We start from the raw sequence: 68,924 nt of genomic DNA, 5'->3' as shown, positions 1-68,924 counted from the left end.
GAACTTTACTAGGATATACATATTATTATTTTCCAAAAATATAGTAAGGCAAAATAAAACCAATACGGTCAATGAAATATTTGAACCCATATTATTATTTTTTACACTCAACTTACTCTTTACACTTATATTGTATTTACGCTTAGTCCACTCTTCTATTCTCTTAGCGTAGATAATATCGTTTGTTCAAAAAAATATGTAAATTTATTTTTACACCCAATTTAAAAAACCAAAATCTAAACCCTAATTGGTCACAAAGTCGAAGCAGAGAAAAACGTTGAATGGCGCTAATCAAGGCCTTGGATTTGTTCATTGTTTTCAAAATAGAACAACTGCGGCTGCGCCTCAAATTGTGGTGGAAGGCAGCAAGAAAACCTTAGAATGTGAATTTGGCTTGCTTGAAGTAGAAATGGGTGAATTTAAACCAAAATATTCATTAGAAATTCCATGGGATCCCTAGTTGCATATCATAAGTGTTTGGGAAAATTATTACGAGGAAATTATCGTATAATTTTAAGAAACACGTGAACAATTAGATTGAGACACAAGTGTTTCGTTTTTTTTTTTTTAGAGAGATTCAAGCCTCCTACGGTTTGACAAAGTCCAGCAACTGATGCAACACTGTATCCCTCAACTTCCCCTCCAAGATATATTAGCCCAACAGAATTGTTGTGTGACTCGAATCTACCTACACAAGAAGAAGATGGAGAAAATGGAAAAGATGATGGAGAATACCCTCCTTTGATGCAGGAGAGCTCTAAAACTTCAAGGTCGCCATCTATTCGTCAAAAAGAGCGTGTTTTTCTCTATGAAAGCGTATTAAGGTTTCGTTATTATAGGAGAAGGCAGACAGAATAAGGGTTTTAGCCAGAACAGAACGTAATTGTTTTCACACGTCAACAGTTGAGTTAACCTATCTTGAACGGATGCTTCAAAGTCTACAAAACAAACAGCCAAACCATGCTTTTATATGCAAATGCAACCCAATCCGTGAGTCGAATAATCGAAAAAAAGTGCAAGCAATGAGAAGTACCAAAGTTGTGCCAAAAATTGTACATGAAGATGCAGTATCAGACACAGACAAGGTTAAGAAAGAAACCAACTTTCTCATCATGTTCTCTTTTTCCTGTTATTTTCTCTTCAGAAAGTATCCTGTCCATTATCCACACCTAAACCATACAAGACACCAGCATACTTCTCCATCGAACCGCTAAAGAAACTCTCCTTCAGTTTTCTGAACGTACAGGACGTGAGCAAACTATCCGAACCTGCCTGGTGACAAATGCCAACTCTCTCCACTTCCAACAGTTCCGCAAGCTTGTTCAACCCGCCATGGAGGCTATTGCAAAACTTCATCAGATGCTTGATATCGTATATTTTCGGAAAGTATATGTTGATCAAATTAAAGAACCCTGCTTGAGTTTGGGGCGAGTTCTGGCAGGTCAAAAGCTTTAGCAAGTAACCAAAATCATAGCCGCTATGGAAGGTGACCCAATGCACGTTATCATTCAACACAATCCCAGACGACATTAGGAGCTCCCCAAACCGCTTTGCATCAATACCCTTTTCGTTGTTCTTCTTAAAATCGATGCCGCTTTGGCGCAGAAGCTCAATAGAATCACTGGAGAATACATCCTCATTGAGATTGAACTCGCGAAAATTGAACTGCCAAATGCATTGTTTATCAGTTCCACAAGAGGGGAAATTCCCTTGCTCATCGGAAAACGTGAGGCCGAGTTGAATCAGCTTGAGCATATCCACGTTGTCCTTCAAGGTCTGGTAATGGTAGTCGTAACCGTTCTTGAAATTGCCCACCGGACGAATAACAATGCCCGGAAACTCGGTGTCCATGGCGACATACGGATAATCATCGACAATTTTGCGTATCAAAGCAAATTCCTCCTCCAGATTGTCGTTCCACACCTCACGAATATGAATCGAATCGATTTTCGGTAAGAGCGGCATTCCTCTGTAAAAACTAAAAACCCACCAAGAATTTCGACTACGGCCGCGAGATTTGAAAACCCCAAGTGACAAATTCAATCAAAAACGCACGTAGCGGATCCAATTGAATCCACTAGATTTACATAAACCCCAATCAATTCTGCTACAAAAAACAATTAAAAACGATACGAACCCATCAAAAATCATTCAACAAAACTCCAAGCTTTTGATTAATTGATCGAAATATGCATTAGATTATATATAAACACACAAAAAATAAGAACCAACCTCGAATCAAAGGAACGTCAACATGGCATCACAAATCCGACGGTGGGTAGGACTGAGAACTTGCGGGCTCAAAAAAGAAGGAAGCCAGAAAGCGAGGTTTCTAGAGAGAGAGAAACAGAGGGATATGGTGAGAGAGAAGATGTGCTTCCAGATTTTTTTGTTTTGGTTGTGTTTTTGGTTTGTTCTTGGCTTCTTGCGCCGAACGAGAGGCAGAGAAAGAGAAGAAGAAAGAACAAACAGAGATAATAAATACAAAAGCGATAATATAAATTTTTTTTTTTTTAAAAGACAAAGGATTTTTATTTGGCACATTTAAGATTGTGTATGCTACCACCGTAATAGTATATTTGGCACATTTAAGCATGTCTCGTGGCAAGTACTAAAAGTAAGCATGACGTTATGTGCCATGAAAGTTTTTGTCTAATGGAAAGGAAAAGTGAACGGGAACGCATTAGATTAAAGATAATTACCAGTGTGTGATCCATCACTTGCATGTTTCTCGACATACTATCAATAAAAATAAATAAGAAATGAAACATCGGATAATCTTAGAATCTAAATAATTACTGATTTTTGAGAATTTTGACTTAGATAATTCTTAAAAGACAAGTTAAGAATTGAACGATTTCAATTATTAAATCACCTCTAAAATAAGGTTTTAAAAGATGTTATGCACTTGTCAGGGCAATGGGCTGGGATCTAGCACCTGGGTGGCTAGGCGAGGGCCGGACCAGACAAATTTATGTAAATTTATTATATATTATATAACTAAGTACTTATTTATTGTTAAAAACACATATAATTGTATTGGAATACATAAATTGCAAAATAAAATGACATAAATTATAAAGTATTAGAACATATTGAAAATATGAGAAACAGGCATATAATGAGTGTTCATCTAAGTATTCAACAAGTCACTTAAATATTATTGAAAAATTGAAATGCAAAATGAAAGTTAAAATTTTTTTGTCAAAGTGAAAATCACAACCTAAGTGCATGCCTAGGCGGGCTAAGCAAACGCCTAAGTGGATCTAGACGCATTTTCTTAATTTTCAAATGCCTAAGGACTAACCGGAACGGTGGTCAGTCGCCTAACGCCTAGGCTCCAAACCTAGGCAAAGATTTTTAGAACAATGCTCCATACTCCTCCATTTAAAAAATACAAGTATCATTCAACCGAGCTTTGGGTTGGATCAGAAATCAAAATAGCTACATGCACCACATTTGCATCCAACTTTGCTCCAAAATATTTTTCTGATTGGAAACAGAATTTTCGCGCCGGAATCAGAATCTCCAATCCAACAACATCAAATAATAATTATTTTGTCCAGGAGGTACTCTCTTGGCATTCATAATTCAAAAGTAGTAGAGTAGTCAATAGAGTAGTCAATAGAGTCGTCAATAGAGGTTCACAAGTACTACAGTAGATGCAACTAGACAAAGTAGAATCCCTACGAAACATGATTTCCCTGCCATCCGATCCAACCGCTGGTTGTAGATTTACCATCGACCCTCGCTGCTCTGGATTTCCTCTTCTGCCCTCTTGCTACCAGGCCTGCCACACCACACCTCACATTGTATGAGAAACAAATCTTTACAATGGTTGGAAGAATGGTTTTGTTTCCAACAGTTGATTCCATACACAAATGTGTTACCCGAATCCTCGAGATTCAAGTCATTTAAACGCAATTGAGTGTTTGCAACAACAATATGCTGAGGTTGAATTCGTACAAGATGCATAGAGATACAAAATATGAACAGAAGAAAATCATAAGTTACTAGTTCCCCTACAAACTTTATAATACAAGAACACCAGAAAGGCAGAACCCCCACCACACTTGCTCTAACAGGAATTCTACTAGACAGAAATTGCTAAACATAAATGTATTTTGTTTTGTTTTTCTTTTGCAAGACTCGAGAATTGCTTTTCAATCAACCATTATCCCCACCACAACCTACGTATTCTCTACACTGAGTGAAACATGTCTCCAAACTTGAGCCTCTTAATTTTCAAAAGACAAACTGATTAAAATGGAACACGAATCAACAGCAATATCTAAAGTGGTTTGATGTATTGCAAAGGACGTCAAATGTATGTCTCTATCAAATTTCTAATAATCATTTTAAATAACAGCTGCAATCATTGGTGTAATAATGAACGCATCAAACCAGAAAATGAAATTAACAGTAAATCACGTTTCATAGTGAATTCGACAAGGCAATACGAAAACAGAAATTTTTTGAATCTAACAAATTACCCCCAACAAGAGGACAACAATCCAATATATTGAGAAAAAATCAACTTCCAAATAATAATGAAACTAACCTTCGCTTCATGTTCTCTTTCGCTTGAGTGTCTTAATACTCTTTAAGACAAAACTGATAACCTCCTTCAGTGTAGCTTTCCTTCCTTCTTTAAAGTTCCAAAGTTCAGAGATAACATACCTCCCACTTGGATTGTAATCATTAAGTTCTTTCAAGGCTGTAACGACACACTCATGTATCTCATTGCCCCACTCCTCCCTCAGATTCCGTAGTTTCTCATCTTCCTCATCAAGTATTTCCTGTATCACGTTGCATCTCAGCAAATTAATCATCTTCTAACCACCTTCCAATTGTCCTAATGAAGGGGCGATTTAACACGACAATAACATAATTACATATAGCATCTTCACATGCATAAAAACTTGAATCTCTAAAAAAATTTCTTCATTGTATCCCCAGTAAGGAAATTGTTATTCATCAAAACTTTTACCCAATATCTTTGAACACAAAACAGAGGAAAAAAAACACTCATATTACAGAGTTATCAATAAGGCAACTCTGATTCATGCCCAGGTATAAGGAAAAAAATACACATATCAATGTCAAAATGCAAGGTAACAGAAGACTTGGTGCAAAGCACAGTAGCGTTCTAAGATTCATACAGCCAACCTCACTTAGTGGGATAAGGCCTTGTTGTTCCATGTTTGAATCTTTTGTAGACAGGCAGGGTGATAGTGGGACATGAAAGAATCTCAAGTGCAGGAAAGATCAACAAAGAAAGGGTGCCTAGTTCTTGCAAAATACTAATTTATGTTTCAGAATTGGTATAATGATAACTAAAAGACCAAGAAATGGTTGAAAACAAAATAGGAATATTGTGTGTAAGTGTGTTTTGAAATAATGAGTTACTAGATAAGCTTTTTATCATGATATCACATCAAGTTGGAGTGCACATCTCCACTTTCATTGTTGGTTAATAAATGAGTTCGGAAACCATCAATTTGATGGTATTCAAAAGACATACCTTGGGCTCTTCATTGACTGTTATAACCTTGAAAGGATGCCAATCAGGATTTGTCAGATTATCCTGCCACAAGGAGCATAGAGTGGAGGCCTGCACCTGTGCTTCCTCAAGAGTGAATCGTTCCTTGCATGTGTTCATGAAGGGCTTCTGATCAAGATCACCCATTCTCTTTATCCCAATATTAGATCGACCACTCAACATTTCACTCAAACCCTGGATAAAAAGTAAGAGCTTTCATGACTTCATTATCTCTCATTATCATATGATGAAAATATGCTAATTACAAATAATTTTTCAAGTATTTTCGTTTTATAAGTATGAACCACACAATTATGCCAAACAGAAAACACAACTAGCAGCATATTTCCAAACTCTATATGATACTCTGGTCTGAGCCACAAGATTAAGCCAAACAAAAAGCACGTGAGATTAGATGATTACTTAAACAGAATTTATCACACATTATTAACTCATCGCTCTAAAGCGCTTTGGCCATTTCTTTTTCTTTCTTAATGTACTTTTCCTAGCCTCCGATTCCATTACCTTCCAAGGCAATGTAGTGTGGAAAGAATAATCATAATAAGTCATTATGTTAACATTATAAAGTGGGATATACGTTTCATAGAATATCAAAAGTATGCATAAGTTTGTGTCTATACAAAACAAATAAATAAACATGTGTATATAATTATATATATATATATATATATAGTGAGAGAAAGAGAGAGAGAGAGTAATGGGTTCTTGTGTGTTGTATTGCCAAACTATCAATCAAAGTACAAAATTAAGATGGTTCCACCTTGTCACTATTCCAGTTTGATAATCAAGAAGCATAACTTGTGAGACAATCTAATAAAAGAATATCTCTATCCGCACACACAAACATACATGTACATATATAGTCCACCATTATAAAGGTGACTTCACGAACGTGGGATCCCACCAATCTACCAGCGAGTAAAATTATGTTAAATAAACTGTAACCATTTAGAGTTTAGGAATCAGCTCTCATGTTTTTGGCCAAGTTAACTCTTCCCCACCTAGATTAATAAACCCTGTCAATACACTGAAACAAAAGATTAAAGATCGTACCCAGTGCACAAGGCTCCCGCTTTACGCAGGGTCTGGGAGAGGTGAATGTCGGCTAGCCTTACCCCCATTTATGGAGAGGCTGCTCCCAAGTCTCGAACCCGAGACCTACTGCTCATGGGCGAAGGCACTTGCCATCGCACCAAGTGCGACCTCTACACTGAAACAAAAGATTATGAAGAAAAAATAAAATGCGAAGGGTCCAATGATCTGAACCATATATTTTAAGGCTTCCCAATAATCAACCTTGCGAAAAATAAAAAACATCTAAAACCTACTGTCTTTCAACAAAGAAATTGGCAAACAGTGTTTCAACAAACCAAGTAATGATCAGATGATAACCAAAATGGCTAAACCAGTTCCACTTCGGTTGGTTTTCTTGGATGATCTTAATTGAGCACTTAAAAAACCATACAGTTTTCATTGTGGAACTACTGTGTGGGTCCAGCCCCAACAATATGGTCCTTACTTTTCTTACAGTGTGGACATCCTTATAGCAGGGTATATAAAATAAATATAATTATCAATAAACAAAGTTCAAAATAATAAGGAGGAAGAAATGCATACCGCTATTAATTCTTTACGAGCTTCTTGTAACTCATCATTGCTTTGGCGTTCTTTGGTGATAAGAGTTTGATTTAGAGATTCTAAATCCTCAAGTTCATCAACTTTTTCCCCCAATTCATCTTCCATTTCTTTTATCTTCGATTGAACTGCAGCATCATCTTGATCCCCCAGATGCTTCATCACCTCTAATTTCCCTTTTAACTCTTCAATCTCCATCTCTAGCTTCTGTTTAGCATCCAGTTGCTTTTCTAACTCAAGTATTTTATTTAAGGCATCCTCTTTTTCTCTCTGAAAAGTTCAGATTCCTAGTCAGTGAAACCCATAGAAACACAGATATAGCAAGGAAGTTTTTCCTATTGAGCTTAATACTACATTTCACACCTTTTGCTCTTCAACCAGCCTCAAGACACTCTCATCAGCCTTTTTCTGCTCCTCGGAAGCCAATTGGAGTGAATTGTTTCTCTCATCATTCTGGAAGGGCAGAAACTATTTTAGTACCCAGAACACAAACCAAGAAACGGCTTTACCTACTGGCTGTGCATTTCTAAATTTGATTTCTTTACCACATGGCAATGCTTATGTACATGCCTGTGTTTGAATTACTAGACAAGTTTACAGGAGCTTAGCTTGTATGATTATGACGATAAACTCTTGACCAATTTACAAACCAAACTGGATATCGCAACCCCCCATAAAATAAAAACCAATATGAAGCAGAACTCACATAATTTTGATGCATCCCAGAAATTAAATGGATATAATGAATCATTATGACAAACGCCGTACTTAACTCCTAATGCAGACAATTAAACCCTTCTATTGAGGTCTCAAACTGTTCCAGTCTCCCATTAATCAAATATGAAACTGGGCATGACTTAAATCTTATACAGACAGGAAATGATTCTAATACTACTTGATTAAACATGCATACAATTAGCCCCATTTATAGAGGTGTAGAACTCTTTCAGACTCCTATAACTACATAGGAATTTAGTCGGTTCCAACTCCATTAATTAAGCTATACTTGGAACAGTTAATGATTGAGTAGGTAAAACAGCTTTCATCAAGTTATAGAATTTGACAATTCAAATTCTTGAAATATCTACAGACCTGAATAACTAAAAAAAAGGTCGTACCCAGTGCACAAGGCTCCCGCTTTACGCAGGGTCTGGGAGAGGTGAATGTCGGCTAGCCTTACCCCCATTTATGGAGAGGCTGCTCCCATTTACAGACCTGAATAACTAATAAAATTAAATCCAACTAGACAAAATTCGTCTGTTTTTGTAGCTAATTGACAGAATACAGGTAAATAAAAAAGAAATGCAACATATGGACTGCTGATAAACAAGTAGATTCAATGCTTACCTTAAATTATTACAATGCAAAATATGGAGTGGTACAAGTATGTGATATATGTTACCTTCTTTTTATCCTCGTCAAGTTTTTGCCTCTCACGCTCAGTCACTGCTTCACGTTTGTTTAGTTCTTTGCTCCAGGTATCAAGTTTCTTTTTCTTAGACTCCAGCTCATAATTCAATTTCTCTTGCTCCTCCAAAATTCTCTGAACATTATTTCTTGCCATTTGCTGCATCTTCCTCGTTTCTAATATACTCGAAAACAGTTAGTCAAGGAACCCCAACAATGCCATATATATAAGAGAATCAAGCAAAGATATAAAATTCACCACAAACGCATAGGCACGTTTAAACACAAGCATGTGCTTCACACACGCCCATCAAAAAACAAAGCACAGGAGAAGGGCCAGGAAAAAACCTTTAACAAAGTCATTGTGCAGCCGATCTTTCTCTTCAAGCATCCTACTTAAGGACAGTGTCCTCTCATTGTACTTGTAACGCAGTTCATCCAGATTCTCATTTGTCATATCAATTTTATTGGCCAGGCTTGCCACAACATCATTTCTTTTTCTAGCTGCTTCCTGTACAATGTCAGACACCGTTCTAAGCTCTCCTGTCTTGCGAAGAAACTCTCCTATCTGCCCTTGGGAATGATAATCATCAGCGCGCGCACACCACCCATAGATGCTTGAGCCAGGCTGTTCCTTTCTGGCATTCCAATCCTTTTTACTTTGACAGTCGGTCTCAAACATCTTCTCAAAATCAGTAGCACTCCCAAAACCACTCCAATCTTTACTGAAATATACCACAGCGCATGCAGCAGGATCGCCTTCGTTCCACAAAGTATGAACTTCTGAAGGTTTACATTTTGAAAACTTTCTCATCCAATATCCAGAATCTAGAAGATCTTTCCCATCCTTTGGCTGGCTCACTATGTTTACAACAATGCCAGTCCAAGGCCACACGTAGAGATCTTCTTGCTTTTCTTGCTGTGTGACAGGTGCCGGTAAAATTGGACGTTGTATTTGTTCTCCTTCGCTGGCTAGGTCATTCTCCAAGTAGATTGCCAAGGCAAGGTGGTTGGCTTTCTGTTTCGCATTTCTGAGAGCAGAACCTTTGGCCACCCCTGAAGCATGTTGGAAGAGTTCATTGAATTTGTAATCTTGTTTCTTCTTCCCCGCACAAAATGGGCATCTAAGAGTCCCATTAGGACCCTTTACTTTATATTTTCCCTCCCGTAACAGCTCATAGGGTTTATCTTTGTATTCATGGATCTCGGAATCACTAATATCAGATTCATCTTCAGAGCTGTAGTCCATCTGGATTGTCTACAAGCATCACAAATCATTGTTAGAAAACGGACTTAGTTTGGCTAATCCATAAAACTCCGAACCCACAAAACCAGAATACTTTGTAGGAGTTTAATGGCCATTACAACATGATGTCACTCTGAAAGGTCAAAGTAATAAAAATTTTGAGCAAAAGGAAAAATTCAACAGACAATCAAATGCTTTAAGTGTGTTTAAACTAATGAATTCAATCTGCAAATTACTCAAGAATCAGAACAGTTTCTCAACAGAATCCCAAAAAATTGAACAGTTTCCCTCATTTAACAAAACTCTGTGAACAAAGTATTTTGAAATGCGATAAACGACATTTCAAAAATCAATTTTATGCTTCAATCTTCAATCTCATAAACAACATTTCAAATGCGAAATTGAATTGAATTAAATGTTACCCATAAAAAAAAGGTAAAGTACAAAAAGCTACCCAACCTTTTTCTGGGTGATTCCAAATTAGTCTCAACCTTTTAAAACATTCCAAATAACTAACTAATGTTTTGAAAATTAGACATCTGGTAGGTGACCTGGAACTTTACCAACATTAAGTGATGACGTTGCTAGCACTATATGATTAGTTTTCACTAATCGACGTCTTTGGAGTTCTAATCCCCAAATTAACCCATTTGAGCCCAGTTAAACCATAAATTTGCTCTACATCGCGTCAATTTGGAGATTCAAATCTCCTTTTGTCCATGTCTCTGAACGCTAGTGAACCTAATAGATGTCCATTTTTTCAAAACTTTTGGTAGTTATTTGGAATGTTTTAAAAGCTTAGGACCAGATTGGAATCAACTTTTGAAAATTGGGTAACAATCTGGACTTAACCCTCAAAAATATATACAGAATTCGCTAACCCACAAAATTTGAGGCCACATTTCAACATGCAAACAGCAGAGGATCGATATAATCAAAGAAATCTTCAGCTCAAAAGCGCAGATTGTAGCGAGAGAAAAGGAGAGAGACTTACATTGGAGGGCGACAGTCGATGAGGGCAAATGGGTCTCTCTTCCTCTCCGTCTTCTTCTTAGGGCGAGAGAGTAGAACGTTCAGCACTCAGTAGGAAGCCCTAGATACTGGTTCCGAGGTGAGGTGAGGTGAGGTGACGATCACGTGCCTTCAGGCCTATCAGATTGTTACAGAAGTGAGCCAGTGACTGTGAGGGAAAGCCCTCTTTCTACTAGTGGATGGTTGACATTCCCGATGCATTAGAGACATTTATTTTTAATGAAGTTTTAACGAAACAGTTGGTACTGTTTATTTTAACGAAAATGATATTTTTACTTTAAAAATTATTTTTGATACTATTCATTTACAACACATTTTTGTCATTTTGATTAAAATTCAAAGTTTTCAAGTCATTTTCATTAGTTTTCCTTTCACCTAATTCTCTTCATCAAATAATTCGATCTCTTAAAATTTGATCAAACGGCTAAAGTTATTATAACTTTTAGAGTGGGCCCGTATTTTTAACCGTTGAATTAAATTTCAAAGGCCCGAATTGTTTGATGATAAGGATTAAGTGAAAGGGATCCGTTGAAAATACATACTTTTACGTGGAACTCGACTTTAATCTCATGTTTTCGTTAAAACTTTGTTGATGCACAAAACCAGAGGTCTTGGAACAACGTAAATCCGACCGTGAATCTGCAATTAATATAAATAACACAAGATGTATCGTGGTTCACCCCGAGGTTTGGGCTACGTCTACACTGATTATGTATTTATCTGAGAAATGAGGGAGAGAGACTCAGAGCCTCTGAGGGAGAGAGTGAGGTCTCTGATAGCCTAGGCATTGGCCTCTTCCAATTGTGAGGGTGAGGGGTCATTTTATAGAATAAGGACTCCTCACTTATTACATATTTGCCTCTTCCTTTATTACATACTTTTACATGGAACTCGACTTTAATCTCATGTTTTCGTTAAAACTTAAATTTCTCCATTTAAACATTTATAACTCGATTTTTGCTTCAATTTATCTAAATTATGTACATTTACCATTTAAAATATTTACAATTAACAATATGACACGTCCATTTAATTTTAATTTCCTTCACAATTTCATTAAATACCAGCCTGTGACTTTCATGGAAAGGGACTCTATTTGGAGGCATTCTCGTAGTTCACTGGCTTACAATATCCTAGACCTTTCTACTTGAAAAAGTTCTTCTATAATTGTTAATTCTCGTAGTTCATGATGTACGATAAACGGACAGGATTGACGGATCTATGGGATCCTCACAAAGAGGATCCGACGAGGATCCAAATTCCTAAAGAAGGACCAAACTGGACCACACTAAACTATTTGATTTTTGCAGTTTTGAAATGGTTTAGGTTTGAAATTGAACTACAAGCTAAAAAACGGTTGGTTTCAATTCTTAATATCTAGAACTGAGTCGAACTGAACTGAATTGCATAACACAAAAATATTTAATTTAATAGCCAATTAGGTGTTGGGGTGTGATTGTGATGCAGGCCAAGGACTAAATGTCACATCCCGGCCCGGGCCCCCACCACATCTCAGGCTCAACTCCACCATAGCACGATATTGTCCACTTTAGGCCCTGACCAGGTCCTCACGGTTTTATTTATGGGAACTCACATCTTGGGAATGCTCTCGCCCTAACTCACTTAACTTCATAGTTCCAATGGAATCCGAAGCCACTGAGCTCCCAAAATGCCTCGTGCTAGGAAGATATGAGGAATATACATATAAGGATTATAAGATCCACTCATCTGGGTGATGTAAGGCTTACATGATCCACTCCCTTAGGCGATGTAGAATGTTACAATCCACCCCCTTTAGGGGCCCGATGTCCTTATCAGCACACTTCTGGCCATGGATTAGCTCTAATACCAAATTGTCACATCCCGGGCTCAACTTCACCGTAGCACGATATTGTCCGCTTTGGGCCCCAACCACGCCCTCACAGTTTTGTTTCTGGGAACTCACATGAGAACTTCCCAGTGAGTCACCCATCATGGGATTGATCTCACGCGAACTCACTTAACTTCGGAGTTCCGATAAACCCCGAAGCCAATGAGTTCCAAAAAAGCCTTGTGCTAGGTAGAGATGAGAATATACATATAAGGTTTACATGATCCATTCCCCTGGGCGATGTAGGATATCACACTAAAGGCTTTATTACATAAAATTACTAGCACCTGGGATTTAAGTTTTATAATATAATACATGCATTTTTAGAGTTATAATGCATGTATCTAGCTTTAAATTTGTGGCTTATGGAATTCTTGAGTTAATGACATTTTATGAAATCATTTAGTTTTTTAGGAGTCATATTGCAAACCTTTATTTTTTATGTCTTTTCATATTTTTCATTTTAAGTTGTAAGCCTATAAATACTTGTATTTGTAAAGAAGAAGGGGAGATGTTGTTTGAATTATCATATTGATATTTGAGTTGTAAACTTGTTTTTATGTGTCTTTCTCTTGTTTAAGAGTATGTTGCTTTATTCTTTATAGTGTCTACGTTGTAGGCTGGTACTAGAACCAAAGTTCTTAGGGTTTTTAGGTCTCTCCTCACACTAGGAGATAGTGGACCTTACCTATCAATCTTATCTATCATTTTATTTCGTTTCTATCCGCTGCGCCCTGCATCAATTGGTATCAGAGCGTCAGCTTGATCCATGGTGACGTTATATTGAGCATGTCGCATATGCCATTATATGAAGATCTTAATATGGACCTTCCTCCAATATTTGATCGTTGCTTGGATAGTTCATGTCCAATATGTTGTGAAAATTATTCAGTTGATTGTCTCATAAATCTTGATCTTCCTCCCGAGTTTGATCGTTCTCCATATGGTACTTATCACGTTTGTTGTCAAAGTTCTTGTGTGGTTCAACGAATGTTGATATGGAATTTTGTCTAATTATTAAAAATGCTGATTACAAAGAATTTGTGAAGTTGGAGTTTCATGATTTAATGAGTTCGTTGGAAACTTCTGGATATGTTGATTTAATTGGGGCTGATGTCTTCTACTTCAGAATTTTCAAAGTTTTGGTTGACATAATAAATCAAATGAAAGAGAATGTCAAGGTTGCAAGGTATGCTATTAAGGGTGCTTTTTACACTTCAACCGTTAATATTAAATAATCCAAATATCTATTTGTTTGGATTGGCAAAGGTCAATTTTATCGCTCCAAATCAGATGATGACCCGAATTCGAGGACGAATTCTCTCCAACCCCACGAGAATGATACAGGCCAAGGACTAAGGGCTTTATTACATAAAATTACTAGTTTTAAATTTGTGGCTTATGGAATTCCTAGATTAATGACATTTTATGAAATCATTTAGTTTTTTAGGAGTTATATTGTAAGCCTTTATTTTTTTATGTCTTTTCATATTTTTCACTTTTAGTTGTAAGCCTATAAATACTTGTATTTGTTAAGAAGAAGGGGAGAGGTTGTTTGAATTATTATATTGATATTTGAGTTGTAAACTTGTTTTTATGTGTCTTTCTCTTGTTTAAGAGTCTGCTACTTTGTTCTTTCTAATGTCTACGTTGTAGGCTGGTACTATAACCAAAGTTCTTAGGGTTTTCAGGTATCTCCTCGCACTAGGAGATAGTGGACCTTACCTATCAATCATATCTATCATTTTATTTCGTTTCTATCCGTTGCACCTTGTATCAGATTGGGTATTTGTGAACGCTCGTAATATGAGGTGGGAACAAAGGCTTGATCTATGAGTTGTTGAAGTCAGTCAATTAATTATATCAACGTTTAAGCATTCAATTCAAACTTCTAAATATATTATATTTTATGGGGCTCGTTTGGCATGGACTAATTGGTACCACATTAAGTCATTCGATGACTAAGAAGAAGAACAAGCAAAGATGGAGGATAGGATGTAGAAGTTCAATAAGGATATATTATTTGCGGGAATACTTGGCTAGGCCTCAACTTTTCACCAAGAGCAACTATTCTTTATTCTCTCTTTGATTTTGTTTAACATGTGGATGTATCAACCGATTAAGCTAGTGATTGTGTAAATCCCATGCGATAAAGCTTTATAGTTTTAATTTGTGAATGGATATTTGTCGGAGGTGTCACATTACCAAAATGTTTGAAGTTTGGGTGGTAAATGAACAAAAGAAGACTAGTCCAAGTTCTCATTTGTGCATTTCTGTATTGCACAAGTATCCAAATGCATGTCAGGGAAGTTATTGCAAATTATTTACATATGCGGTTCAATATCCTTGTGGATAAACTGTTGGAATTCCATCCATGCGTCACAGGTTTGAAATTCTCCCTCACAAATTATTGTAATACTTTCGAACCATCCGCCTCTCTTTAAAAATAATAAATTTATTTTTAAAAAAGGAAATAGTAATAATGGTCCATCAACTTTAACAGAATTTGAACAATGGTCCATTTACTAAAAATCCATGACCAATGGTCACTTAACTCATCAAAACCTAAAATTATGATCCCTTTTGTCAACTCTAGAAAAACTTCCGTCAAAATAAGTCACGAACCACACACGTGAGGTTGAATCAAGGAGCACATATGGAAAAGAAAATGAGAAAATTATAGTAATGGTCCATCAGCTTTAACTCAACTGGAGTATGGTTCCTCAACTTTAACCCAATTGGAGTATGGTCCCTCAACTTTAATTCAATTGAAGTATGGTCCCTTAACTTTAACGCAATTGAAGTATGGTCCCTTAACTTTAACCCAATTTGAGCAATGGTCCCTCGATTTTAACCCAGTTGTAGCAATGGTCTTTCCACGATGACTCATTTTGACGAAAGTTTTGATGGAGTTGACAAAATGGAGCATAGCTGCACGTTTTGATGAGTTAAGGGACCAATGATGACCAATTTTTAGTTGAGGGACCAATGGTCACAAATTTTTAGTCGAATGACCAATGCTCCAATTGAGTCGAAATTAAGTGACCATTGCTACAATTTTCTCTTAAAAAAAGTAAGTTAGATGGTTTCAATTGTCATTTTCCTCTACAACTGAGGGGGTCCCACATATAGGATTAGATTCGATTTTTTTTAGTACAACAATATATTTTACATTAAGGAGAGGAGAACTTCGGCTAAGCCACACAATAGACAACTTAATTTGGTATCGAATTTTCCATCCATGAGATTCGAACATAAGTCCTCTTACTTACAAGTGAAAAAAAATAGCACCATACTGTAGGATCAACATCGATGTTTGAAACCCCCTTTTACATCTTTCTCTTTTTTATAATTCAAATCAAAATTTTCAATAATAAAAGCACTCATCTTTAAGGTTTAAATGCTTAATTTGTTCTTTCATTAGAAATTTAAATAATTTTGTAAGAGAATACACACGTCATTAAAATCAAAGTTATTTCTTAACAGTTTGGATGTAAACAAAACCATTTTCGTATTGTCTTGAAAATGCATTTGGTATGTGCATTTTTAATTTCCGCTTACCAAAGCAGCCTAAGAAAAAAAATATATAGAAAAGCTTATGAAAATGCAATTCCAATTGGAGGGAGTCAACAGCCAAGCTCCTGCTGCTAGTGAATCACAGGTGGACATATGTCTAAGTAATTGATTTTTTAATCACAATTTGAACACGTATTCACCTGTGATTCGCTAGCAGCAGGAGTTGCTGCTGATTTTTTCGGCAGCCGAGCTTTCTCCTTTCCAATTTCCTCATACCAAATGCAATCTAAGAAAAAAATGCACTTCCGATCTCCGCATACCAAATGCAGCCTAGGGACCGTAGCTTCTTTAGGGTTTTGTGTTTTCTGTGTGCTGGACTCCAAAGCTGACTTTGGGCTTTTTGGTGTTTTGAAGACCATTTTCCTTTCTTGTGCTTACCATGTATCTTGGCCTTTACGTTTGTAATTGTTTTTTGTTGGAAATGTATTTGACCGTTTGACCCAAGAAAAGCCCATATAGAAGTTAAAATAAACAAAAGGTAATGAAAATTAGGAGGACTGACAGTCTCTCTTTCCCCATATTAAATAAGGAAAACTAATGAAAGGGGTTTGAAAACTTTGAGTTTTAACGATAAGGACAAAATAAAGGGTAAAGTGAATAGTATCAGGATTGACTTTTTAGTGTAAAAATATGGTTTTTCGTTAAAATGAACAGTACCGGGAGCTTTTCGTTGAAGTTCCCTATTAAATATATTTTACCATCCATCTAATTATCTGATACGTATTTTTTACTTACTTTTGATTAATTCTTTTCAAAGTTAAAAAACTTAACATTTAATGTGAAAGTTAGGTGAAAACAACACATGACAAATAAGAATAATGTTAGGCAGACCAAATTTATTGACAAAATTTTGAAAATTAAAGAACATAAAAGTTGATGATTGATTTATTACTCAAACATTGATAAATGTGTGTTCATTCCTATTCGGGACACTTTATTTAATTTACAAATTTTACCTATAAATTTAGTCTTTTAAAGACAAATAATTAAGTAATTGGTGAGCGTATAGCATGGTGTGTGCTCACCTTTCACATAAACAAAGAAGCTGAAGAAAACGAGACGCTTTTGGACCTCACCGTCGCGCTCTCTCTCTCTACTGTAAGTCTCTCTTTCTCTCACTACAATCTGCACTTCCTTGCTGAAAAATTTGTTTGTTATGCTGATCATATGCTACCTGCATGTTGAATATTTGGCTTCAAATTTGTGGTTAGCGATGAAATTTTGTTTTGGGGAGCAGTATTTTTTTTGTTTGGCATTTCAAATACAACTTGTGTGATTGAGCAATGTAGGGAAGGTGACGTCGTTCTATTTTAGTGAGAGGAACTCATGCGCTAATTTCCGTTCCGCAGACATTTGTAAACACGATTAAGCCATTTGATTGAACATTCGAGATTCAGATGACTTTTTTTTCTGTGACTTTTGAGTGAAACTCATGCTGTAATGACCATTAAACTATTTTCTTGCAATTTTTACTCTAATGGGTTTCATGATGTTCGGATTTTCGCAAGCAAGTCGGTTTTCTAAAGTTGATTTGTGATGCTTGTACACAATCCAGATGGACTACGGCTCCTCCGGAGATGAATCCTATTATTTATTTATTTTCGTCATTCAGCTTGAGCCTATCTTTTTTTTTTTTTCGGGCGAAACATGTAGTTCTTTTATTGCAAATGAAATGTAGTTAATGCGGTTGAAGATTGAAGGATGAGTTTTACCGAAGATTCAGTTACTTTGTTGAGAACATGTTTAGAGTTCAGAACATGGTACTATTCATTTTACCCTTTATTTTGTTCTTATCGTTAAAATTCAAAGTTTTCAAGCCCTTTTCATTAGTTTTCCTTTTTTTTTGTTATTGCTTTGACCTTTCGGAGTGAAATCATGCTTGAAGCTGTCTCCTTGCAAGTATTCAAGCTTAGCGGGTTTGCTGTTTTCTGGATTAGCGAAATCAAGTCTGTTTTCTAACAATGGTTTGTGATGCTTGTAGGCAATCAACATGGACTACAGCTCTGAAGATGAATCCGATATTAGTGAGTCCGAGATCAATGACTACAAAGATAAACCATATGAGCGATTAAGGGAGGGAATGTATATGGTAAAGTGTCCTAATGGAGCTCTCAGATGCCCATTTTGTGTGGGGAAGAAGAAGCAGGATTACAAGTTTAAGGAACTGTTCCAGCATGCGTCTGGAGTGGCTAAGGGTTCTGCTAACAGGAGTGCGAAACAGAAGGCAAATCACCTTGCCTTGGCCATCTATTTGGAGACTGATCTAGCAAGTGAAGCAGACCCAACAGAACTTCCAGTTTTGCCTACACCTGTCGCTCACCAAGAGAAGGAAGAAGATCTCTACGTGTGGCCTTGGACTGGCATCATTGCAAACATAGTGAGCCAACCAAAGGACCCAAAAGATCTTGATTCTCGATACTGGTTGAGAAGGTTTGCTCAATTTAGACCTACCGAAGTTCATACATTGTGGACTGAAGAGGATCGAGCTACATGTGCTGTGGTTTACTTTAATGCAGATTGGACTGGTTTGGGGAATGCGACAGATTTTGAGAAAATGTTTGAAACAGATCATCACAGTAAAATGGATTGGAATACAAGAAAGCAACAGCCGGGCTCAAGCATCTATGGGTGGTGTGCACGTGCTGATGATTATCATTCCCAAGGGCCAATTGGGGAGTTTCTTCGCAAAACTGGAAAGTTAAGAACAGTATCCGACATTGTCCAGGAAGCAGCTCAAAACAGAAATGATGAGGTGGCCAACCTAGCCAACAAAATTGAGTTGACAAATGAAAACCTGTTGAAAGCACAGTACAAGTACAATGAGAAGACGATGTCTTTAAGTAGGATGCTTAAAGAAAAAGACAAGCTACACAATGACTTTGTTAAAGGTTTGTTCCTCACCCCTTTCTGTGGTTGTGTTTTGCTTGTGTTTATCGGCATGTGTAAACAATTGTCTGCTTTAAACTTCCCTTCGCATTTATGGGGAACTATTTGATTTTCTTACATCATATACGGCATTGTTGGGTCCTGTTGGACATTCTGTTAACGTTCTTTGCTGACTTGTTTTTGTGCTTATCAGAAACGAAGAAGATACAGGACATAGCAAAACATAATGTCAAGAGAATATTAGAGGAACAAGAGAAACTGAATCATGAGTTGGAATATAAGAAAAAGAAACTTGATACCTGGAGCAAAGAATTAAACAAACGTGAAGCACTGACTGAGCGTGAGAGACAAAAACTTGATGAGGATAAGAAGAAGGTAACACATGTTACATTCTTGTACCACTAAATATTACTTATATTAAGAATTTAACTAACCATTTTATCTACATGATTTCTTGCAGTCCATGTGTTGCAGTTTTGTTTGCGATCCCCAGTATTCGGTCTATTAGCTGCAGATTGGTTAAATGCAATCTAGATAGAAATTAATCTCTAACTTATAATGGGAGCTGTAGATATTTCAAGAACTTGAATTGTTAATTACTGATGTTGGAGTCTACTCAGTTTCCTATGTACTTATAGGAGTCTGAATGAGTACTAGTCCTCTATTAATGGGGAAACTGTAAGCATTATTAATCAAGTACTAATATAATCATTACCCATATGTACAAGGTGTAAGTCATACCCAGTTTCCTATGTGATTATTGAGAGACTAAAGGAACCTGAAACCTCATTGGAGGTGGTTAATTGGATTTTTTGCGAGTGTAGTAGTAAAGACTTATTTTGATTATGTCAAATCCATTATTCCATTCTGGGATAAGTAAATAAATTTTAGTTTACTTTTGTGTGTGTGTGTGTGTGTGTGGTTGATTTCCTGTTTGGTTTTTAAATTTTGTCAACAGGTAATCCTCGTAGTCTTACAAGATATAATGCTCCCCAGTTACAATTGTCCTACTAAGAAACACAACTGTGCACATATCTGATTTCCTTGTGCAAAAAAAGAAGGGAGGAAAATGAACATGATAGTGTATTCATCTGTTTTGGTACTAATATAGTTTTTGCCTATCCAGAATGATGAGAGAAACAATTCCCTTAATTTAGCTTCTGAGGAGCAGAAAAAGGCTGATGCGAGTGTCTTGAGGCTGGTTGAACAACAAAAGGTGTGTGAATTTTATGTTAATCTCACTAGAAACTGTCAAGCTTCCTTCCTAATTTGTTTTCTGTGGTTTTTCACTGACTTGGAATTTTAACTTTTCAGAGGGAAAAAGAGGATGCCTTAAATAAAATACTTGAGTTAGAAAAGCAGTTGGATGCTAAACAGAAGTTGGAAATGGAGATTGAAGAGATAAAAGGGAAATTAGAGGTGATGAAGCATCTTGGGGATCAAGATGATGATGCAGTTCAATCGAAGATCAAAAAAATGGAAGATGAATTGGGGGAAAAAGTTGATGAACTTGAGGATTTAGAATCACTAAATCAAACTCTAATCACCAAAGAACGCCAAAGCAATGATGAGTTACAAGAGGCTCGCAAAGTATTAATAGCAGTATGTCTACCTTTTTTTCTTTGTATTTGGGGATTTATTAGTTAGTAGTTATTCTTAGTTTGTGTATATTATGTGACCATCCATTTTTTAAGTACCCAAATAAGATCATTCAAGGGAAATAACCAAATTGGAACTGGTTTATCCATTTGATCATCATCCTATCATTCTATGTTCGTCAATCTCTTTGGAAAAACTTAAATGGCTAAGTTGTTTTAGATTTGTTATATTCTTGCAAGGATGATTGATGGGAAGCCTATAGAATCATTGGACCACATTGCAGAGTATACCCACAATATGTTCTTATTTCTCTTCTAAGACAAAGAGTTCTCCTACTCTTACACATTTAGACGTACAAATTCCAGACTAGAATATAGTTTTGTACACCTATTCCGCATGTTAATTTCATACTTATAAAACCAAAAATAATTTATCACTATCTTGTTAGAAAAGGAAAAGAAGAAAAAAGAGATTTGTTATTAGTATATGTTTCATCATATGATTCAGATAGTGAAGTCATAAAGCTCTTACTTCATCTCTAGGGTTTAAGTGAATTGTTGAGTGGTCGATCTCATATTGGGATAAAGAGAATGGGTGATCTCGATCAGAAACCCTTCTTGAAAGCATGCAAGGAACGGTACTCTCTTGAGGAAGCAGAGATGCAGGCCTTCACTCAATGCTCCTTATGGCAAAATAATCTGACAAATTCAGAGTGGCATCCATTCAAGATTGTAACTGTTACTGAGCAGCCCGAGGTATGTCTTATGAATACTGTAAACTTGATGGTTCTGGGACTCAGTTAATAAACAATAATGCAATTGAAAATGTGGAATGCAACAATGTTATCATGTTAAAATGCTCATCTAGTGACTTGTTATTTCACTTGTAAATGTATGTTTCAACAGATTCTTGGTTCTTTTGTAATATCGTGATACTAATTCTGAAGCATAAATTAGTGTTTATCAAGTACCTTTTTTTCTTTCTCTTTCTTTGATCTTTCCTGCTTTAGTCAACAAGGTTGAAACTTCCAGGAGAAAAACTTCGAATTGGGACGGGTATCCTCCTGGTGAACTGACCGTACCCCAACCAACACAGGTTGAAGTTACAAGACACATGGTTTATAAGACTCAGACGGGTTGGGTTGAGCTGGTTTATTTGAATACTTAGCTGGCAGTTTTGAATTTGAGAAAATTATAATAGGACTGGCGAGCGATGTTAAAATAGTAATGTCATTCCTGTGGACTGAATGGAATTTCATTTGTGTCCCTATCTCTCTGTTTGGCAAGGGTCCAGCTCAGTTTCTAACATTCTAAATTGAATGGTAGGAGTTATGCTATGTGCTTCTGAAACTTTACACTGACAGTCATACATACGCATTTTATTACATACCTGGGCGTGTTACAGAGTATCCTTGCAAATGCATTGCATTGATAAAGTACGTACTGTGATTTTTATTCTTTTTGGTTTTTGTTTTTGTGTATTGAAAAATATTGGGTACAAGTTGGGTCGAACAACGTTTTCCTTGTGGAGGATGCGTGGAGAAAAAATTTGAAGAGAGAAGTTAATAACTTTTATGCATGATAATGTGTATTATTATTATTATTATTATTTTCGTGTCAAATCACCTGTACATTAGGACAATTGGAGGGTGGTTAGAATATGATTAATTTGCTGCGGTGCTGTGTGATGCAGGAAATAGTCAATGAGGAAGATGAGAAACTGAGAAGTCTGAAGGAGGATTGGGGCACTGATATATATGAGTGTGTCGTGACAGCCCTGAAAGAACTCAATGAGTACAATCCAAGTGGGAGGTATGTTATCCCTGAACTGTGGAATTTTAAAGAAGGAAGGAAAGCCACGTTGAAGGAGGTTATCTCTTTTGTTTTAAAGAATATAAAGACACTCAAGCGAAAGAGAAAGTGAAGTAAAGGTTAGTTTCATTATTATCTGAAAGTTAACCTTTTTCTCAAGACATTGAATATTTCTCTTCTCGGGGCTTATTTCTGCATGAAAAAAATTTGTGTTTTTATGATTCCCTTTCTACATTCGCTTTTAAAATAGGATGCTAGTTTTTTTACTGTTATTATCGCTTTCTATTTTGAAGTATTCATGATTCTAACAATGATAAGCTTTCGGTTCTATTTATTTCAAAAGACTATTAGAAAGTGGAAACAGACTTGCATGTCCTCTGCAAGTAAGAGTAATACCGGCAGTTTTATTGACAGGCAATTTTGACAAGTTCTAAAATAACAGAGAGCTTCAACAATACTGGCCTGTATGTGTCAATAATTTAGCACGCATTGAAAGGCTTGGATATTTGTTAGTTTTTGAGAATATACCTCAAACCACTTTAAATATTGAAGCTCCTGTCTAGTAGAGTTCAGTTACAGCTGTCCCGGGGAGAACAAGTATGGTAGTTTCTGGTGTTTTATCGTCAAAATTTGGGCGGAACTAGTAAATGGAGTTCCTCAGGCTTGCGTGTTTTGCCTGGTTATGATTTTCTTCAGTTCATTTTATCTCTCTACACATCTTGTGCGTATTAACCTCAGAATATTATTGTTGAAATTTAAATGACTTCTGAGGCTAAGAATCTTAAGATTCAGGATTCAGGTGAAGCATTTTTACATAAACTGCTGGAACCACAGTGGAATTGAAACCTTTCAGCCAACCATCATTGGTTTACTCACGCGAATCTTGTCACGGTATCTTTTCTTAGGTTTGTTTTGACAGGCAATGTTAGCAGAAGCAGATGAAATACGGAGCGCAGTACATATACAGACTAGTTGGATGGACAGGGCAACGGGGCAGCGCACCGTGTTCTTTTGGGGGACTGTATTTACGTGTTTAAGTTTCGCCTCTGCGATTACAAGAGCTTGCCGTAATTGCTGTAACAATACTTTTGACTGCTTATGAACCTCAAGTTATCTTTGTAAATATGCTTTCACCATCTCTGTTGTCCATGGCTTTTACAAACTTTACAGTAATGAATGCGTTTTGCCGTTTTGGTGATCAGCCTTGGGCATGCTTGAAGCAAATACCAAGAAGTCATAACTAAGACCGACGAAAAGGAAAAAGAAGCTTTCTGCTGCCGGGAGTTGAACCTGGATGATAACTTCAATCCAAATTATACAAGCGTCATTACAATAGGGGAGATTCGAACTCAGAACATCAAAACATCGAATGCGAGGGCAAATGTTCTTAATCAGTTGAGCCGCAATCTCTAGTTTAGAAGATTTCTTAATAACGATGGCTAACATAAAGTCAACGAATAAAACTGAAAGAAAAAAGAAAGAATATCGTGATGAAACCTAATCTGATATTCTGAAGTAAAAGGAGATCAAACGATTGGAAGGGAAGGGAGGTACGCACGAAGAGATGGTCACATGAACATGAGAATTTTTGTTGTTTATGCCCCCCTACACTTATTCTTCCGTGAAAGAGAGATTTTTCAATGTGGATGGTACACATGTCGGTACGCCATTCATACAAGAGGAGAGTAATTTATTTTTTCAATTATTCCTTCGCTTTTATAATGACATATGACGTGTGTGGCCGTGTTAAGCACATTAAAAAATCTCTCCCACAAAAAAAAAACCCTTTTAAGCTTTTCCCACTTGCATTAATATGTTCAAACATTCCATTGATGCTCTCCTCTCCTCTCCATCAGAATTTTTTCTCGATGTTTTTTTTTTGTGCAAAATCAGTGAAAGCATAATTATCCCATATTCACTTGAATGGACATGTGGTTTGGTTCTACTGCATACACAAAAGAGATGAAATTACAGGTAATGTTAGAGAAACTAAATTTGTAGACAGAATTTTGCAAACTAAATGACATGGAAGTTGACTGTTGGATTGTGACTTAAGCATTGATAAACGTGCTCATTTATATTGATGACACATTATTTAGTTGGCAAATTTTGTCTACAAATTGTCTCCCTAACATTACCCTGAAATCAATATTGAAATAAAAAAACATAGGGGATAAGAGAAAACATGCCAAAATTGTACATACAAACAAATTCTAAGATATGTACAAGGGAGGTAGGAAAAGCATATTCTTACCATTATAAGGAATCATTTAGACTAATTTACAAGGTGTCAGTCATAATAATTAGATATCAAATTTATCATCTATGCATGTCGAATCTGGAATGTCCCACTTTTCTTCCTATGGCTAATGAAAGAATCACTTTTCTTCCTATGGCTATTACGTGAAGAGATATCTGTTTATTACGTGAAGAGTTATATCTCTTTAGTACGTGAAGAGTTTATCTTCGGGCAGCTAATGAAAGAATCACTTTTCTTCCTACGGCTATTACGTGAAGAGTAAGAGTTATACTTCTTCCTTCCAATACGAAGAGATACATTTTCAGCGGCTGGCACATTCAATGTTTTCACGCCAAAAAAATATGTTTCCATACCATTCGATCAACACCATTTTCTATCATGATATTTTCGTGAAATATATATAAAACTAGAAATCAAAGAATTCTTCCATATTTCAAAATATATAAAACTAGAAATAATACTCAATCAATCTTTCTATTAATTTTAATTATACACATTTTCATGCATACAAGAAGGCATCTTTCGATTTTAATATTAAATTAGTGTATCTCAAGATTCTAATAAATACAATAGTGGTCTACCTTAAACTATGTATTATCAATCAAAACTGGAAAATATCACACACATGCATACTTTAGCGTAAGGAGATGATTCTGTATCCAGTTAGCTATTTTGGCCTTGTACTACAACATGGTTTCATAAATATTTATAAGAGAAAACTCAAAATCTCTTGGTAGAAGCGGCACCATTTCCTCATCATTATCTGAAAATCATCTCTAAAAATTTTCATTTGACTTGGATACAGTCCATATGAATCAAACAAATTAACAATTATGAGGGTATTATTTATCATAACTGTTTATAAGATAAATTATGTCATGGTATCATATAAAAAGAAACAATTAATTACATATAAGGAGCTAAATATTTCTTTGAGTATCGTCTCTCTATCAGAACGAATAAACCTTAGCAATGGCTTCATGTGGCAATAATATGAGGATAACAGACATATCAAACAAACTCCCTCTAATAATTAACCCAAACAACGCAATACACACCCATCCATTTCCGAAGATTTAGGACTAATTTGTAAGTACTTTTAAAATGATTGAAAGTGCTTTTAGAGAAAATATTTTTGGGTTCCAAAAGCACTGGAAGCACTTCAAGTATTTTTTCAAGATTCACTTATATATTTATCAAGAATTGGTTCAAAAAATAGTCACAAAAAACGCTGTCACCTTATCATGACTTAAAGTTGCTTCACTTCCCTCCAATATACTGCCAATATCTTTCTTTCTTTCATTTCGTATCTTTCTCCTTTCTTATTTCCTCACCATGTGACGGGTTTTTGGCATACACAATTATTGAGTTAAAGATACTCAAATCACTATTTTGCATATATTTTGAAACCAATGATAAAATAAAGCTAGAAAATAAACAAATCTCAGTTTCTCACCGTCCACTTCCTCATCTCCAGCAGTTCCAACCACTTCTTTTGCTCACTTTTTTTCCCTTGGGATTCTCCAAGTCAACCTGCAGCCTAACACTACTACTCTATATAACGACAGATCCCTCTCAATGTAACTGGAAGCTCAAACTTTCTCTTCAAAACATACAGACAAACCAGTGCAACTGAAAGCTTAAACTTTCCCTTCTCTTTTCTCTTTTCTCTCTGTTTTTTTTATTGGAGTTATATACAGCTGATGGATAATAGTGATGAAGTTCCATCAGCTCCTTCGACTCCTGTAACACCAGGGACTCCTGGTGCCCCTCTCTTTGGCGGGTTCAAGCCAGATCTCAGAAGTAGTGGGATTGGTAGGAAATCCCTCCTCAGGAGCTGCAGCAGCTGCTTTACTGTTGATCCTTGGGCTTTGGAAGATGGCACATTGCAGCCTAAAGTTTCCTGTGCACTGCCTTACCCTCCTGTCTCACTTGCACGAAAGGTAATTCACTAAAAACCCCAATTGTACTCAAGTTCATAGTTCGAATCTCTCATTTCGTTGTTTTTTTGGGCTTGTAACACCCCATAATCCGATGTCAAAGTTGAAATCTCTCTTTTTTCTCGCTTTTATCAAAAGTTGGGTCGTTTAGTAAACCAACTGCAGATACTCTTGGTAGTTCAGGCGATATTTGTGCAATTTTCGCGTCGCATGTGCTTAAAGAATATTTACCAAATTTGAGATCTAAGACTAACCCATTTTGTTTGATGCCTAATCTGTGATGGGTCGGTGCCAAAAAAACAGGTGGGAGCTGAATTCTTAGGCACTTTCATACTAATATTTTCTGGGACAGCCACGGCCATAGTGAACCAAAAGACACAAGGGTCAGAGTCTCTGCTCGGCCTTGCAGCCTCCACCGGTCTCGCTGTCATGATTGTCATTCTCTCGACAGGCCACATTTCTGGGGCCCATCTCAACCCCGCAGTCACCATTGCCTTTGCTGCGCTGAAACACTTCTCGTGGAAACATGTGAGTGATGAGCTATGAACACACAAATGCCACTGCATCTTAGAACTAATTACGGCCATGCCAGTCCTGTAGACCTTCAGGATAGTGATGTTCACGCTCCCGGTTTCTCGTCAGTTGATTCTCTTTTTAATTATTCAATCGTAAGACTAGAGAAACAAAAAGACCAGTGCAGAAGAGAGAAAATGAGGGTGCGAAAAATCATTTCCAACGTTCAACTTTCCGGCTAATGTTGGCTGGGGTATGGTTTTTGGCAGGTGCCAGTATATGTGGGAGCACAAGTTGCGGCGTCAGTTTGTGCTGCGTTTGCGTTGAAGGCGATATTTCATCCAATCATGGGCGGTGGAGTGACAGTTCCTTCAGGGAGTTGGAGCCAGGCTTTTGCCTTGGAATTCATGATTAGTTTCAACCTCATGTTTGTTGTTACTGCTGTCGCCACCGACACTAGAGCAGTAAGTTCGTCTCTCTATTTTTATTTATTTATTTTTCCGGATTCAAACACTTCCTTCTGGAAATAAATATCGCTTGTATTAAAAAAAAAATATTATAAATAACGAGTATAGTAACTTTCAATTTGAGTTTGAACATAAAATAAGACTTTGAATCGCTCGAATTACAAAATGTTTATTAAAATTATTGCCTTTGAGGGAAGATTTTTGTGACATTTAATTGGTGGCAAAAGATTAGATATATAGAGCAGTTGAAAAATTGGTCCCCAATGTTATATTTAATTAAATCTGCATCCAGTCAACACACACTTCAAGGATTAAGGAGACAGGAATTCCATTTTAAATGGAGTATGATTCTCTCTCCTCTTGTTCCATCTCCTTCCATCATTTCCTCTCGCACATTAATTTTTGTCTTATTATCTCTATGAAAAATCAATATAAAATGTTGACGTAGCTTAACTGTGACCGTTCAAATAGAAGAAGATGGAATGAGAGAGAGAATAGGAGGGGAGAGAACCTCCTCCTTTTTAAATATGTTTATCTACAACTGCATGAGACAAGGGTCAATGAATGAAAATTTTCTATGAATAAATATGGGTTAAGTCCGGATAACTATTCAATCAACATTAGGTAATGATGTCTGTAGCATTAAACGATGTGGTGGACAAATACTAAACTTGGTCTCCACCATTCATCGTCTTTGGAGAGCTGATTCCCCAAATTGATCATTTTAGACTAAGTCAAGCTGTAAATTTGTTTAGCTAAACTATGTCAATTTGAAGAGTTAAAACTCTATAAATGACTTGAGAGTACAAACCTGCTAGTGAACCTAACAAATGGCTCTTCAAAACGTTTGGTTGTTATTTGAAATGTTATAAAAGGTTACGACAAATTTAGAATCACCCTTAAAAATTGGGTAGTTTTTTTTTTTTTTTTTTTTTTTTTTTTGTGGGGTGGGGGGGATCTCGATGGTACGAGGGAAACTTTATTGAGGGTAGTTATCCCGACTTAACCCATATAATATTAAAAGTTTATATCTCACCTTAACCTTAAGAAGTAGAAACTAGAAACACATCCAAAGAATAAAATATGTGAAATTATTAATAAAACAGCACATGCATACATGACTGACTGATCAAAATTTTAACCATATACAGGTTGGAGAGTTGGCGGGAATCGCGGTGGGAGCAACTGTCATGCTTAACATACTCATAGCTGGGTATGTCACTACTCCAACCCACTACTCCCTCTACAATATCTTACTTTTGGGCTGAATAATGAATCTATAATCCTAAGGACATGGTTTAGTTATGCCTGATCGTATATTCCTTTGTGTCTGTCTCCCATCATGTTAAACGAGCTAGACACGAGGAGATACACACATCGGGATCCCTGTTTATTCACAACGAGTAAGCAATTGCCATGTTATATGCCATATCATATGTTAATGCACCCGGATCACACAATTCACAGGCAAAACGAATGCATTCTTAAACTTACGTAGAAACACACATCAATGCTATTTCAGGATGATCTCTTGAAAAGTTTCGTTTTCTTTTTCACAATTGTGCAGGGAAACAACAGGAGCTTCAATGAACCCAGTGAGAACGTTAGGGCCAGCCATAGCTGCAAAAAATTACAAAGCCATATGGGTCTACCTCACTGCACCATTTCTTGGGGCGCTCTTTGGGGCTGGAACCTATACGGCTGTCAAGCTGCCTGAAGATGGTGATGGTATTGAAAAGCCTTCACCAAGGAGCTTCAGAAGATGACTGATCGACATTCTCATCAGGCCTGCATCAATCATCCAGAAGCTCGGATAAGGACATAATGCAGATGGTGTCGCAAAGGGAAGTGGGAGAAAGTACAGTTGCATGATGATCTCTGGCGGGTACATACATATATAGTACAAATGAAATAGTCTGTATCGATAATTTGCCAAGACACGCATTCTCTCCCGTCCCACTCCAACAAATAAGAAATTTAAAAAGTACAAGAGTATAAATATGAGAATTGACCCCCTTTTTTGGTAAAATGGGGGCATATGAGATTGACATATTGTGGTCCTTTCTTAATATATAAGGTTTGCGAAAAAAGAGCTTTCGAGGAGTTCAAGCATGTTACTTTCAAGGTTTCGTAGTTTCCCAATCTACCAAAATTCACTTAATGTGCATAAAGGACTGTATCTACTATCTTTTCTCATATTTCTCTCCAGTCATTTCAAAGTTCAAAACAAAATAAAAATTCCATACAGATCTGGTTTTACACTTTTTAGCGTAAATAGTATATGCAATCAATTGATGTGTAAATAAGCTCCGAAGGCATGAAAATTACAATGACAGCCTAGTAACTCAATAAGAAGCTATCCCGCTTATTCTACCCCCAAAGAATGCATCTTTTCTAATTTCAAACCGATACCAACAATTGATACACATAAGTTATATTGAACTTGAGTTAAAGTTTCTGCGCTTGAAATGCCCATATATATCTAATTAGATGCATAACCTGTCTATGCAATCATAGGAGCCATGCATACAATTAAAAGGAATATAGTTCCTTTGAGTAAAGAAATAGGTGCATAACATTCAACCACAACAACAACAACACAGCCTTATCCCACTACGTGGGGTCGGCTATATGAATCCTAGAACGCTTGGCTCGGTTTTGTGTCATTTCTTCCATTATATCCAAGTAGTCCAAGTCTTCCGTTAGATCCAATGTTATGCATAGACAGGTGCATAACATTCAACCACAACAGAAAATATAAAATATCCATCACTGAAGTACAGGATCAAAATTCAAACAAAAAGTTTCATATAAGACTCAAAACAAGCTGAAATTTGACAAAGGGCACTCCAGAATGAAATCCAAGAGGAAATACTTCCTCATAGTTCCTCAGGTAAACCATTTGGCATCAAAGTATGAATCTATCATCCCATTCAAGTTAGTGACCAAACCTATGAGAAGGATGCATAGGAGAGTTAGAAGATTTTTACTTGTTTCTTCTTAGCCTAAGGGTGTTAGAAAATCACATAAGAGAAGACGACATAACTTTGCAACTAATTTGGTTTCAAGCACAATCTTACCAAAATTCTTCCTGGCTCTATCTAATTATTGATTTTTTGCAAAATCAAATGTTTAGAACCAAGCTAATATGTCTGTATGCAGACAATCATCCAAGCAGCTACGCAAGTTGATCTTTCATAAATTGACAAGTGAACAACAAGCAGTAGGCAATACATATTGCAAAGATAACTGGTTAAGACCCGAGGAGTTCTTATGGATTCTCAAATTTGGTATAGAAACGACTCATTAAGACCCGAGGAGTTCTTTTGGATTCTCAAATTTGGTATAAAGCTACACAGTAGATATACTTAAAGGGGAGTGGATAATGTCAAATCGTTATAGCAACAATACTTCTCACGTGATCTCTATAGATATGAGATTATAATTTGATGAGTCCAAAAGTTTTAAAAACATGTTAAACAGCAGAAAATCCAATACTTTCCATTCGATTGGAGAAGCACACGTTAATATTTTGAATGACATAAATGGGGTTTCAAACCTATGGTTAATCCTTCTACTATCCACAAATCCCTCTTTCAAATGTGTTAACTTTTTCTTGCAAGTGCATCGAATGTATCCAACCTGTTGCAGCTTTATCTACAATTCTATATCTATAATGCCCATGTCGAAGAAACATACACATAGACTTGGTTTTACTGATAGTAAATACAAATATCTAACCCATAATGTACAAAACAAAAATGGAAAAGCAGTCACTCTCCACTATTGTAAAAACAACATCCATAATCTAAGCTTCTTTGTATAAAAAAAAAGATCCAAATAATCTGAGTTAGAACTTAGGGAAGCACTCAACTGAGCCGCAAGCAGTCTTAGGAGACTGCCTTTGTCCAATCTGCATAAACAAGAAAGAAGGATCCATCCTGAAATTTTTATGAGGATGAAGCTAAACTTTGTATGGGAAGGGTCCATCCACTAACCAAACTGATATTTCTTATCCCAAATTTGTACAAATTAACTTCAAAATAGCAGACATTGCTACCAAAGTTATCTACTCTTAGTTTTCCCGCTTTTTCTCAGGTTAAGTAAGTGTTCTAGGCTTCTAGCAACATATTTCTGATTACATGTCTTATAATGCGCTAAACCTTGTACAAAGATCATACACATACAATACATTAAGGATAAATAAAGTTATGCAACACCTCCTGGAGGTCTGGACATCCACAAGAGATGTATGAATCTCAATGTTGGGGTCATTTAAAAGCAATCGCAATAATTTAACGGAGTAATAACAAATACAACTTAAAGCTAAAAGCAAAAACAACATAAACCACAACTTTGTGATGCCTTGAACAGAAATGTAACTTTCTATTAAAATCATCAGACATGTGTAGAAGCAAGTGAATGAAGTACATTGCACAAGCAGACATATTATCAACTACATATAATTTAAGCAGACATATGAAGAACAACCAAATCACCATATCTGTTTCTGATCCTACATAACACTGTTCATCATTTCAGAGAAACTTAAATTGTATTTAATGGAGTAATAACAAGAAAAACTTACCTAAAGTTAACGAATTGCTCGAACGATTGCCCGCAATGAAAAGCTCAGTGCCGTCATCTTTTGCTAGCTTCTGCCACACCTGAGCGAAATCCTCTTAATATCTCGAGATCACAAACTCAAAACTTCCACTTTCTCGTCTTTTCCCACACTTTCTCGCCAACCAAACTCCTCTTCAAACACCCAAACTAACCCAACCCCACCAACACTTCCCATAAACCAGACAACCCCATTACCCATTCCGACCCAAAAGCCCATTCAGACCATCGAAACCTCTTTGAGCCGACCCGTCTCATTCTCGGGTCGAGTCACATACTTGACAAAATAAAGCACCAGCGAGCCGATTAGGACGCCAACGAAATCGGCAACGGCGTCTTTAGCGGAGGCTCCGGCGGACCTGAAGAACCCGAGCTCGTCAGCGAACTCCTTGACTGCGCCGGCTAAGAGAGACAAGATGGATCCGAACCAAATAGAGTGACGACGGAGAAACGGGTACCGGGTTCGGGTGGCTAGAGTGGAGAAGATGAGCGTGAGAGAGAAGCAGAAGAGAACATGTTGGAGCTTGTCTGGGGCTAACCACGGGTCATTGTCGCCCATTTGGAGATTCGAAGGATGAGTGTTTTTTTTTTTTTTTTTGGAAAATGAAGGATGAGTGTTTGGTTGGGAAGAAAATGAGTCGTTCGAATCTTCTCCTTCTGACCTCTCATGTATATGAACAAAATAAAAATGATAAGAAATAATCAACAGTTTCTTATCATTCTGTAATTTTTATTATTTAATAAAATGCTCAACGTATTGATCGTTTGCAAGGTTTCTCGCTTTAAATGTCTCTAAGCATAGATTGAAGAAGCAGTGCATTATCTTTTATCTTTCGTCTACGACACGTCATGTTTGGCGCTCTTTTTCCTACCCTGAAGTTTTGTTCCATGTGGTTTTCGTAACACATCCGCTCTAGTTTTAACATTCATGTATAGAAATGTAGAGAGACATGCTAACTTCTAGTTCAAACCAAAATAACAATTCATCCTTTTGACTCCTTTACCGCATCAGACTCCATACAATACTGTTTTTGTATGCATAAAAAGATAAAGACAACGACAATCCTCATTAAACCAAAATCATTGATCATAAGACCTCCTCACATGCTAATTCATCTTGCTAATTAGTTCATTGATCTTATCCCCGCGATCGCCCGCGTCTCCCCCGTCCTTGAATACCGTTTTTGAGCCTTTCAATCCTGCTTCAGGCTTGTTGAGCACAAAGGGCCATAAAAAGCCGGTAACCTCCTTAAAATGTGGGCCAATCGTAGAAATTTCATGAACTATATCTTCTATGCATATAACATCATGCTGCCCCATTGCCTGTCAGATAAAAGAGGGGTGCTTACAAATTGAAATAAGAAATTGATGACTGCTAAACAAACTACGATCAAAATTCGGCAAGACATTACCCATTACCTGTTCAATAAGGTTGTTGTCTGTCAGAGGAACTTTCTTCTTGTCGATCTTTGCAAAGCCCTTCTTGTAAATCAGATCCCTCACATTCTTAAGATTAGGATACCTTCGGAAACCAGAAAAATATCATCATGAGTCATGACCACGAAGCATTGGTCAGTAATAGACAAGCACCAATACAAGGGAAATCAAATTGATTGCTAGATCCTATGAAATGGATATCCATATTATTCAATACATTGATTTAGTTAAATTTGCGGGAGCCCCCCCACTCAATTTGCGGGAGCCCCCCACTCAAAGCACTGTTGTTCAACAGGGATGCAATTATGGTGAATGTTGTCTAGCCACATGCACCAAAAACAAATATTACTTGTACATAACTATTGTTGCATCTGAACATGTGTTCGGTCCTACAACACAACATCGTAGTTCAAATACTAAGACAATAAATATTTAAATCCTGAGACACAAGACATGAAAGATGACAACTTAATAATTACGTACAAAATGATTTCAGGCATTTGGTGTAAATGAATATGAAAAAGTAAAACAAATTCGACTTGATAATTGTCTCTTAAATCTTAACAGCCATAAAATCCCACTAATCAAGATTATAGAAAACAACTAACATCCTATGCAATTTCTCTGTGTAATGAAAAATCCCTAGACCGGTTATCAGAGAAGAAACCAAACAACCAATTGAAATATCAAGGTTTGAAATATTAAGCAGTGCCACCAAAAAAAAAAAAAAAAAAAAAAAAAACAATACGGAAAATTTCTATAAAGTAAGAAAACACCGGTATCAGCTCCTCAGCTGATACCGAAGTACTAAACTTACAGTTTTTATGTGTTTTGATGACAGGTTCCAACTTTATTATTGTACATGGCAAGCAAGCATTTGTTGACAGACAATTTGAGCTCACATATTAAGCTCAAAAAGATTTGATACAAGAACAGCTCGGATACATCTAGATAGAATGTCCAAACACATGGCAATTCATGATGTCTGAATAAAAAATCAGCAAACAATAAATGATTTTATTTTTTTCCACTTTTTCTATTATAGAGAAATCAGCTATTGCTACTGAGTTTTGTCATTTATATATCCACTTAAAATATTTTAATTCTGGCATAAAAGTACAAGAATCGAAGGATGCGCAAACACCTACCCGTAGGTAACATACGGCTGCACCCTCTGCAACTTTTCTAATATAGCATCAGTTGTTTTCACAAAGACAGCATTGAAAACTTTCCTCAATTTTAGGCTGTATAAGGCCTTCCTAACAACAGGGTGCATGTCATTTTTCCTGGAAAGAAGTATTGAGAAATTAGAAATAGAGAGTTCAAGTTAGAGATAATAAGCAAAATAAAACATATCATGTTAAACAGAAAACCTACCCCTGTATGCGGATGATCAAAAGAAGCTGTGAGTTAGTTGCATCCAATGTCGGCCTTTTTCTCTTTAACCTGTGTCTCATATGGACGAGGTCCATCTCCTAATTAAAGAAACAGGTAATTTCAATCAAGGACTGCATTAGAATGTAGACAGGCTACTGAATATCAATATACAAATCAAGTTGCAGAAACAAACAAGCCTGTGGAAACATCACCCCGCTCAAGGATACTCAATACTTAGCAAGAAAAAACTTTTCAACAAGCTCATAAGAGCTGTCTATCTTAAGTTCTGAATTTTAGCATAATACACAACTTCTACTACATATTGAAATATTTAAAAAACCGTCTTTATAACGCAAGTTTTTTACACATTATTCTCAAATCCCACGTCTCAAAGAGAAAGTTCAGTACAAATATCTCAAATTTCAACGGTAAAACAAATTCAATCTTTCTCCTGAATGAAATCGCAATTAGAAAACATAAATGTTCGCAATCTCTTTACATCACAGATAAGGGTCTCTAATTATAACACTCGAGCATAAAGGCGGCACTTTACAGCATTCGGGGACTTACAATTAACAGAGTTAATGCCACTTTTTCACACACAACAACATAAATCAACGCCGAATTTAAACTTGATAATTGAGTTTCATTGCACAATACAACAAGGAAAAGCATGAAACGCAGCAGTACAAAACATCGCTTGCAAATAAATTACTAAAAGAGCAAAAGGCTTACCCTGTAGCGATACTCCTTGACGAAATCCTCAGGTTTCTTAATATATTCTTGCTTATTTTGCTGAGACTTAAACTTCCTCTGCTCCAATTGCTCTTTCCTCCTCAAAGCCAACTCCTCATTGGTTTTCCTTCTCTTCAATATCACCTCCGGTATATACGTCAACGGCTGCGCCACCTCTTCCGTCATCACTCCCTTCTTCAACCACACAAACCCACCAATAAATAATCAGAAACTCAATCAAAATATAAACTTTATCCTGGTTTCCTAAACTTTCTCAGGAACCAAACAGAACCCAGAAGAAAAAAGGGAAAATTATCATTAAAAAATATGGAAAATTGGAGAGGGAGAGGGAGTTACCTGGTGTATGAGTGCTTGAACGCGTCTGGGGTTGGAGGCTGCGTATAACAATAAGAGTTGAAGGTTTGAAAGCGGAAGGAAGCAAAATGGGTGAAGGAGAAGAGTGAAAGAGGAGGAGAAAGACTAAGCGGCGCGAATTGGGCTTTGGAGGCGGTTTAGGGCAAAATACACAGTAGTGTTGTATACCCAACAAAGGGTAGATTTTAAGTAAAATAATGAAAATGGTTTGAAAACTATTAATGATAATGATAAAATAAAAGGTGAAGTGAATAGTACTAAAATTGACTAAAAGTTTTTTTAATGTAAAAATGTAATTTTCCGTTAAAGTGAGCAATACCTATAATTTTTCGTTAAAATTCTCCAGATTTTATTATAGACAAGAAGTTGCTAATTAGACCCTATACTTATTGTACCCAACATAAATTGACCATTAAAGACTAGGACAAACATTTAATTCTCTCTCCATGTGTAGACAAGGGTATCAATTTCAGACATGACAAGTTGTAGACGCAAAACGAGTATAAATATTGGGAACCAGATTCTTTATGGATCCAAATAAACTAAGCCTTATGAGCAAAGAATGCGAACAATTTTGTTCAACTAATATTCTAATACAATAATTCATACTATCCATTAAAAAATTGGACCATTGAGGTAAAAAAGTTATTAATTAAACCCATATGGTGAGGCCCTCAGCAATTGATGTTCAAACCTAGACTTCCATTAGTTTTAATACCAATAGCTCTGCAACTGTGAGAAAGTAATCGTCGAAGTCGGATTCGATATATATCACCATTGTCGTTCATCGGGTTACTATCATGATTAGTAATTTAGTAGCGTCACTGGTTATCGTTTCATTGTTTCAATCACAGGGGAGAACAAAGCTAGTGCTTGTACTTAAGCAGCAACTTCACTGTACTCTTCAAAGAGCCAACCACCATCGTGTTGTGCGGAAGCGGCGTACGACTGTAAGTGAATAGTAAGACAGAACAGAATAAAAAACAACACCAACAAGAACACCAAGATTTATACTGGTTCGGCAATGCCTACATCCAGTTTGGAGACGACGGAGTATTCCACTATAATCAATGAGAACATACAATAGTGTTTATCACTCAATTTCCCAAAGACCCAAATAACCCCAAGCTCTCACACTTACAATAGGAAGAGAAAACCAAAAAATACAAAGCAAGACAATTTGAGAAAATTCTTCTCTATGCCAAATGGCTTCTTGCTATTTTTCTCTCTTCCTTGTTCTTCTCTACTTCTCCATGCTTATGAGCTACACCTTGCTCTCCTTTTATAGCCAAAGAAAAGTTTCTCAAAGACATCAATGGCCAAAGGCCTAACATCAAGTCAAAAAGAATTAGGCATAAGTGCATCCAATTTTGGTTTCCCACATGTAGCATGCCATCCAACAATTTTGACCACAAAAGTAGCCCAAAGATTTGGACTTTGACTACATGTTTGAGTCAATAATCAACAATCTCCACCTTGACTCAAACCCTCTAAGTAGAACTCCAAATAGTCGTCTCCCAATCCCCCATGGGGCAATCAACAAATTTTACAAATGTTACAAATGCCAATCTCCACCTTGGCTCCACCTTGGAACAATAAACCAACATCCACAGTACCCAGAATATACCGTAGAATCCATTTCACAGCTTGCCAATGCCCTTTTCCTGGATTATGCATATATCTACTGACAATGCCCTTCCCAGCAACCTTAAAACCTTCTGGTTGAGACATATAAATCTCTTCCTCCAAATCACCATGTAAGAACGCAATCTTGACATCAAGTTGGGCCAACTCAAGATCAAATTGCATAACCAAAGCCAACAGAATACGAATAGAAGAATGTTTTACTACAGGAGAAAATACCTCATTGTAGTCAATGCCTTCCTTCTGACCGTAGCCTTTAGCTACCAATCTGGCTTTGAATCTTACATTGTCTTTTCCCAAAGATTCCATCTTTTTGGCATACACCCATTTACAACCAATTGCTTTCTTCCCCTTTGGTAACTGAACCAGCTTCCAAGTCTCATTTTTATGAAGAGATTTCATCTCCTCATCCATAGATTTCTTCCACAACTCGCACTCTGAACTCATGACAGCTTCTTTGTAGGCGGATGGAATATCATCTTCAATAACGGGAAGTGCATATGCCACAATATCAGTAAATCGAGCAGGCTTTCGGATTTCCCTTCTCGATCTTCTGGTTGCAATATAGTCTTGTTGCTGTGGAGGCTCTTGGGTAGGTGCCTCCTCTTCATCATCCTCGTCCTCATCATCAGAATTAACTGTAGGACTAGTGTTTGAAACATCAGACCTTACTGGAACAACTGGAGTCTTCAGTAACTCCACCTGCTTTGAGCTCCTCATGGTTTTGGTCGCTTCAGTTTCACCTTCATGCTTGTTCTGATTAACCATAGCAGCCTCATCAAAAGTCACATCTCTGCTTACAACAAATTTCTTCTCATCTGGACACCAGAGTCGGTATCCCTTCACACCAGTGCTAAAGCCCATAAATAGAGCTTTCTTTGCTCTTGGATCCAACTTGCTTTCTCTGACATAATAGTAAGCAGAACAACCAAATATGTGTAAAAACTTGTAATCAGTACAAGGTTTACCAGACCATACCTCTATGGGCGTTTTGCCCTCGTTCGCAGCAGCTGGCAATCGATTAATGAGATGGCTTGCATAAGTGAGTGCCTCAGCCCAAAACGCCTTGCCTAATCCAGCATTAGACAACATACACCGAACTTTCTCAAGCAAAGTACGGTTCATGCGCTCTGCCACCCCATTCTGTTGCGGTGTCTCCCTAACCGTGAAGTGCCTCACAATACCCTCATCTTGACAAACTTTCAAGAAAGGATCAGACTTATATTCACCCCCATTGTCTGATCTGAGAGTCTTGATCTTTCGACCGCTTTGCGTTTCAATCATCTTTTTCCACTTCAGGAATATCTTCAAGACTTCATCTTTACGCTTCATGGTGTACACCCATATTCTTCTAGAGAAGTCATCAACAAAGGAGACAAAATAATGGCTACCTCCCCAAGATGCATTCTTGGAAGGTCCCCAAACATCAGTGTGAACATAATCAAGAATGCCCTTAGTGTGGTGAATAGCAGTGCCAAATTTTACTCTAGTTTGCTTACCCAACACACAATGCTCACAGAATTCCAATTTGCATGCCTTTGCACCTTTCAATAAGCCTTGCTTCACCAATCCTTGCAACGCTTTTTCACCAGCATGCCCAAGACGCATATGCCATAACCTCGTGGTGTCTGTGCTATCTGCGTCAGCAGCTTCGGTGACAGCTGCTCCACCAATAACTGTACTCCCCTGCAAGAAATACAAGTTATTTCGTCTTGTACCTTTCATCACCACCAGTGCCCCGTACACAGCTTTAAGAACTCCACCCTCCATGGTGATCTTGAGACCCTTGGATTCCAATGCACCCAGTGAGATAAGATTTTTCTTCATATCCGGTACATACCGAACATCACTTAATTCTCTGACTGTTCCATCATGCATCTTCAAACAGATTTTGCCTATCCCTTGTGTTTTGCAGGCATTATTATTACCCATCAAAACAACTCCACCATCCAGCTCCTTGAAATTAGAAAACCATTCTCGAATGGGACACATATGATAGGTGCAACCTGAATCCAAAATCCACTCATTTGAGTGACCATCAGCATATGAACTAGCCAAAGCAAACTCGAAATCATCATCTCCAGATTTTGCAATATTTGCTTCAGAACCCGCTTTCTCCTTCTCTTTGTTCTTCAATTTGGGGCAGTCTTTCTTCCAATGCCCCTTTTGGCGACAAAAAGCACATTCATCTTTAGCAGGAAACTTCCCTCGTGACTTTGAACGAGATTTTCCCTGCTTCCCAGATTTTCTTTCCTCTGTTCGACCCCTTGCAACAAATGCCTCGGTTTGTGAATTGTGAGTCTTCAGTTCCTTCTTACGACACTCATGATTCACCAATGCCGCAGACACCTCATCAAGTTTCACCTCGGATTTTCCATACAACAGAGTAGTTGTCAAATGATCATAATCATCAGGCAATGAATTTAACAAACATAGTGCCTTGTCCTCGTCAGGAATTTTCACATCAAGGTTTGCTAAATCAGCAAGTATTTTATTATAATCATTGAGGTGTTCGTGCATAGAGATACCTGGACGATACTGAAATCGGAAGAGTCGCTTCTTCAAGAAGAGACGATTTTCTGCGCTCTTGGTCATATACTTCTCCTCCAATTTCGTCCATAACTCCTTAGCAGAAGTTTCCTTCATATACGGGTATTTCAACTCCTTATCAAGGAACGATCGAATAGCAGCACAAGCATGAAGATTAATTCGTGTCCACTGCTTGTCATCAATATCTTCTGGTTTATCTTCCAGAACCATATCCAACTCTTGTTGATACAACACATCCATAACTTCACATTGCCACATACCAAAATTATTAGAGCCATTGAATTTATCAACCTCTAACCTTGTAGTAGTGGTTGGATGTCTATTGGATGTAGACGAAGACGATGCTGACTCCTTCCTTACAGATTCATCTTTATCTCCAGCCATCTACTCGGCACTGTTCACAAATACGGCACTGTTCACAGGTACAATACTGTTCACAGATACTGTAGCAGTTCACTGTTCACGAAACTGTAGCGCCAACACTATTCACGGAACTGGGCTCTGGTACCACTTGTTGTGCGGAAGCGGCATACGACTGTAAGTGAATAGTAAGACAGAACAGAATAAAAAACAACACCAACAAGAACACCAAGATTTATACTGGTTCGGCAATGCCTACATCCAGTTTGGAGACGACGGAGTATTCCACTATAATCAATGAGAACATACAATAGTGTTTATCACTCAATTTCCCAAAGACCCAAATAACCCCAAGCTCTCACACTTACAATAGGAAGAGAAAACCAAAAAATACAAAGCAAGACAATTTGAGAAAATTCTTCTCTATGCCAAATGGCTTCTTGCTATTTTTCTCTCTTCCTTGTTCTTCTCTACTTCTCCATGCTTATGAGCTACACCTTGCTCTCCTTTTATAGCCAAAGAAAAGTTTCTCAAAGACATCAATGGCCAAAGGCCTAACATCAAGTCAAAAAGAATTAGGCATAAGTGCATCCAATTTTGGTTTCCCACATGTAGCATGCCATCCAACAATTTTGACCACAAAAGTAGCCCAAAGATTTGGACTTTGACTACATGTTTGAGTCAATAATCAACACATCGTTCTCACACCCTTTTGTGCCCCAATTGTTTTTACGTTCAATTCTTCAATTGGCTTACAGGAGAGGACATCCAGGTAATTTTGTAGGCAATGAACAAGCAAGCATCACCAAATCAAATGTTCTGGCCTTCTTAGTTTAGTTAAAAGGATGATTTTAACCCCACAGGCAAGGTTTATATATTTTGTTTTAACAGAAGATTAACGGAAGTTTAAGTTTGGATCTCAATTGCCAGCGAAGCGTACCACAAGAGTTAAATTAACAAATTTTCATCACGAGAGTCATATTAAAAATGCATTGTCACTACATGAACCACAAAAAATAAAAATAAAAAATGGCATTATTTTTATATCGATTTTCATGTTGGTTAACCCTTTGCTGACACCTTAACATCCTTAGCCTAAGGTATCGTGGTTGATACCTTTAAAGTTATTTTCTTCTCTCTATTCAACCAGAACTTGTCGTTGGCAGTTAGGACTGTTCATAAGGCCTTGGCGATAGGGAGTATTTATTTTATCCATAATTATAAAAGCGATCTCAGTGTTTCCTCTCATAATATTGGATTAGTCTCTCCTCCTCATAATCATGGTTTCAAGTCGAATTTCGATGGCTCTGTTATTCTCTACAGCCGATGGCACAACCTCTCCTCACCAGCAGCTAGCCCTCCACAATAATATATTCAAGTTGGTTAGGCCAGTAAATCATTCCTTATGCAGTTAAGTTTGAATTCAACTCCTACAATTCAGATTAGATTTAAATATTACTTCTAATTGATTCCAATGAAAATTATAGGCTTCCTTAAAACTAAAAACTAGAGGTTTTGGGTTCGAAACACACTACTGGTGTGGAAGCCAGACTTATGGTCAGGGAGAGGTTGAAATACCTCTGTGAGTCTTCCTGGCCCCCCGGAAGGGGTGGATAACCGTAGCTTACTATCAGTTGTTCCTTTTTTTTCAAAAATAGAAATAAAAAAATTGGGAATTATATTTGATGGATGTTACATTACTTGCACTTCAAAACAAGTTTTGTTAGCATTAGGCAAACAAATAAACAATCTTGAAAGATAGACCACTCATAAGTCATTGCAAATCACATCATGTTCTTCAACACCATCAAAAGCCCGTCCGTTTTGTGTCTCGTGAAGCATAAGTATGTATGGTGTCAAAATCACACTTTAAATTTAAAGGAAGAATATATGATGAATTGAAAGGATAAAACATTATTGGATGCAAGACCTCGGCAAGGGACTTAGGAAAGTTCCACTTCTTGAAATTCTAATCCGTTTGACTGAAAATAAATAAATAAATAAAAGAAGAAAAAGAAGCATATGGTTTGTATCCAAGGGTGTCATTTGTTTTTTAATATAACAGGAAATGAGAAAAGAAAAGAAAAGAATTTAATCTATAATTATGAAGGATCTGTTAAACAAAATGGCTAAACTAATGTTAGAGTTTTGTAATTACAAATAATTTTGGACATATAATCATAGTTCGTCCTTTTCTTTTAGGTTTTTTTGGACATATAATCATAGGTTGTTCTTTTCTTTTAGGTCTTTTCTTATGTTCCATAGCCGAAATTATTGACTTAAAACAAGCTCTTCATCATGGCAAGTAACTTCAACAAGTTAATCATCTAAATTCTTTGAATTTTCGTAGTTTTGTAGTGTCTAGAGCATCTCTGATGGGCTTCCTAAATGAGCTGGCCAAAATACAAGGAGAAGTTAGAAAATTTCATCTTCAATCATACTCTCTATCATTTGCTCCTAGGATAACAAAATCTATAGGAGCTCGGCTCCTAAATCAAGGGAGTGACGAAGGAGATACTAGCATTAATTATTATTGTTTAATAATATTTTATATAAAAACTTTATTTCTATTGATTCATATTATGAACTCCTTGAATTAGAGGGTATGATTAGAGTACAAAAAATTCTTAAAATAACTTTGTAATCACTTTAGCTAAATTTTGACTTAAAAATAGAAAGTATGATTGGAGATGTTTATTCATTTATGCAAAAGACATTTGGTATTTATAGCTAAATTTTTTAAGTTTCTCTTCGTCATATCTACCTTGAGGAAAATGTTGTTGCATACGAATTTGCTGCGTTAGGACATTCGAAGAATTAATCATGTATCTAGTTTAGTTATTCCTAGTTTAAATCATCATATTTATGGATTTATGTCATTGATTAGCTATCATACTAGGTCTAAGAGGAATGAGGATTCTCTCCGGATCCTCTTTGTGAAGATTCCGAAAATCTTCACATCACATCCGTTTATTGTCCATTGTGCGATAAAAAAAATTTGTAAATTTTTTTATTTAAAATTGAATATAAATAGTATCTGACGAAAACTAACCGTACGATGTATGATGAACAGACGTGATTAGAGGAATCCCAGGATCCCCACAAAGAGGATTCAAAGAGGATCCTCATTCGTCTAAAAGCATCTCTTATAATGAAAGCTTGCCATAACAAAAATTGTGATTACAGTATGTTGATGCACAAAACCGGAGGGGTCTTGGAACAACGGAAATCCGACCGTGAATCTGCAAGAAAGTAAAGAACACAAGATGTATCGTGGTTCACCCCAATGTTTGGGCTACGTCCACACTGATATTGTATTTCTCTGTTTGTGAGAAGATTGTGGGGGAGATAGCGTCTTTGAATAGGAGAGTGAGGTTTTGCTTTGAATCTCAGAGCCTTAGGATTGTGAGGGTAAGGAGGCTCTTTTATAGACTAAGGGCTCCTCTCCTTTTTACATATTTGCCCCTTCATTTATTACATAATTACATTTGAGTCCCCCGAGTATTTATACGAGATCTAAATACGGAGGCCCTAAGTATGGTACAAACAGTAGTCTCCCAAGTCTTCAGTCAAAAGAGTCTTTTGGCTGGAGACTTGAAATTCAATTCATGTGTGGGCCGAAGTAACTAGATGTCGTCTAGAACTGAATACTCGATATGAGGTGGTGCTCAATGTGAAATGATGCTCAACTAGAAGTAGCACATGTTGCGAGGCTGCTCGGCTTGTGGCTTATGTTGCCTTTGGTTGGCTTGGCTTGTGGCGTTGAAAGTGAGGGAGTCTCTTTTATAGAATAAGAGATTGTTCCTCAATACATAAATGATGGGTTAGGAGTGATGCTCGTGGCGAGACGGTTGCTCAGTAGGCGGCAATGCTCTCAATTGAAGGTGAGGGAGTCCATTTTATAAAATAAGGGCTCGCTCATCAGTACATGAATAATGGATACTCTCTAATAAAAGTAAGGAAGTCCCTTTTATAGAATAAGGGTTCGCTTATCAGTACATAAATAATGGGCTAAGTCCCCCAAGTATTTTTCATGAGGCCAGTTGAGGCCCAATATATGGTACATAATGTAGTCCCCCAAGTTTTCAGTCAATATGGTCTGTTGGCTGGAGACTTCAAATTGAATCCACTTATGGGCCGAAGTGGCGGTTGTTTGGATGTGGTATTTGTATATCCTGCACCGAAACTTTGTAGGTGATAATAGTGGGTGATAATAACGGATGAAGAACGACGAGTACGACGACGTTTTGGAACCGCCTATCAATTTCTCGATGGTAGAGGATGGTATTTTTAGATCCGGCTTCCCCCAGCCGTCCAATTTTCCTTTCCTCAAATCGCTTAAATCTCCGATTAATCATATATTTGTGTCATGAGCCGTACCCAGAAGAGAATTTGGAGTTTCTTCGGTTTCATAATATTCGGCTACTCCAGTTTGGAATTAAGGGAAAGACGGAGCCTTCTGTATCTATTCTTAAGGATACCATCTTGGAGGCTCTGAAAATCCTTATTGATGGGAGAAATCATCTTGTTTTGATCCACTGTAAGCGTGGAAAGGTTCGTGAAGTTCTTGTTCTTGGAGGAGGCCAACTGGGTTGGATGTTGCTGAGAAGCCTGAAGCTGCAGCTGCGCTAGAAACACCACATCCGACTCCCTCCGCTCCCTCTTTTCCGCCTTCGGTGAGCTCGACGAAGCCATCGTCATCCACAACAATTTCTTAGACGAGTATCGGAGAATGGATAGGCTTTGACGACGACGAATGGCGAAGCCGTTGGGTGACATCTAACTAGAAAAGCAGTGAAGGTAAAGCAGGTTCTTTTAAACACATAGCAGGAAAGTGGCCCATCGACCACGATGATAAAGGAATTCAGACATCTAATGATGCCAAGCTGTTTGCCATCCCACTACAAGGTCCCAGTAGCAACCAGGCCGAAAGCAAAAGCAAAGCAGAAAAACAAAGTAAAAGATGTCTGGAGATAGAGAAAAGCCGAGGAAGCATGGCACACCCATATTTATTAAGTTGTCTTCTGCAAACTTGAGCAATTATTGTATAGTTATACTGATGTGTAAAGAAAGCGCCAAAAAAAAATCCCAAAATAATGGACTGGAATGTTATGTGGAGGGCGAATGCCCATATGCCCAAAAGAGCCAAGCCCTATGGCTTCAAATTTATTCGGCACCCTGTCGTTATTATCACCAACCAGGTGATCAAAAGTACGCCCAGTACTCCAAAATTATTCGACAGCCTGCCGCTATTATCACCAACCAGGTGATCAAAAGTACGCTCAGTACTCCAAAATTATTCGGCAGCCTGCCGCTATTATCACCAATCAGGCGATTAAAAGTACGTCCAATACTACAAAAAATTATTCGGCAGTCTGCCGCTATTATCACCAATCAGACGATCAAAAGTACATCCATTACTACAAAAAATTATTCGGCAGTCTGCTGCTATTATCACCAACCAGGTGATCAAAAGTACGCCTAATACTCCAAAATTATTCTGCAGCCTGCCGCTATTATCACCCGCTATTATCCTCGGCTTTTCTCCATATCCAGACATCTTTTACTTTGTTTTTCTGCTTTACTTTTGCTTTCGGCCTGGTTGCTGCTGGGACCTTGTAGTGGGATGGTAAACAGCTTGGCATCATTAGATGTCTGAATTCCTTTATCATCGTGGTCGCTGGGCCACTTTCCAGCTATGTGTTTAAAGGAACCTGCTTTACCTTCACTGCTTTTCTAGTCAGATGTCATCCAACGGCTTCGCCATTCGTCGTCGTCAAAGCCTATCCATTCTCCGATACTCGTCCAAGAAATTGTTGTGGATGACGATAACTTCGTCGAGCTCGTCGAAGGCGGAGAAGAGGGAACGGAGGGAGTCGGAGGTGGTGTTTCTAGCGCAGCTGCAGCTTCAGGCTTCTCAGCAACATCCGACCCAGTTGGCCTCCTCCAAGAACAAGAACGTCATGAACCTTTCCACGCTTACAGTGGATCAAAACAGGATGATTTCTCCCATCAATAAGGATTTTCAGAGCCTCCAAGATGGTATCCTTAAGAATAGATACATAAGGCTCCGTCTTTCCCTTAATTCCAAACTGGAGTAGCCGAATATTATGAGACCGAAGAAACTCCAAATTCTCTTCTGGGTACGGCTCATGACACAAATATATGATTGATCGGAGATTTAAGCGATTTAAGGAAAGGAAAATTGGATGGCTGCGGGAAGCCGGATCTAAAAATACCATCATCCACCATCGAGAAATTGATGGGCGGTTCCAAAACGTCGTCGTACTCGTCGTTCTTCATCTCTCTCTTCATTCCTCCCTCCTTCGACGTACGCGCAGAGAACAACACAGAATGCAGAGGGCATGCATTTCCTGTCACGAAACACAAGAGCAGGAGGAGGTGGCGCGCTAGGGGTCGCTGGTGGCGGTGCGCTCGAAATCGAATGAGGCAGTGTGGTGGAAGATGGCGGCGTAGGCGCAGAAAGTGCTAAATCTGTGGGTGGTGGCGGCGAGGTTGTGTTGGTCGACGGTGGAGAAAAGGAACGGGACTGAGATTTGAGAGGGCGACGCGTAGATCTGGAGCAGTATGCAAACGGAGACTTTGTGCGGCGTCACCGCAAAAGCCCCCAGCAGTTTGACAATACCCGCCATTCTCACCGTCGCAGGTTTGGCTTGGAGCGAAGGGGAGTGAGGTCTCCATGGAAATCAAAACCCAGTTGCAAGAACAAGGTAAGAGAGAAGCAGAAATAAAAGGTCAAAACTTGAAATTATTGGGCTCCAAAACTGTTGGGGAAGAGTCTTAGCTTCGGTTAATCGTATACAGATGAGAGAGAGAGATTTGGTTTCTTGGGTTTTGCAGATATCACGGTGGACAGTGGTGGTTGTTTACGGTGGTGAGATGAAAAAAATGAAAGAGAGCCAACATAGCTTTTCGTGTCGTTTCCCACAGACGGCGCCAAATGTTGATGCACAAAACCTGAGGGGTCTTGGAACAACGTAAATCCGACCGTGAATCTGCAAGAAAGTAAAGAACACAAGATGTATCATGGTTCACCCCAATGTTTGAGCTACGTCCACACTGATATTGTATTTCTCTGTTTGTGAGAAGATTGTGAAGGAGAGAGAGCCTCTGAATAGGAGAGTGAGGCTTTGCTCTGAATCTCAGAGCTTTAGGATTGTGAGGGTGAGGAGGCCATTTTATAGACTAAGAGCTCCTCTCCTTTTTACATATTTGCCCCTTCATTTATTACATAATTACATTTGAGTCCCCCAAGTATTTATACGAGATCTAAATACGGAGGCCCTAAGTATGGTACAAACACAGTAAAAATATTGTGTGAGAAATAATATATTTTTTATACAATAATTTATTTACACTAAATGGTGAGTAATTTAGATTAAGCCACACACTAAGTTAATTATATAAGGCTATTTACCAAAATGGTCCACTGAGACTGACATCACTCTTCTCTCTTTGGTCCCTAAAATTTAAAATTGTAAGAAGTGGTTTTTGAGATTGTTCCACCATTAATCATTTTAGTTTTTTTGTGAAAAATTTACGTTAAATTGAAGAGATCACCCGTTTAAGAGGAGTGGTTGATTTAACAAATATACACTCAATTTAGCGGAGATTTCTCACAAAGGACAGTGAACAGTCTCAGGGGCCATTTCTATCGATTTTATGGTGGTCCACGAAATATATAGTGGTCCATGAAGATGGTTATTACTTGCCTGTCAAATGTCAAAGAATTATTTCCCAAGGCAATGCGAGAAAGCAAAAGGTTGGAGGACAAAAGTATGCCTACGAGAACTATATACCATTGCTTATACATGCTAGCTAGTATTCTCGGTGATAGACGGCTAGTGAACGCATATTCCAACAAATTCCTATGATTTTATATATACATGGACTTAAAAAAATACAAGAACCACCAAGTTAGTTTGGAAGCATACCTAACATTTCTCTGTGGAAAATTCAACATGTCCCCAAGACCAATAGCTATATGATGACATAGACACAAAACAAATACACTTATTGACACACTGTCGTATAGATGCATCTTACATACAATGGTATGTGCTATTCAAATATACAAAACTAACTCATTTATTGATACACTCTTTAATACAACTGGATCCCGCATACAATGGTAGAAAGCGCATGTATAAGAGAGTGTCAACAATTGTAAGTAGCAGCTTAAATTACTCTGTTTTTTTTAAGAAAAGAAGATCATTTGTAGCACCTTGTTTCACATTGTAAGACTCATAGCGTCTCCAATTGCATAAATATCTTGCCACATTGATTAAAGACCAATGACTTTTTGTAGGGTCAGCTCTGAAATTTTGGATGTTATATGCGAGCCATTGTTAGGAGGGGCACATGCGGGATTCTAAACACAAACCTTGAGGGAAGTAGCTTGCGTGTTTTCCACTACGTTGCTTGTTAGTTTGTAATATTTTTTCTACATTTACTATATATAACATATATCTATTAAATAAAAAAAAAAATTTAGGGCCCTTGATTCCGCCTCTTCTAACTACCCTTAGAGCCGACTCTGTCTCTTTGTTCAAAGTTTTTATTACATCTTGGATTCGCTTTTCAAATAATCATAGACATATTTAAGATTGTCAATGAGAACTTTCCAAGTAAATGCAATGGGATATTAGATGTGTGGTTTGCTTTAAATGAATCTTTATACATTATATACAGGATTGGGAAATTTCGATTTCATCCATGTAATTTCAATTGTTTTTAATCAAGCTCTTGTAGTTTGCTAGTTGTTTCAATTAGGTCCCAGCTTGAGGTTCAAATTTCAATCAATTATTTTGACCGGATAATGTACGTGTAAAATTTTGCTTCTGTAGTTTGACTTGAATTCCTATTAGGTCCACGAATGCAGTTGTATTATTCCAATCACGTCCCACAGTTAACAATTGGTTGCAATCGACTCAAATGGTTAAAAAAAAAAAAATTCAAGTATCCAATTAAAAATAGTTTCAATTAGCCGATTGCAATCAAGGTTAACTACAAGACTTAATTGAAACTATGACGTTACGAGTAATGTTAGACAAATTAGTTTTTACATCAAATTTGTAAATTATGTGACGTTTCACTAATAAAAAATAAACACATTAATCCACATTTACATAATAATTCAATTATCAACAATCAATCATATTATTTATAAATTATAATTTAAATAGATGGTCTCCCTGTGTTATCCATGAAACTACAGAGATCGAATTGAAATCCAAGTCAAGCTAATAGGACTAAGGTTCTTGTTCTACTTGAGGGTCAGTCGCATGACTCTTCTGTTACAAAATATTGATGGAATAACAAGCTGGGACCTAACTGAGACAACCAACAAAGTACGAGAATTATGTAATTTACAGGAACAAAATTTAAATTTAAGCCAAATTACAAGAATCCCATAGGACTGCCATGATGATTTTTCAAGTATGTAATTCCTATAACTCGACCACCCCTTTAGACAATCAGTTTCAACATTGAATTTGTGTTGCCCTCATGGCCAAATTTACAATTTTGAACATGCATTCATTTTTTTTATACCTCGATATATTTACATTAATAGGTGAATAAATAAATTGGTACTGAATTTGTCATTTACGAATTACGAACATAAGACTCTCACTTATAAGTGAACGGTTCATCCATTAAATCCTCCAAATTGGTTATTATTTTGAAAAAAATCAGTCATAAGAACTTTCACTTACACATGAACATGCATCATTAAATCCTCTCGCTTTATGCTGGATCTCTAGTCTGGTCCGCTGTAAGTCATATCCATGACTGCATAGTGTATGCCTAGAAAAGGTTAAACCCCTAAAGACCACAGATGTCAAGGAGACAAACATAAAGTTAAAAGATACAGTAGAGAGGTATATGCAAGAAAAAGAGCTACATGGATGTTCCTCATTAGTTTCAATCACATAGCCTTTATAGGACCCTCTCTCTTTCTCTACAGTACTCTTCTTATTCCTTAAGTCTTGCAATATTGAGACCTTTTAACTGTAAAACAGTGGTCTATCCCTCTATACATAGGACACAGCCTTTATCACTAATATATCAGCAACATATTATTCTTCTTGCATAATATTAGACCCCCTCAATTCTCATCAACCCAGAAGGAGTTCTCTCTCTCTGAAATCTCAAGCAATTTCTCACCCTCAGAGGCACCGGTACCACCAAACCTAATCCACGTCTCAAACATGGAAACCCCAAACGCACAGAACCAACAACTAGTGCAAGATCATCACCAAGAACACCCTCAAGCTCAAAACCCTAATCTTCCATTAGATCTAAGCCTCTCAAACAAGGAATCCAATCACGGGGCGAAGCTGGAACTCAACCTCATCAACTGTTTTGATTCAAACAACACATCAGGAAACTCTTCATCAGAGACTTCCAGTCCCAAAGGTACTACCACTACTGATTTCGAGCCAAGGGTTTTCTCCTGCAATTATTGCCAGAGAAAATTTTACAGTTCACAAGCGCTCGGAGGGCACCAAAATGCTCATAAGAGAGAGAGAACACTTGCCAAAAAAGGGCTCAAGGGTAATTGTGCTGCAGCAGAAGCAGATGCCTTTGATAGGCTGCCAAGTTTACTCTCCACATACAGATTCTCCAGCATGGCATCTCTCCCTTTGCATGGGTCCTTCAATAATAGGTCACTTGGCATACAAGTGCATTCCACAATTCACAAGCCTTGTTACCAAACAAACACCATTGGAGGACATAATGGTAATAGTGGGTGGCTGAGACGACCTATTGATCAACAACCTGCGATCGGGCGGCTTGTTCCACCTAACAATGTTTTTCATGTGCAGGGTGGCGGCATAGGATCCTCCTCCTCCTCATCGAGTGGCGGTGTTGGAAGGTTTTCCTATAGTACTAATGTTCGGAAGTTTTCTCCAGAGACGGAAGGAATTGGAGGATTATGGTGGAGTAATAGTAGTATTGGCCATTTTAATACTAAGCAAGATGACTTGCAGAAGCTTGACTTGTCCCTCAAGCTCTAAGGCACTTTCCCAGTTCACTTTTTCTTTTCTTTTCTTTTTTTTATCCAAATTTTAAACACATCCATGTTAACTGTTCAATTTCAGGTTTCCTCTATCTTTGGTTTTCATGTATGAGTGGCAACTTTTGTACATTCCTTTTAGCTAAAGTTGACATTTTCAGAGAAGTTTGTTTTTAAATTTTTGGCTTTGAATGTAAATCCCAATCCCAAATGTTGTGACACTTTTTTTTTTTTAATAATTCAACGGTTATGATCCATGTAACATTTGATCTCACGATCTATAAGTTGGGCATCAGAACTTTGAATTTGCACGGTGATGTGTACCGGTAACTCAATGATCAATTTTGCTACTTAATTTGGGAAGTTAATTCCCCATTTAAAGCTAGGAGTAATGTTAGGTAGACCAAATCTTTTAGTGATGTGGTTGTAGATAATTGGATTATTAATTAAGTGTCGATTACGTGTTTGTTTCTTATTAGTAACACATTATTTGGTTTAAAAAATTTGGTCTTCCTAACATTACTCTAAAGCCAGTAAATTTCTCTTCTTTTAATTGGGTTCTCAATACTTTAGCTATTAAGGATCAATAGACGTTAGTATAAATTTTACTCGTTCAGTTTTCTCTTTTATTTTTAAGAGAGAAGTGCTAAATGCTGGAATTGAAGATGGACTAAATGCAAATTAATGCTTCTAAATTTCATATAGTGATATAGAATCCAATTCTGCAAGTGGTGGATTACTTTAATTGTTACGACTTTCTTCTTTCTTTTACAACATTCCGGATTGAAACCCCTCTTCCTTCCTCTAGTGTAAATTAAAATAGTAATACTGTTTGTATTAAAAAAGATGTAGAATTTGATTCTCAATTCTTTCGAGTGGTGTGTTGATACTTTTTGATATGTTCTGGTAAGAAAAAATAGAACACTAAACCAGCGAGTACTTAGACAAATACTCATAAATCTAGCATTGATTACTTTACTCTTTTTTTTGCTTTCAAACAATATTCTTAAAGACCGTGAAACTTGAGTACGAGAGTGTACTTTTCTAATCAATTTATATACTACCAAATCTGCCTAATACTTGATCATCTGATATTATGTCACGCAGCACCCAGGTGTGTTCATCTGGGAGACCTGGAGGGTCATGTCTATCTTAAACATTTGTTTATAAGGTCCACAAAACGTGCAAAGATTTGGAATCTTTTGATTGTCATTTCCTACTACTACTTTTAATTTGACATGATGGTTTAAATGACATGGGTTTTTGACCCACCTGCAGTTGAAATAATAGACCATCTCTATTGCTAGTGCTATTTGGATCTAAGAGGTTGGTGTAATGTAACAAGCCATGTGAAAGACACATTATAATGATTAATCACGCTCATCTCATAGCTATTCTCCCTACCCCATCAATAATTTCTCAACAATATTTTTATTTTCCAAAAGACCAACCGGTGGCCAAATCACGACAATTTACTCTTCTGAGGATCAGAAAGACTCGTTTCAACTTCTACCTAACTTCAATATTAAATTGTGGGTAAATCTTGATTGCCTTGATTTCTTAGCCACATAATCTCTTCCATAATTAGGCCACTTCTAATTTGTGTGGGTCCAGATCCATTTGATGTTTACTATATCAGCTTAGTCATAATACACCATGATTATCCTAGAATTAACATGTAAAAAGTGATTGAAATTTGTTCACTATGACAGTTAACTGTCATTGAAATCTCAGATTAACAAGAGGTTTTGATAGGAAGACAAGATGTCAAGAGTCTTGAAAATGAATGTAAAGTTGGCTATGCTAGCTACTTTCTCTCGTCTTGATCTCGTCATATAATGTTCTGAACCATCTATCTTTTAAGTCATTTATTAAAAATCATCTCCGCCTCTAAAAAAAAATCCAAATCAGTTGTAAAATAAAAAGACAAACCGATGTATAAACTAATAATAAAATGACTTCGAATATGGATGAAACTTTTTCAGTGAATCATTCTCGACGGATGTGTTTTTTTACCTGGAGAGTGAGCATTTCAATCATCCTACAACATTATATGATGCGAATGGTGAAGGAAAAAGGTGAAAGGAGAATGTCCAAAGGAAACGAATAACTACACATACTTTTTCGCGCCATACGTCTTGTCATCAAACTGAATAATCAAACAAAAACAACAAATAAGATTAAACACAAGAGTGAGCAAACAGAAAAAAAGAGCTGTGGTTATCATTTCCCTTGTAGAAGTGAACGTAAAAGTCTTGGGTTTCTGCCATTAGCCGCAAACCAGTTGGGGTGTCCATATAGTTGTGTTACAACGCCTCATTCTTTTACCATTTTGACATTAAAATATTGAAAAGCTTTCAGTTTGCCTCCAAACTAAGAAACACTTAAACAAACACCCGTTGGAAAAAGAGGCAGCATGTGAACGTGGAGCTTTCAAGTTGCTGAGATAATGAGATTAGGTGAAAAATTAAACCAAGAACAAGTCTTTCTCCATTAGGATCTTATAATAATTAAGGAAGAGATTACTTGTCGTTGTAAGATTTGAATATTGTTTAAGACTTGATTAGTGGAGGTTTAAGTTTGTCCCATTCAATGAAGGGAGAGAGGGAGATTACTAAACCATCATCAATCAAAGTTTAATTGCACGCTTAAGAAAGAATTACGCACATATTTCTATTTATATCGCTTTCTTGAAATTACTTGGGTTTTGAGAGTTCACCAAATTTGAAAATTGTGCTCTCACTGCAATTTGTTTACAAAATAATTCTACAACAAATGTAATTGTTGTAAGACCATGTATGGGAGCTAACGCCTGCCCGGTGCCGGTTAGTCAAATATTTTTTATTTGTCAAAAGTTTCATCTAAACCATTGGGAGGGGAATTCGAACTTGAGTGTAGAAGAATGAGCACATTGTTTTACTCAATTTGACTAAGCCTAGATTTGTAATCACCTATGATTTCCGAGTCTACATGGTAAACTTAGGGTTGGTTTGACATTGTTGAATTTTTTTTTTTTAAAGAAGTATTTTAAAAAAGCTTGAGCTAAAATTGTGTTTGGTAAATGAAAAAAAAAGAGTTTATTTATTTTTTATTTTTTATCAAAATCATGGGTCTAAAACAGTAGAAAGCAGAAGCAGCTCTACTCATGCTCTTGAAAACAACGTTTTTTTTTTACCGCATAACAACTCCAAATTAGCCCTTAAAGAGAGACTCATATGGACCATTTATCTCAACAATTTTGTCTTTGAATCGATTGTTTTTTCTCAACAATGTTTAAACTCTTCTAAATGACACAGTTTCTCTATAAAAATGGCTCAAACAAATACAACTTTACTTTTGAATTGACTTTTTATCTCAATTTGATGGTCATCTATGTACAACCAATCTTTGAAAATCAAACCTCAAAAATGATGTTTGAAATTAAGATCAACAAACTTTGCAAGGAATAAGAGGGGAAATCAAAAATCTACGGACGAAGCTAGCAAGGGACATCAAAATTGGAAAGACGAGTATGATACTCGTGGACCACGACACAACCATTCTCATTTCCTACGGTGCTCCTGCCTAGAAGTGTCGTAATCAGTAGCACCGTCATTCTGGTCAAAAACATATGACTACTATTCACAAGATCGAACGAATTATAGTCCAACCCAATTCAGGAGTTAGAGGTGAGAAAGTATGATGCAGACCAGCAAAGATAACGAAAATAACATGACATCAGATTTGGAACTGATGCATATTGCTCAAATCTAAAGAGGATAAGACTTTCATCTTATCCAGGGTTTGACCAATATACACCACACCGTTGGCATGTCTGTCTATCAATGGTAAAGCATATTGTAGTGGAATGTGAAGTTCACCAAGAGTAGATAGTACTATAGAGCATCTTTCACAAAGCCAGGACCATCAGTTCGAGATATTAACATACCAAGACATCGATACTTTCCACTTGATTTCAATTTAGTTCAGACTATGAAGCTAGAAACAAACATTACTCTGTGAGTTTCAGTTGCTGACGCAATCCTGCAGCAAAGGAGAATATATGGTTAATACTCAAAACAGAAAAGGGAAGTGATGCAGACGTTACATTGATACTCGTTAGCATGACTGGGAAAAGTGAATGCAGACGTTCTATGAGAAGGGAATTCTGGCCACAACATCAGCAAGCAGCATGATCCAGGAGCATAATTCATCTACACACCATCAATAGTCTTAAACCTGATTGCAACCTGCAACAGCTCGTTCCCACTTTCCAAGATTGTACTTATCTCAAAGTGAATGTTCAGATTTATGGAGCTACAGAAAAATTGAATAATTGTTATTCTATGTAGCAGAAGCACATTTGCAACATGAAATTTGTGTCTAAGGACCAAAAGATGACGAAAGCTAGTAGGAAAGAAGCTAGAGCAAAAGTCTTGTAATCTGTTAAGTGATCAAGTGGATAAATATAATGACCGAAGCAGACATAGAACGTAACACGGAAGAAAATGCATACTTTCCACTTCATTAAGGAAATTATATTTCAACCAAGGTGAACTCCCCTGCATGATCAAAGAAAATAGCAAAATCTGCCATTGCACGAGCCATATGAGCAAAATATACACTTTTTGCTAGTTAATTCAAAATGGCTTCCTTCTCTAGCATAATAATCATCACATGATCATATTTCATTGTACCATGAACATATGGCATGCATACTTTAACCAATTAGTCTCAATGCATAACCGGCAGCAAGTAGTGTCATAATGCTGCAAGCAGCTAATCTAGCTGAGGCAGAAATTATTAAAATAGCATAAATCTCCCACGGGATATGAACACTGCTGCAAAGTCCCATAACGAAAACCCTAAACCCTACTAGTTATGTTGAGAAGATCTACCCAAAACATGGTAGGACTGAGAAACCATGGTAAATAAAGGGTCCCACAAGTAAGGTTTTATAGATGTTAGGGCATGGATCTTGGTGTTGATTGAGATGAAATAGAAAAAGAAGACAGTTTTAACAAATTTTAGAACCTAAACAGATGGCATATGCCACCACTAGAGGGCTATTCTACTATTTTGGATGACATAATGCATAACTTGTCTAAAGCATTCAAGATTAATAGCTACAATATTTCATAATTTTTTCTCTGATGGAAAGTTAAAACAACAAAGAAAGATTTAAAAACATAAGAGGAAGCTCCACTTGCATAATCATGCCAATTTCATTACTCAATGCAAACAGGATTGATAAATCAAGGTCATCCAAAATGCTGCACAATCACTCTACTTTCTTTTCAATAAATGATTTCACAGTCCCCATCCATCTAATGAACTCAGTTTTATCTTTGTTCTTCATGTATTCGTGCAAGAAAATAGCAAGATCATCGTTTATACTCCTTGCTTCCAAGAATTCATAAAGTGAGTCTTGCAACTCATCATCAAGTTCCCTGTACACAAACCACAAAAACAAATAAACAGTAACATTTAGAGAGCAGAAGAAAATATTATGAGACCGAAGTACAAATCAGCTTTCAGACTCTATACTCTATAAATATAGAAAATCAATACACAAAAGGAAAAAGAATCACAACCACAAACAACAACAAAAGACAGGAGAAGGGGGAAGACACAAAAGAGTTCTACAAAATTCAGAAAAATCAAGAATTTTCCTCAACCTTTAACTCCTTTTATGTTACTAAAGTTCTTCATATAGTAATATATAAAAAGGAGATTAAATAGAATATCATACTTGAACTCAGGACCCGCATAAGGCTGAGCTGGCATCTTCTCAGGTTTTCGGACAAAAAGCTTGTTGATCTCTATAGTATCTGGCCAAGCTGAACACATAATCTCAAACACATTGCCGCCTTCCTTCTTGGAGATATTAACAATCATTGTAATGTGAAGCTGCACATCTTTTCCAAGGCCAGCACCACCTTTGGAATTCGGAATAGGAACAGATCCATCAAACATCGTGGCTTCGATCTTAATGTCTTCTTTCTCTCCAAACTTTCTCTTCAAGGTTATCCATTGCTCACCAGGCTGGTCGTTAACGGTAAACGACTTAAATTTTGTAACTGGCTGAAAAACAGAAAAAACTCGTCATTAAAATCCCCAAAAAAAAAATGACTCCCAAATAATTAAAGGGAATTTTCTAGATATTATTTAAGAGTGCTTTAACTTGTGATTAGTGATTACAAAAGCTAACCATCGACCAAAACTTAGTGACTGTCGCATCTAAGCGGAGTCCTTGGAGGGAAGAATGTGTAGATCCGGTCTTAATCCTATGATTGATGGCTGAGAAAACTCAACTCAGGAAGGAACAACATCTTGAATACAATCTATTATCTCGCCTTGCGGATTGCAATTCAACCAAGCCAAAATTTTAGCTCATGTAGTAGCTTGTTTTTGGCTCGGTCTTAATTAACAAAAACTTCAATTATATTGCATAAGGATTTACCAAAAAACCAATTGAACTGAATGGACTTCCATTGCACCTTTCGGTATCCAGAAACCTATTCGAAAGATTTCATTTGTGTTTTTGGAGCGTGGCATTTTTCTTAACAAGTAACCAATCAGCCCCGAAACAGAGAAATGCTAATTTTCCAGGATGATGAAATTTTGCAATCCTACGCCACATAAACTAAATTACCCAACAACCCAATTCTCGAAATCCAATAAATCCTTTCTCTTCCCTCGAATTCTCATCAACCAAACAAAGCCTAACCCACTTCTTCCCATAAGTCAAAATTTGGAATTTTAAGAGCAAAAGACAGCGGAGTGGATGAATCATGTAGGTACCTGAGTGGCAGGAGAGTGATCGAGCTCGTACTGTATTTCCCTCCGGAGGAGTCTGAGAATGTTGCCTTCGAAGGCCGATTTGCGCATTTCGGAGATGTAAGTTCGCCGGAATTGCGGTGGTTGGAGTGAAGGGTTTAAGAGGGAGACTTGTTTTTCTTGTGCGAAATGCAAAGTGGGTGTTTGCTGAATTGGGATTCTGGAAGAAGAAGGAAAAGGAGTGGATTTTCGCAGGGGTCGGATTAGGCGCGCCATGGAAGAGACTCCTCGGAACATTGCTGCAGTTTCAGAGGGTTTTAGGGTTTAAGGGTCCAAGGGCTTCAGAGTTAAAAGACAAAGTCACAAATCAAAGGGTGGTAGGACCCGTCTGTTGGTGGGCCCAGTTTGGGTTGTAAGGACTAGGGCTTGGCAAGGCCTCCTTAATGAAAGTCCAGCCCAATAATCGGTCAAGTTTTATTGATTCTTTTGTTACGCTCCTTTTTTATTTTTAGCTGTCAGATTGAAAAAATTTATGCATGTCGTTGGATTAAATAAGATAATGTATGGTTATTATTTTCCTTTTCCATTAATTTTCCTTCGATCTATTCAACCCAATGCCATAGATAAAACACACGAGTGTAAGAGGAGAGAGGTGTGGATCCCTTTTTTTAATCACAAATATACAATTGTTTCATGATTAATCGATGATGCTCTTATTTGTCCTTGTATTTTTACTTTTTATACAAGTAAAATTGCCGGAGAAAGAATCAAACAAAAATGAATACTTTTACCAAGTTACAGAGGAGTGATGGTTGCTTTCAAACAATAGGAATCCGCCTGATATTTCAGTTCTCATTTGCTCCTTCACCTTTGCTGCGATCACAAGCAAGAACTGTGTAACTTGTATCGTAACCAGCAAACTGGAAAATAACCATCAATTCATAGGCAACATATCGTTCAACGAAAGTCTAGTCTCCAAGATGTTCCCACTAATCATTTCTGGGAAAAAAGCTCTACAATTAAGTATTATTTCATTTTGCAAGAAGAAAGTTAGATGAAGAAAAGAACATCGAATTCGCAACGTACTCCCACCTATAAATCAACTTAACCTGTTCAAATGACGCGTTCCCTGTTGCCTATGCTAAGCTAACCAAAACTGTAGACAATAAGTAACCGACGACTTCATCTTTTAGCATCTTGAGAAGCCCCTCCATCTTCGGTTTTGTCCAGCTGATCCTTCAAGGAAGCATTACGAACCGGGTGCTGACCATTTACTCTCTCTTTGCCGAGGGCCGGTCTTGATTCTCCAGAATCCTGTTTACTAAGGTGATCTTTCTCAGAAGGCTTGCTGGAGTCTGAACTACTAGTGTCAGTTGCCTGTTTTACACCATCTTTCTTCTCACTACCTACTTCCTGATCTTTCGTTAACCCGCTGGCAGTTTGCTTCTTCGATTCAACCACTATTTCCTTCAGTGCTTCTTCAAGTTTATCTAGTCTCACTTTTACCTCCAAAAGCTCTGGAACAGATCCTGCTTCTTTTTCTTCGGTAGCATTTACTTCTATTTCTTTTGCTTTCGTTTCTTCTTCTTTCTTCTTTTTCATCTCCTGTTCCTGAGATGGAGATTTTGGACAAATCAAGGCATTTTAGTGATACTCGTATATCTTGCTCTATTTCCAAATACGTGCTTATCGAACTTGACATGATCATGTTTCTGTGTTAAAAAGCAATGCTCCATCTTTGAAATTAATCAATGAGTTGAAACTTTCTTGTGTATTGATGGAAAGAAAAAAAATCCGGTGTTTGGTATAAGAGTTCAGATTGTACATGATTAGTTAGAATGTTCACTTGGAAAAGTTGGAGGAAAAATGTTGCATCCATGAGCTTCTAAGGATCCAATATTCGGCTAGCATTTATATGTGTGTGGCCATAGTGCATTTCTTTTGGCATAAAGTTGGTAATAGACAAATACAAGTGTGTGTGTGTGCGTGTGTGTGTGTGGTGAACCAGCCAGATGAGTGTATCAGTAAAAGATGCAGAACGACCTCTTTCTGCAAAGGTTGTTTCGACAGATACATAAGGAGCGTCCAGGTTGCCAATTGTAAATTCAGTAATCCTTATATTATGTCTATATAAAGGACTATTGCGCTAGTTTTGAATTGGAGCAAAAAAAAACTAGAGCAAAACAATAAGTTGTATACCACTCGAGTAGTTAGAGTGAGAGAATATAGAAGAGGCAAAATGTTTGCTAGAGAAATGAAAAGAGATAAAGGGTGTATTTCTTGTTCTTGTTCTTTCAGGTTTTTCGTCAAGTCTTAATCCTAGAGGCTTGGCAAGATTATTCGTTGTACTCATCATTGATATAGTGAAAGTTTATTGTTGTTGATGCCCCGTGGACGTAGGCACATACCTGGACCACATAAATTCTTGGTGTTAATTATCTTGCTTAGTTGTTTTTGGTTTCCTAAGTTTGTCTTGTTTTTTTCTTAAACGAGATATTCACAATAAAAACATACAATGGCATACAATCCAATCAAGAGACTATACTACATATGCACTATTTTAAGCTTAAGATAAGCAAAAAACATAAATGTTTAGTTACCGCTTCCATTCTTCTAATTTCATAGCGAGCATACTGAGCCACCAGATACACAGCTGTTACATGAAATAAGTATTCAGATAATGATGTGTAACCACAGCAGAAACCAAATATGAAAAGTGATACGTACCCAAGGAAGGCATGCAACAAAAGAACAGTTGTACCAAATGGAAATCGAGCCTGACCATGAAAAGAAGAGAGGCCAAAAACATGTCTCAGTACTGAAAGGAAGATACCAGTAGGATATTCAAAGTACAGAAATATCTTTCATTAATAGCTTCTTTGGAAAGTAATCTACACCGCACAGACACAAATCAAGGCAAACTAACCTACGCAAATGGAAAAAAGAAAAAAGGGTTTGCTGCAAAATGGTGAGAATATATAGAATCCCTTTCAGGGTACTAATACATCCTTCGTTTGTTCCATTACCAAGGACATAAGCATTGAACTTCTGTTTTTCTTTTAACTCAATAGGAAAATTTTAACAAATACGGACCCGAAAATACAAATGATTTACTTGGACTCGACCAAAATACATACCCTCTTAACATTTTACCCATACACCAACATTTCTTGTACATTTTCTTATCCTTCAACAATTTGAAATAATACGAGACCAGAATTAGCTTAGTGCTTTAGCAGCTGGGTCCAAATTCAATTTTTCACACAACATTTGCCCACATTCAATCAATTTAAACCTTAAAACACCCACCTGGCTCCTTCTAATTTCAACAAACCCTCCACTATCCCAGCTATGTAAATTATCTTCCTACATGCACACAAGCAGTTCGACGAAATGCCAAACAGAACCGAAAACGACCCACAAGTTCCAATCACGGCAAAAGCAATACCAACGTACAGAACAATCAAAAGAACAAGAAATCAACACTATGTTGCAGAAAATTCGAAGCAAAACAATACCCAAATTTCTTTTTCGAAGGCGGAGCAGTGAAGAGCATTTTGGTGGCGGTCATGAAGTCGAGCTTCTCCAGCTGCTTATACTGCTCCTGGTACGAACTCACACTCGTCTCCTCGGCGTTAGTATTGTTGGCATTTTTAGCGGATTTGGAGCAAAATGTTCTCCTTGGTTGTAAGATTGTTGTGGGTTTTAAACGTTTAGGGAGCCGGACCAAGATTTCTCTGGCGCGAAACATTTGCTTGCGATCCTTCGCGTTCAATGGTACGTTTTAGAGAGGCCACCGGTTTGAGTGGAAGAGCAACGCGGTGCCGAAATTTCGGAATGTATCGGAACCGGGCAGGATTTACAGATCATTGTGTGCCGGAACTCGGTTTACTGCTGCACCTTCGTCATCGCCAATGATTTACTCAAGAAGCAGATGGTGGCAAGGGCGGACGCACGTTATGCCAAAAGTGGGCAGTTGTCGGCCATCCAGCCGCCGGGATTTCCCTCCACCGGTTTCTTTATTTCCCACCAGAGATTGGGCAACCAGGGCAAGCGACGGCGGCGCGAGACTGATTGATATGCCCGAGAAGAAGAAGAAGAAACAAAAATGTATTTTCAGTTTTTAAACCCTGGACAGAACTACGTCGTTTCGGCCAAGTAACTTAAAAGAGGGCTATACGACCTGCCGTGTTTCTAAGAACACCTTATACGACGACCTGCCGTTGTTCTCAAAGCACCCTGTCATTTCCTCCTCCTCCATCGCTCCGAATTCCCGTTTTCTATTTACTGTTTCTTGCTTGGTGATTGGAATGTGTGTTACAAGAGATTAAATTTTTTTAGAAAATTTTATTTGAACTCATACAACGTTATTTTTCTTTCATTTTAGATTTTAAATGTGAATTGTCAATTTTATTTTATTACTTAATTATTATCAAGTATAAGATGAAAATAACAATTAAATTAAAATATATCAATAAACTCACACTCAATAATTAAACCCTAACATCACTCAATCTTTGTACTACGTTCATTCTTATTAAAACCCTAAGACACTCTCATAGAGAAATACAAGCTTTTTTTAGCGACAAATCAGCATACTAACACAAAAGTTTCAGGAAAATTTGTTTAAAACTTTCGGGAAACTTTCAAAAAAATATGTTTGAAACTTTCACGAAAGGATTCAAGGTCGGTCCTGAAAGTTATAAGGCCCGGGGCAACCCAAAAAATGAGTCCTAATTTCATAAGAAAAATTATCTGTTTCACATGTAAGACTCCGATAAAATTATACTTAAAAAAAAACACTTTATACACAATAATTTAGAAACACAGAAAAATAATTTATTTTGTATTGAGAGAATGAAACAAAAAACCCCCGGGTTTACATGTAGAAAAATGACGAGTTTTGTTTCCCTTATATATGAACTTCTAAAGTGTTTTTATATAAATCATGAAGTGTTTTTCTTCTTATTTACTAACTTTGTCAATATGGGACTAAAAAGAATATATTTTCGAGTCTTTAATTGATATGTATAACCAATGATGAGCACTAAATTTAACATATTGGTGACACGTCATATGTCACATCCCAGTCCTGACTCCTCCGTAGCACGATATTATTCGCTTTGAGCCCTGACCACACACTACAACAATATTAGCTTTAGGTGGCGGATATTAGAAAAATCATGTCGGTTATATATGACACACCCTGTCCCGAAGGAGGGCATGCTGGCCGTCACGTGAGAGTGACGTAACCATTTGCACAGTACGGAAGCTTTAATTATACAATTTATAAGTTGATACACCCGAAGGTGAGTCCTAATTTTGTCCAATCTGTCAGAACCCCGCTGTATTTCTCGTAGTCACCACACCTTTGTGATTCCTGAACCTGGAGGGGGGCAAAACCAAAATTGAGTGGGTCAGTAAAACAATTCTTTTCCAAATCCAAACATTTCTCAAAACGTTGTAACCCCTCTCCGTAAAACCTGTATACTTTCCCAGAAATGTAAAATATAAATATACATATATATTCTCAAAACTTCATTTTTACTATCTCAACATTATCTCTTTATCAATCATGCCATGCCATGTCATCTCAACATTTCTCATATTAATTATGCCATGCCACATCATCTCAACAGTAATAAGGTATGAATGCATCAACATAATCATATCAGGTGCAAGAAAGTAATCAACCGTAGGCCCTCTAATAGCCCTATACGGTTGAACCTAGAGCTCAAAATCTATCATTATCACTCTACCGGAGTCACCTCTGTGACCCGTCCGGCCTTCTGCACACAAGTTACGCTCTAGTGCTTCTCATAAATCATCTGTGCACATAATCTAAGGTCACCCACCAGTCGGAATCTCACTAACACTCTCGCGACTGGTCTGTCGTACCCACTCCGCGTGTACTGTACGACTAGCATCTACTTGGATCCAAGGCGAGCGTGCGATGCGGTGAATACTATAAGCACTAAACCATGGTGCAGGATTTGAGCTCAATATATATCATCATCATCATAACAGTAATTAAATACTCATCTGTGCGTCCACCGCACCATTTCATACATATGCATCATAAATCAATTCTTACCTGTGCGTCCACCGCACCAATTCATACATATGCATCATATATCAATTCTTACCTGTGCGTCCACCGCACCAATTCATACATATGCATCATATATTAATTCATGCATGGCATTTCAACTCACATTTCTATATACTTTTCATATCAATTCTATGCATGGTATTTCACTTCCCGTTTTTCCACATAACTCATATGCATTTCATTTTAAACATAATTTCATGCATTTTCAATTTATGGGAAAACGTTAAGTATATATATATATACGGAAAACAAAACTGCCCACTCACCTGGAGTTCATCCAACAACTCCCTAGCACCACACATCAAGGCGTCACGACGATCGCCGCCTAGAATAGTAATCAAATCCAACCTCAGAATTCATATCGATAGAATATTTAACTTATATAAAATACGTCACTACGTAGTTCGATCCGGAAGATCTGCCACTCAGATTTTAAATCCATAACTTCCAGAGGTCCACATTATACCTCTAGGACAACATCCTAAAATTTCATTACCATCCAACGGTCGGATCTCTGTCAATTTCCAAAACTAAGTGACGGTTAACATTTTATATTATGGACTTACAATTCCAATTCCGGAAGATCCGCAAATCGGATTCCCAATCTGTAAGTTCCAATAATCCTCAAATATTACGTATTATAACGTATCAAAGTTTGGTGATGATCCAACGGTCGAATCATCAATTCACATTTTCACCTAAATGTGAAAACTATAAAACGTTATTTGAACACCTAACCAACAATCTTCAATAACTTTCTCATATGGTGTTCAATTTAGGTATATGAATATACCACAGTGATCTACTCGACGTCACGGACGTCGACATATTTTTAAAATAATTTTATTTTTATTTTTTATTTTTACTGTAGCACCTTCTTCTTCCTTGGGTCGCCGGACTGGTTTTTCCGGCGGCCGTTTTCTGAACAGTTTTTCAAATTGCCATAACTTTGTCATTTCTCAACGAAATCAAGTGATTCAAAAACGAAAGTTGTAGCCCTTGAAGAGACAAAGAGAATGGTACCTTGCACAACACCTAGTTCGCCGTGGTTTGGCCGGAAACTGCCTCGAAAGCCTCGGAGGTCGCCGGAAACTGGGTATTTTTCAAATGAGTATAACTTCTTCAATACTCAACGAAATTGAGTGAAACAAAAAGGAAAGTTGTAGTACTTGACGAGACGAAGAGATTGATACCTACCTCGACTCCTAACTCGCCGGGGATTCGCCGGAAAACGCCTCGAAAGCTCCGGCCAAACTTTGAACTTGTCGATCTCCGTGTTCTTACGTCCAAAAACTTCCAACGAAGCACTCCGAGCTTCCTTGGGACCTCACTAAGCTCACTATGAGCTTGGATTGTCCTAAAAATCAACCAATTCAAAGCTCATGAACAGTACACTTTCATGGGGAGTTTAGAATCTAGGTTTTCCGAAGTAAAACTTACCTGAAATGGATACCAACGTGATCGTGAAGTCCTCAGGATTCCAATGGTGGTCTCAAACTTGACGTTGGTATAGATTTAGGGTGGTTTTGGTGGTGGTCCGTGTGAGTTCGAAGGAGAGAGACAGAGAGAGTGAGAAATCGTGAAGGAGGAGAGAGAAAGACAGTGAACGGGAAATGAGGAGGGTTTTGAGGGATGTGGGGATCCCACGTGGTCCTTATTCCAATCTCCAAACACCAAACTTTAACATTTTAACCTAAAAATCTAAGTTCCATCCTTATTAAATTCCATTTTATTTTCAAACTTAGGAACCTAGATAATTAGCAACCTGAGCTTCACAAATTTAGTATTTCTTAAGGGCAATTTTGTCCATTCACAGCCACGAATATAATAATTTGGAACGGGCTGTGACAATCTTCCCTCCTTATAGAATTTCGTCCCCGAAATTCCAGCAACCAACCAATTCATCAACACTTATACCAACCTCGGTAAGTTTTTTTTTTTCATCCGATTCTTTTTCTCCCACGTAATTTTCTTCCACTGAATGATTCATTCACAAAACTTTTACCATTTACTCTATCTTAACTCTCAGGACCTTCTTTTTCCAATCCAAATTCTACTTTTCTAAGGTGAACACTTCTAAAATATAAAACCATTTACCTTATATACTCGATTAGTGGCATATCCATCTGTTGATGTCTTTTGTCATTCCTGGTTACTTTTAGGTTAACTTAATCACCTGAATACTTTGAGGAGACTCATCCATAGTCTCAGGGTCTACTAAAACTCTTTCTCGATCGAATCTTTCTTTACCCAGAAACATTCCATTCACAAGTCATCAAAAACCGACTCACGTGACACATTTCATGGTCCTTATGGCGTTACTTCGGAAACTGCACAACCAACATACTTAAGAAACTTAGCAGTTCCGTAATCCAATTCTCTTTTCCATAAAACAAATAAGTAGTGTTGCACTGTCTGGGAAAGGTTGTTACTCAACACTGGGGTAAATGTACTAACTTGTTACTTAACAAGTATAACTTCTTCTCGATCTTCCATTCTTAATTTTTCTTCCGTTGGTTTTCAATCCACAAAATGATACTCTTGGCAAACGTGCCAGATATTAATCTTACTGTAGTCTTCTCACCAAGTGCTTCAGCTAGAACAAACTTTACGATCACCCTGATCGTACAATCATGTTCATTAAGCAATACAATTCACTTTCGCTGCCTCATATCAAATTCCTTCCAAGTAATGGATATTGAAGACTTTTTGGATTCGTAAAAAAAAATCTTGCATTCCTACTAAAATATAATGTCTCCATAACTTCACAGCAAGAATGGTAATCGTGACTTCCAAATCACCAGTAGGGTAATTCATCTTATGAGATTCCATTTATCGTGAAACGTATGCAATCACCCTAACATTTGCATCAACATGCCTCCAATACCATTCAAGAAACATCACTAAAAATTTATGATTACCACTATTCTCTGGGAATACCAAAATACGTGCATGAGTGAGGAAATACTTCAGTTGTTGAATCCTTTGCTTACAATTCCTTCCCACTCATACCTAACCTCTTTTCTCATCAGTCTCGTTAATGACAAAGTAATGACTAAAAATTCTTTCACAACCATCCAAAATAGCCTGGTAAGCTAAGAAATTCCAAATCTCAATTACGACTCGTGGTTGTTCCAAATTCTCAATTTCTGCTATCCTTTAAGGATTCACTTGAATACCTTAAGCAGACATAACAAATTTTAGAATGCCACTTGATCCATTTAACTTTAGCTTTTGCTAAACTTAGCATACAACTAACGTTCTCTCAATCTTTGCTTCATTGACTTAATACGTTTACATACTCTGCTCTGGCTCAGAATATGCCAGAATATCTTCAATGGAAATGATATCAATTTATCAAGGCATTATTGGAATACTTCATCCAATAACTCATAAAACAGCATGAGTATCCATATAGCATCACCAAACTTCATAAAAACTATAACAAATCCAGAAAACCATCTTATGATCAACGTCACTTATAATATTCAATTGGTAGTAACCAGATCTCAATTCAATCTTTGAATCTTCGCAATTACTTTTGAGCTGGTTAAATAAACATCAGTACATCACCATGGATAACGGTTCTCAATCGTTACCCGACTCCATTATCTATAATCAAGGAATAGTCTTTAAAGTCCATTTTCTTTCTCACCAACAAACTGGTGCTCCTCAACAGTGTTGTACTAGGTTGAATAAAACTTTTATCAACCAATTCTCTCAACTGAATTTCCAATTCCCTTAACTCATCATGAACCAATCTTTAACATAAATTTATACCTGGCAACAAATCAATAATGAACCTCATATCTCTGCCTGAAGACAATCCAGGTATACTTTCAGAGAAGACATCAAGAAAAGTCTAACCCTTTCGACATTATTCACACTACTCCAAACAACATCATTTAGCACCACATGAGCTAAGTATTTTTGACAGCCTTTCAAAACAATCTATTTGCTTTCACAGCATAAATAATGGCTGAACTCACTTCACTTTGCATACTTACAAAAGTAATCTCTGGTCATCCAGATCGATGGAAAGTACTGGTTTCCCTTAACATTCCGTCTTGTCACAATTATAACCAACCAATCTAATGGAAATAATT

The 68,924-nt window shown here is 37.2% G+C and overlaps 9 protein-coding genes and 2 long non-coding RNA genes across 14 annotated transcripts; 3 read left to right on the top strand and 8 right to left on the bottom strand.

The window, feature by feature from the left end:
- Window positions 1-939: 939 nt before the first annotated feature.
- LOC103438751 (probable CCR4-associated factor 1 homolog 7) lies at window positions 940-2,540 on the bottom strand. Of its 2 annotated transcripts, none has more exons than XM_008377299.4 (2): window positions 2,233-2,540; window positions 940-2,104 (listed from the first exon to the last, which is right to left on the bottom strand). In XM_008377299.4, exon 2 carries the CDS (start codon window positions 1,963-1,965, stop codon window positions 1,141-1,143), a length of 825 nt encoding a protein of 274 aa, XP_008375521.1. In that variant the 5' UTR covers window positions 1,966-2,104; window positions 2,233-2,540; the 3' UTR covers window positions 940-1,140. The 2 variants fall into 2 exon arrangements, with proteins under 2 accessions (XP_008375521.1, XP_008375525.1); XM_008377303.4 differs by having other exon boundaries at window positions 940-2,107; window positions 2,233-2,470.
- A 987-nt stretch (window positions 2,541-3,527) lies between these two features.
- On the bottom strand, window positions 3,528-11,104 carry LOC103438740 (factor of DNA methylation 1). Its single transcript, XM_008377287.4, has 8 exons — window positions 10,846-11,104; window positions 8,954-9,863; window positions 8,601-8,782; window positions 7,562-7,651; window positions 7,181-7,468; window positions 5,525-5,737; window positions 4,562-4,799; window positions 3,528-3,790 (listed from the first exon to the last, which is right to left on the bottom strand). The coding sequence occupies exons 2-7, from the start codon at window positions 9,852-9,854 to the stop codon at window positions 4,569-4,571; spliced, it is 1,905 nt and encodes a 634-aa protein (XP_008375509.1). The 5' UTR covers window positions 9,855-9,863; window positions 10,846-11,104; the 3' UTR covers window positions 3,528-3,790; window positions 4,562-4,568.
- Window positions 11,105-18,315: 7,211 nt separating this feature from the next.
- Window positions 18,316-23,826, top strand: LOC103426447 (factor of DNA methylation 1-like). The gene is made up of 7 exons (XM_029097596.2): window positions 18,316-19,217; window positions 19,409-19,590; window positions 20,342-20,431; window positions 20,530-20,817; window positions 21,357-21,569; window positions 22,507-22,744; window positions 23,545-23,826. Exons 1-6 carry the CDS (start codon window positions 18,320-18,322, stop codon window positions 22,735-22,737), a joined length of 1,902 nt encoding a protein of 633 aa, XP_028953429.1. The 5' UTR covers window positions 18,316-18,319; the 3' UTR covers window positions 22,738-22,744; window positions 23,545-23,826.
- A 2,310-nt stretch (window positions 23,827-26,136) lies between these two features.
- LOC103406473 (aquaporin NIP6-1) lies at window positions 26,137-29,908 on the top strand. 2 transcript variants are annotated; one of them, XM_017324482.3, is made up of 6 exons: window positions 26,192-26,828; window positions 27,129-27,353; window positions 27,608-27,802; window positions 28,957-29,018; window positions 29,164-29,208; window positions 29,373-29,908. In XM_017324482.3, the coding sequence occupies exons 1-6, from the start codon at window positions 26,589-26,591 to the stop codon at window positions 29,569-29,571; spliced, it is 966 nt and encodes a 321-aa protein (XP_017179971.1). In that variant the 5' UTR covers window positions 26,192-26,588; the 3' UTR covers window positions 29,572-29,908. The 2 variants fall into 2 exon arrangements, with proteins under 2 accessions (XP_008343681.1, XP_017179971.1); XM_008345459.4 differs by lacking the exon at window positions 29,164-29,208 and having other exon boundaries at window positions 26,137-26,828.
- Window positions 29,210-33,094, bottom strand: LOC103406475 (uncharacterized). The gene is made up of 2 exons (XM_070817127.1): window positions 32,394-33,094; window positions 29,210-29,593 (listed from the first exon to the last, which is right to left on the bottom strand). Exon 1 carries the CDS (start codon window positions 32,985-32,987, stop codon window positions 32,649-32,651), a length of 339 nt encoding a protein of 112 aa, XP_070673228.1. The 5' UTR covers window positions 32,988-33,094; the 3' UTR covers window positions 29,210-29,593; window positions 32,394-32,648.
- Window positions 33,095-33,386: 292 nt separating this feature from the next.
- LOC103406472 (large ribosomal subunit protein uL30z-like) lies at window positions 33,387-36,566 on the bottom strand. Of its 2 annotated transcripts, none has more exons than XM_008345458.4 (6): window positions 36,335-36,566; window positions 35,978-36,172; window positions 35,243-35,340; window positions 35,014-35,151; window positions 33,848-33,950; window positions 33,387-33,751 (listed from the first exon to the last, which is right to left on the bottom strand). In XM_008345458.4, exons 2-6 carry the CDS (start codon window positions 36,161-36,163, stop codon window positions 33,536-33,538), a joined length of 741 nt encoding a protein of 246 aa, XP_008343680.1. In that variant the 5' UTR covers window positions 36,164-36,172; window positions 36,335-36,566; the 3' UTR covers window positions 33,387-33,535. The 2 variants fall into 2 exon arrangements, with proteins under 2 accessions (XP_008343680.1, XP_028953431.1); XM_029097598.2 differs by having other exon boundaries at window positions 35,978-36,169; window positions 36,335-36,508.
- A 14,409-nt stretch (window positions 36,567-50,975) lies between these two features.
- LOC103438697 (zinc finger protein 1) lies at window positions 50,976-52,168 on the top strand. The gene has a single exon (XM_008377250.4). The coding sequence runs from the start codon at window positions 51,139-51,141 to the stop codon at window positions 51,946-51,948; it is 810 nt and encodes a 269-aa protein (XP_008375472.1). The 5' UTR covers window positions 50,976-51,138; the 3' UTR covers window positions 51,949-52,168.
- Window positions 52,169-55,268: 3,100 nt separating this feature from the next.
- On the bottom strand, window positions 55,269-56,243 carry LOC139193712 (uncharacterized). Its single transcript, XR_011578159.1, has 2 exons — window positions 56,076-56,243; window positions 55,269-55,970 (listed from the first exon to the last, which is right to left on the bottom strand). It is a non-coding gene; the product is annotated as an uncharacterized lncRNA (long non-coding RNA).
- A 795-nt stretch (window positions 56,244-57,038) lies between these two features.
- LOC103438714 (uncharacterized protein At2g39795, mitochondrial) lies at window positions 57,039-59,049 on the bottom strand. Its single transcript, XM_008377266.4, has 3 exons — window positions 58,731-59,049; window positions 57,679-58,010; window positions 57,039-57,376 (listed from the first exon to the last, which is right to left on the bottom strand). Exons 1-3 carry the CDS (start codon window positions 59,001-59,003, stop codon window positions 57,208-57,210), a joined length of 774 nt encoding a protein of 257 aa, XP_008375488.1. The 5' UTR covers window positions 59,004-59,049; the 3' UTR covers window positions 57,039-57,207.
- A 578-nt stretch (window positions 59,050-59,627) lies between these two features.
- LOC103438724 (protein MNN4-like) lies at window positions 59,628-62,853 on the bottom strand. The gene is made up of 4 exons (XM_008377273.4): window positions 62,225-62,853; window positions 61,434-61,483; window positions 61,307-61,359; window positions 59,628-60,317 (listed from the first exon to the last, which is right to left on the bottom strand). The coding sequence occupies exons 1-4, from the start codon at window positions 62,455-62,457 to the stop codon at window positions 59,889-59,891; spliced, it is 765 nt and encodes a 254-aa protein (XP_008375495.1). The 5' UTR covers window positions 62,458-62,853; the 3' UTR covers window positions 59,628-59,888.
- Window positions 62,854-63,712: 859 nt separating this feature from the next.
- LOC139193663 (uncharacterized) lies at window positions 63,713-66,837 on the bottom strand. The gene is made up of 5 exons (XR_011578019.1): window positions 66,259-66,837; window positions 66,016-66,175; window positions 65,842-65,910; window positions 65,085-65,143; window positions 63,713-64,092 (listed from the first exon to the last, which is right to left on the bottom strand). It is a non-coding gene; the product is annotated as an uncharacterized lncRNA (long non-coding RNA).
- Window positions 66,838-68,924: the final 2,087 nt, after the last annotated feature.

This window comes from Malus domestica, chromosome 17 (assembly GCF_042453785.1).
Source record: "Malus domestica chromosome 17, GDT2T_hap1".
NCBI classification, from domain to species: Eukaryota; Viridiplantae; Streptophyta; class Magnoliopsida; order Rosales; family Rosaceae; genus Malus; species Malus domestica.
This window is presented reverse-complemented; position numbering and strand designations above follow the sequence as displayed.

What these genes read in the sequence shown, in the direction of transcription:
- LOC103438751 (XM_008377299.4), bottom strand. Translation starts at nt 1,965, where the DNA reads ATGCCGCTCTTACCGAAAATCGATTCGATTCATATTCGTGAGGTGTGG.
- LOC103438740 (XM_008377287.4), bottom strand. Translation starts at nt 9,854, where the DNA reads ATGGACTACAGCTCTGAAGATGAATCTGATATTAGTGATTCCGAGATC. An exon ending in GGCTGGTTGAAGAGCAAAAG is followed by an intron (nt 7,469 to 7,561) that starts GTGTGAAATGTA and finishes TGAACTTTTCAG; the next exon opens with AGAGAAAAAGAGGATGCCTT. An exon ending in CAGTCAATGAAGAGCCCAAG is followed by an intron (nt 4,800 to 5,524) that starts GTATGTCTTTTG and finishes AACGTGATACAG; the next exon opens with GAAATACTTGATGAGGAAGA.
- LOC103426447 (XM_029097596.2), top strand. Translation starts at nt 18,320, where the DNA reads ATGGACTACAGCTCTGAAGATGAATCCGATATTAGTGAGTCCGAGATC. An exon ending in CTCGCAAAGTATTAATAGCA is followed by an intron (nt 20,818 to 21,356) that starts GTATGTCTACCT and finishes CTTCATCTCTAG; the next exon opens with GGTTTAAGTGAATTGTTGAG. An exon ending in CTGTTACTGAGCAGCCCGAG is followed by an intron (nt 21,570 to 22,506) that starts GTATGTCTTATG and finishes TGTGTGATGCAG; the next exon opens with GAAATAGTCAATGAGGAAGA.
- LOC103406473 (XM_017324482.3), top strand. Translation starts at nt 26,589, where the DNA reads ATGGATAATAGTGATGAAGTTCCATCAGCTCCTTCGACTCCTGTAACA. An exon ending in CTGTCTCACTTGCACGAAAG is followed by an intron (nt 26,829 to 27,128) that starts GTAATTCACTAA and finishes CCAAAAAAACAG; the next exon opens with GTGGGAGCTGAATTCTTAGG. An exon ending in TCGCCACCGACACTAGAGCA is followed by an intron (nt 27,803 to 28,956) that starts GTAAGTTCGTCT and finishes AACCATATACAG; the next exon opens with GTTGGAGAGTTGGCGGGAAT.
- LOC103406475 (XM_070817127.1), bottom strand. Translation starts at nt 32,987, where the DNA reads ATGGGCGACAATGACCCGTGGTTAGCCCCAGACAAGCTCCAACATGTT.
- LOC103406472 (XM_008345458.4), bottom strand. Translation starts at nt 36,163, where the DNA reads ATGACGGAAGAGGTGGCGCAGCCGTTGACGTATATACCGGAGGTGATA. An exon ending in TTGATCATCCGCATACAGGG is followed by an intron (nt 35,152 to 35,242) that starts GTAGGTTTTCTG and finishes ACTTCTTTCCAG; the next exon opens with GAAAAATGACATGCACCCTG. An exon ending in CAGCCGTATGTTACCTACGG is followed by an intron (nt 33,951 to 35,013) that starts GTAGGTGTTTGC and finishes TGGTTTCCGAAG; the next exon opens with GTATCCTAATCTTAAGAATG.
- LOC103438697 (XM_008377250.4), top strand. Translation starts at nt 51,139, where the DNA reads ATGGAAACCCCAAACGCACAGAACCAACAACTAGTGCAAGATCATCAC.
- LOC103438714 (XM_008377266.4), bottom strand. Translation starts at nt 59,003, where the DNA reads ATGTTCCGAGGAGTCTCTTCCATGGCGCGCCTAATCCGACCCCTGCGA. An exon ending in ATCACTCTCCTGCCACTCAG is followed by an intron (nt 58,011 to 58,730) that starts GTACCTACATGA and finishes TCTGTTTTTCAG; the next exon opens with CCAGTTACAAAATTTAAGTC. An exon ending in TATGCGGGTCCTGAGTTCAA is followed by an intron (nt 57,377 to 57,678) that starts GTATGATATTCT and finishes GTTTGTGTACAG; the next exon opens with GGAACTTGATGATGAGTTGC.
- LOC103438724 (XM_008377273.4), bottom strand. Translation starts at nt 62,457, where the DNA reads ATGTTTCGCGCCAGAGAAATCTTGGTCCGGCTCCCTAAACGTTTAAAA. An exon ending in CCTTCGAAAAAGAAATTTGG is followed by an intron (nt 61,484 to 62,224) that starts GTATTGTTTTGC and finishes TTTCATGGTCAG; the next exon opens with GCTCGATTTCCATTTGGTAC. An exon ending in TTGTTGCATGCCTTCCTTGG is followed by an intron (nt 61,360 to 61,433) that starts GTACGTATCACT and finishes TTCATGTAACAG; the next exon opens with CTGTGTATCTGGTGGCTCAG.